At 44.6% G+C, this 72,089-nt stretch overlaps 2 protein-coding genes across 8 annotated transcripts in view; one reads left to right on the plus strand and one right to left on the minus strand.

Moving 5' to 3' along the window:
• Positions 1 to 1,139: 1,139 nt before the first annotated feature.
• Positions 1,140 to 41,890, minus strand: ppfibp1.S (PTPRF interacting protein, binding protein 1 (liprin beta 1) S homeolog). Of its 7 annotated transcripts, XM_018254157.2 has the most exons (29): positions 41,749 to 41,890; positions 29,685 to 29,769; positions 29,258 to 29,463; positions 25,293 to 25,379; positions 25,019 to 25,132; positions 24,768 to 24,899; positions 24,476 to 24,577; positions 22,893 to 22,985; positions 22,468 to 22,560; positions 20,988 to 21,105; positions 19,290 to 19,351; positions 18,909 to 18,993; positions 18,600 to 18,748; positions 17,603 to 17,733; positions 17,044 to 17,097; positions 16,782 to 16,839; positions 16,346 to 16,517; positions 13,840 to 13,872; positions 10,850 to 10,982; positions 9,545 to 9,676; positions 8,527 to 8,677; positions 7,997 to 8,108; positions 7,829 to 7,917; positions 6,463 to 6,585; positions 5,751 to 5,876; positions 4,735 to 4,923; positions 3,169 to 3,348; positions 2,928 to 2,993; positions 1,140 to 2,753 (listed from the first exon to the last, which is right to left on the minus strand). In XM_018254157.2, exons 2-29 carry the CDS (start codon positions 29,746 to 29,748, stop codon positions 2,673 to 2,675), a joined length of 3,135 nt encoding a protein of 1,044 aa, XP_018109646.1. In that variant the 5' UTR covers positions 29,749 to 29,769; positions 41,749 to 41,890; the 3' UTR covers positions 1,140 to 2,672.
• A 16,913-nt stretch (positions 41,891 to 58,803) lies between these two features.
• The window catches only part of LOC108712526 (synaptotagmin-10), a 26,286-nt gene continuing 13,000 nt past the window's right edge, over positions 58,804 to 72,089 (plus strand). The window contains exons 1-3 of the mRNA XM_041587848.1: positions 58,804 to 59,023; positions 63,090 to 63,447; positions 70,943 to 71,507. Of these exons, the coding sequence (XP_041443782.1) occupies positions 58,882 to 59,023; positions 63,090 to 63,447; positions 70,943 to 71,507 (1,065 nt within the window). The 5' untranslated portion in view covers positions 58,804 to 58,881. The remainder of the gene's footprint in view (positions 59,024 to 63,089; positions 63,448 to 70,942; positions 71,508 to 72,089) is intronic.

Consider the following 72,089-nt stretch of genomic DNA (forward strand, 5'->3'; position numbering starts at 1 on the left):
TCCTTATTATTTACAGTAGGGGGTACATTATTCCTTATAATACATGAGTGATACTCAGAGTTCCCTGTATAACTCAGCCTGCAGCCTTGTGCCTTTATATGGTCACAGAACAACCCCTCAGTGACTTCTAATATCCTTATCATTTACAGTAGGGGGTACATTATCCCTTATAATACATGAGTGATACTCAGAGTTCCCTGTATAACTCAGCCTGCAGCCTTGTGCCTTTATATGGTCACAGAACAACCCCTCAGTGACTTCTAATATCCTTATCATTTACAGTAGGGGGTACATTATCCCTTATAATACATGAGTGATACTCAGAGTTCCCTGTATAACTCAGCCTGCAGCCTTGTGCCTTTATATGGTCACAGAACAACCCCTCAGTGACTTCTAATATCCTTATCATTTACAGTAGGGGGTACATTATCCCTTATAATACATGAGTGATACTCAGAGTTCCCTGTATAACTCAGCCTGCAGCCTTGTGCCTTTATATGGTCACAGAACAACCCCTCAGTGACTTCTAATATCCTTATCATTTACAGTAGGGGGTACATTATCCCTTATAATACATGAGAGATACTCAGAGTTCCCTGTATAACTCAGCCTGCAGCCTTGTGCCTTTATATGGTCACAGAACAACCCCTCAGTGACTTCTAATATCCTTATCATTTACAGTAGGGGGTACATTATCCCTTATAATACATGAGTGATACTCAGAGTTCCCTGTATAACTCAGCCTGCAGCTTTGTGCCTTTATATGGTCACAGAACAACCCCTCAGTGACTTCTAATATCCTTATCATTTACAGTAGGGGGTACATTATCCCTTATAATACATGAGTGATACTCAGAGTTCCCTGTATAACTCAGCCTGCAGTCTTGTGCCTTTATATGGTCACAGAACAACCCCTCAGTGACTTCTAATATCCTTATCATTTACAGTAGGGGGTACATTATCCCTTATAATACATGAGTGATACTCAGAGTTCCCTGTATAACTCAGCCTGCAGCCTTGTGCCTTTATATGGTCACAGACCCCTCAGTGACTTCTAATATCCTTATCATTTACAGCAGGGGGTACATTGTAGCCCTGGACAAAAACTGCAGGTTGTGACACAAGAGGAGGCCCAGAAGTGAAACATCGGTGTATTTATTACATATAAAGACTCATGAACATTGGCTGATTATTGCGGCACTTTGTACAACACAACTGCACCCCAATTTCCCACAAGAAACACGGCATCACTTTCACTGTGAGAGTCGTAACAAAGTCCCAGTCTCCTGCCCTGAGCGAGAGCCAATAGAAAAGCAGAAATAGGAGCCGGGGGTCCTGGGGGCCACACGCTTAATCCTTAAAGGGACAGTAACAATGGCACTCTCATGTAGCTTAGTGTTGATCCTTATGTTTAACCCCGGTGTGGTTGCTAGGTCAGCAGCACCCTAGCAACAAGATATCCGCCACAATGAATGGCGACTTGTTACACTCAGCATCACAAGCCAATATTAACCCTTCGTATGGCTTCCATGCTGGCACATAACGTAATTAGCGAAGCAGAGGATTAGTGGGGGGTACCCCCGGCCCATTCCAGTAACCAGCTGGTTCATTAACCCGCGTCATGACCCAAAATATATTTATATAAACAGTTTATTAAATAGAAAACTCTATAAAAATAACAGTCGTTAGGAAAATATCGGGGGGCAATAGATTATATATATATAAAAAAAAACAAGGTTGTGGCAACTTGACCTAAATCTTGTCAGCAGCTCCCATTGGCCGGGAGAGGAGAGTTATAGTTCAGCAATAAGAATACAAGTCTGGAAGGTTTTGATTGAGAGGGGAACAAGGGTTTTTCTTTTTTGGACACTTTATTTAATCGCCAATGACCTTTATTTTTGGGGTGGAAACTGATTTCTGTCCGTTTCTGAGCTGCCTGGCGTTTAAACTACCTGGTTGCTATGGTTACCAGCCATTTTGCATATTTTCCTGCTCCGCCTCCTACTTTCAAGCCAAGCCCTGTAGCCACTACTCTCAGTAATTTCCCCCCAAAATTCTCTCTCTCTCTCTCTCTCTCTCTCTTACTATGAATACAGAATCCTGTATATGGGAGGAAGGGCTGGATGTGTCTAGAATCAGTGCCATAAAGTAAGACTGGACTGCCGTTCATTCACCAGAAAGGAAGTTGATACACGAGTACCAGGAAATACCCATAATAACTGGACTGGGAAATTTGGGGGGGGCATCTGGCCGTGGCCCTTCATTAGAAGTTACTGGGCCCCACAGCAAAATCATTACTATAGGAATAAGTCGGTTACCCATCAGGCCCCCAGATCTGCTTCCTCTATAGTTACACCCCAATAATGACAATGAGGGGAGCACAGTTTGGGGGGAGTCACAGGAAGAAGGGGGTCCTGGTGCTGATTTTGCACTGGGGGATGTTAACCCTCTAGTTACCAGTCTATAGTAAGCAGAGCAATATAACATAATGGTAGTGAGTATCTCAGCAGTAACAACAGGGGGTGCAGCTCATTAACCCTATCACGGCACTACTTTATTGCAACGGAACCAAAAGGCACGCGGTTTCCTCTCCAACTTGAACCCGTAAAATATATAAAATCCGGAACAGGGAGGGGCCAAGGACACAGGAGGCGGAGTCGTCACATGGATCGTCACACGTTGGAGTCGTCGTCTGTGACGCTGGGCGAGAGGGCGGAGTAATCCAGAAACATGTCGTCCTCCTTCAGCATGTGCTGCGGCACAAACAATAATAATAAGGCTCAGCCTTGCAGATGATACAGGGGTTGCTAGGGGGGCTGGCGCTAGCAACCAGAGAGAATACAGACAGATATATATATTATTCATCAGAATAAGGACTTTCTCACCCAGTGTCATGATACCCACAGGCGCAGCTCAGAGGCACTTACTGTCAGATTGTTTATTCCTTCAGAGAACGCCCCGATTTGCCTCACTGTCCCCTCTGAATCCTCCATCTGGGGGCAGGAAAGAAACAACATTAATAACATTCTCCTCCTGTATATCCCCCCCCCCTGACTTATTCTCTTCTATTTAACTTCATTACGGAGCCCTGCCACCCCTGCTGGAAGGCTGTTCCCTGCATCTACTGTCTGTCACCCACTCACTGTCACCAACTGCCGTTTCCCTCACCTGCTCCAGTCGGTCCAAATCGTCATCATTTAACATGCGCAGATCCAGACTGGGCCTCAGGGGCGTTATTATCCCATCGCCAGAATTCTGATCCAAATCCATCGGACACAAGTATTCCTCCACCTCCTCCTGCTTCTTCTTCCGCAACGTTCCAAAGTTACTGAACGCCACTTTCTTTGGCTTCATAGGGAGAGAAATCATAATATTTACTTCTAGTCTCAGTGTCTGTCAGTCTGCTCAATCCATGCACTCTGGGAATAAGCTCCACCCCCTACTGTACTGTCGAAGGGAATCAATATGGCACCTCCTCCTCCCATATGTATAAATACAAATATACAGAGAAGGAATGTTCTGGGCACACAATAAGCTATACCCTCATACTGTACTGTCTAAGGGAATCAATATGGCACCTCCTCCTCCCATATGTATAAATACAAATATACAGAGAAGGAATGTTCTGGGCACACAATAAGCTATAGCCTCATACTGTACTGTCTAAGGGAATCAATATGGCACCTCCTCCTCCCATATGTATAAATACAAATATACAGAGAAGGAATGTTCTGGGCACACAATAAGCTATACCCTCATACTGTACTGTCTAAGGGAATCAATATGGCACCTCCCTCCTCCCATATGTATAAATACAAATATACAGAGAAGGAATGCTCTGGGCACACACAATAATCTATACCCTCATACTGTACTGTCTAAGGGAATCAATATGGCACCTCCTCCTCCCATAGGTATAAATACAAATATACAGAGAAGGAATGTTCTGGGCACACAATAAGCTATACCCTCATACTGTACTGTCTAAGGGAATCAATATGGCACCTCCTCCTCCCATATGTATAAATACAAATATACAGAGAAGGAATGTTCTGGGCACACAATAAGCTATACCCTCATACTGTACTGTCTAAGGGAATCAATATGGCACCTCCTCCCATATGTATAAATACAAATATACAGAGAAGGAATGTTCTGGGCACACAATAAGCTATACCCTCATACGGTACTGTCTAAGGGAATCAATATGGCACCTCCCTCCTCCCATATGTATAAATACAAATATACAGAGAAGGAATGTTCTGGGCACACAATAAGCTATACCCTCATACTGTACTGTCTAAGGGAATCAATATGGCACCTCCTCCTCCCATATGTATAAATACAAATATACAGAGAAGGAATGTTCTGGGCACACAATAAGCTATACCCTCATACTGTACTGTCTAAGGGAATCAATATGGCACCTCCTCCCATATGTATAAATACAAATATACAGAGAAGGAATGTTCTGGGCACACAATAAGCTATACCCTCATACTGTACTGTCTAAGGGAATCAATATGGCACCTCCTCCTCCCATATGTATAAATACAAATATACAGAGAAGGAATGTTCTGGGCAGACAATAAGCTATACCCTCACACTGTACTGTCTAAGGGAATCAATATGGCACCTCCTCCTCCCATATGTATAAATACAAATATACAGAGAAGGAATGCTCTGGGCACACACAATAATCTATACCCTCATACTGGCAGACAAAGGACTCACCTTTACTTTAGCGGTGGCAGTCAGGAGCACATATTCTGGGGACGCCAGGGCTTCCTGCTTCTGTATCTGGGCCTGTTGGCCAATGAGGAGGTTGAAGTGGGTGGCTAAGTGCCGGCGCAGGAGGGTCTTGTTGGGTGGGATATTCAGTAACTGGGCCATTGTCTCCACATTAAAACGAGGCTCGAGAACCTGCAGGTGAAGAATGTGAGACTGAGGGGCGGGGCTGTGCAATCTGATTGGATGGTTGTCACAAGCTTTCCATGATTGACAGATTTATTGGAATAGTCATTGACATCCCAGGAGCTGCTGATTGGTCCCTGTAGGTGCAGCCCAGGTATCAGTAGCGCCATCAGAGGGTGCGGCGCAGTAACTGGATCACAAGGGAAAGTGACACCGCAAGGAACATGATGAATAATTAGTGAGTCCTAACTGCCGACTAATTAGTGAGTCCTAACTGCCGACTAAACTGCTGACAAGCTCAGGTCTGGTTTCTCTCTGTCAGATCAGGTAACTGCCACATTGGCCACTCTGGGGACTCAGGTGAGTGGGGGGGCTTATGTCAGTTTCTGGGATCAACTGCAGGGATTAGAAATAGAAGAGGCGGCAAATGTGATTGGCTGTCAGCAGCTTTGGGACATTAGGAGGAGGGGCTAATTATGAAGCGGTTAATGAGGAAGTGACACGGCCACGCCCGATTATTAGTAAAGGAACAGCCCGGAAAGGAAAATAAAGGAAATATAAAGGTCATTATTCCTGGTTCAGGTGCCACCCAAACCCGCTGGGTACTGGGAGATTTTAGTTTGAATTAACTCCTTGCTGGAATACGAAGGGGCCAATGCACAGAGTATCCAGAATGCTCGGAACCTGGGGTTTCTGGATAACGGATCTTTCCATTATTTGGATCTTTATACTTTAAGTGTACTAGAAAATCATGTTAACATTTCTGGATAACGGGTTTCCGGATAACAGATCCCGGTATCTACAGTGTTTAATAATCAGGAAATCCAGAATCTCACCATCAGCCCCCCGTGCACGCCACTCCCCCGTAAATTCGGGGCGTATTCTGCCAGATCCACCGAACGTAACCACTCCATGACCCTGTGATTGGTCCATTGCGCCACCTCCGAGGGGCTGATGTTACTCTGCGGAGAAACGAGGGGGGTCACCCAGGCACAAACCATACACCCCACTTTCATGCACTTGGGGAAACAGCCCCCCCACTATGCGAGTATATATATATCTATATATATCTAGATCTATATCTATCTATCTATCTATCTATCTATCTATCTATCTATCTATCTATATATATATATATATATAGGGGCAGTGCTTACCTCATCAGAACATCACTATAGGAGTATATATGAAATATCTATATATGACTATAGGAGTATATATGAAATATCTATATATGAATATAGGAGTATATATGAAATATCTATATATGACTATAGGAGTATATATGAAATATCTATATATCACTATAGGAGTATATATGAGATATCTATATATGACTATAGGAGTATATATGAGATATCTATATATGACTATAGGAGTATATATGAGATATCTATATATGACTATAGGAGTATATATGAGATATCTATATATGACTATAGGAGTATATATGAAATATCTATATATGACTATAGGAGTATATATGAAATATCTATATATCACTATAGGAGTATATATGAAATATATATATACAGGGGCAGTTGTTACCTCATCAGACGGGCGCCGGCGCAGACAGTTGGGCTCGAAGCTGTTGATCCGCAGAACCTGAATGGCTCTCTTTATACTGAGATGGTGGAGGACACTGACCACTTTCAGGGAGAGCAGATCCTCCTAATAATCACAATGTATGAGCTGATCAAACAGGAGGGTCCCGAGGAGGGGGAGACAGATTTAGGGGTTGGCTGCCCCCCTGCAGGAGCGGTTGAGGGACGTGTGGTAGAAGGGAAACACATGGAGGGGCCCTTGCAATGCACTTGGCTGCGGAACTTGCACTTCTATTGATTGTTTTGGCCCCTGTACACATGAAATGCGGTGGATTGAGCTGCAGCATCAGCACCATGTGTATCCTGGGGTGTAACTGTCCTGGGGTGTAACAGTGTCCTGGGGTGTAACAGTGTCCTGGGGTGTAACAGTGTCCCTGTAGGTAACAGTCCTGGGGTGTAACAGTCCTGGGGTGTAACAGTCCTGGGGTGTAACTGTCCTGGGGTGTAACTGTCCTGGGGTGTAACTGTCCTGGGGTGTAACTGTCCTGGGGTGTAACTGTCCTGGGGTGTAACTGTCCTGGGGTGTAACTGTCCTGGGGTGTAACAGTCCTGCGGTGTAACTGTCCTGGGGTGTAACTGTCCTGGGGTGTAACTGTCCTGGGGTGTAACTGTCCTGGGGTGTAACTGTCCTGGGGTGTAACTGTCCTGGGGTGTAACTGTCCTGGGGTGTAACTGTCCTGGGGTGTAACTGTCCGGGGGTGTAACTGTCCTGGGGTGTAACTGTCCTGGGGTGTAACTGTCCTGGGGTGTAACTGTCCTGGGGTGTAACTGTCCTGGGGTGTAACTGTCCTGGGGTGTAACTGTCCTGGGGTGTAACTGTCCTGGGGTGTAACTGTCCTGGGGTGTAACTGTCCTGGGGAAGGGTGTAACTGTCCTGGGGTGTAACAGTCCTGCGGTGTAACTGTCCTGGGGTGTAACTGTCCTGGGGTGTAACTGTCCTGGGGTGTAACTGTCCTGGGGTGTAACTGTCCTGGGGTGTAACTGTCCGGGGGTGTAACTGTCCTGGGGTGTAACTGTCCTGGGGTGTAACTGTCCTGGGGTGTAACTGTCCTGGGGTGTAACTGTCCTGGGGTGTAACTGTCCTGGGGTGTAACTGTCCTGGGGTGTAACTGTCCTGGGGTGTAACTGTCCTGGGGTGTAACTGTCCTGGGGTGTAACAGTCCTGGGGTGTAACAGTCCTGGGGTGTAACAGTCCTGGGGTGTAACTGTCCGGGGGTGTAACAGTGGGTTATGGGTCTCCTCTTGGTCCCCAGGTTGTACAGAGGGGTGACAGTGTGTGGCCCTTACAGGACGGAGACGTCATCACTTACCACAGCCAAATAGTGGAGCATCCTCCCATCAATCTTGGAGTCATCAAACTGGGTCTTGTACTGGGGGAGCCCAATATCATCCAGCCATCCTGGGGCAGAGAAAAGAGAGTGAGTGAGAGTTGGGGGGCACTCCCAGAAGCCCTTGGGGCACCCCGCAGAGCCACTTACTGGTCACCCATCTGTAGTCCAATCTCCCATAATTGCTCTCGTCCTCCGACCCCAGCGACTGCAGAGCCAACTGGAGCTTCTTCCTGTGCAACGGCTGTTTGATCCCCAGTTCCTGTGGGAAACAGCAGGGGGCAGATGTGAGGGACGGGGCAGAAGCCGGGGGCATTAGTGAAGGCTGAGGGGGGAATCTGTGGTGCAGAAGAAAACTGGAAACTCTTCCTTTGCTTTTCCCTTTCTCCTCATTCACTTTCACTCACTGATACAATAAATCCATTCAGTTCTAACCTCACGTATAAATGGCAACAGTCTGTCTGTCCCTTTCTCTGCCCTCAGCCTGACGTCAAACAGTTCTCCTCCAGGTCTGACAATCTGCTGGCTTCTGCTACAAGGTTTCAGGAGTCAGAACCAGCAGTGCAGAAGGTATAAATGGCCAAATTACATTCACACATCAAACCAATGAAAATATTTAATCAACATGAACTGGAAAGTTCCTTAGAAAATAACATCTGCACCCATCCAACTCCCCGCACCTTCTCCAGGTCATGCTGAGAGGCATGAAGTAAAGTCTGTCCTGAGACGATCCACTGCTTGCAACTGCTCACGTAACCGCCCAATCCTTGATCCCGAAGCCACGTGCACACTTGATCCTTCGTCCACTTAGCAAACGGCGTGTCCAGCTCACTGCAGAGAAAATTATTTATCATAATCCCTGTACTGAGCACAATTCAGCAGGAACAGCCCCTAAGTTTGCTAATAGTCTGTACAGAGAGATCCCATAAAACTATGGCAGCATAGGTATCCCCTGTACTAAGCACAATTCAGCAGGAACAGTCCCTAAGTTTGCTCATAGTCTGTACAGAGAGATCCCATAAAACTATGGTACATAGGTATTCCCTGTACTAAGCACAATTCAGCAGGAACAGTCCCCTAAGTTTGCTCATAGTCTGTACAGAGAGATCTCATAAAACTATGGCAGCATAGGTATTCCCTGTACTAAGCACAATTCAGCAGGAACAGTCCCCTAAGTTTGCTCATAGTCTGTACAGAGAGATCCCATAAAACTATGGCAGCATAGGTATTCCTCTGTACTAAGCACAATTCAGCAGGAACAGTCCCTAAGTTTGCTCATAGTCTGTACAGAGAGATCCCATAAAACTATGGCAGCATAGGTATTCCCTGTACTAAGCACAATTCAGCAGGAACAGCCCCTAAGTTTGCTCATAGTCTGTACAGAGAGATCCCATAAAACTATGGTACATAGGTATTCCCTGTACTAAGCACAATTCAGCAGGAACAGTCCCTAAGTTTGCTCATAGTCTGTACAGAGAGATCCCATAAAACTATGGCAGCATAGGTATTCCCTGTACTAAGCACAATTCAGCAGGAACAGTCCCTAAGTTTTTTAGTGACCCTTTAAAATTTAAAAAAAAAAAGATTATGTTTCTGCATGAAAAGCAACAAATAATGTAATATGGCTTCAACTAACTCACAAGCAACACTACTGGGACCCATTTATCTGCTATAGAAGCTTTGGCTACAAACACACACCTGTTAACTTGCCCCAGATCACGGGACCAGCCAAGTCTAGGCCCAGCCGTGGATCTTGTTCCTCCCCTCTTAAATTCTTCCTCTGGCAGCTCATCTTCCTGGTTCAGTGTTGTGGACTGACTCCTCTTCAGCCTGCGACATGTAAAGCAAAAATGGAAAAGTTGTATTTTAAGGGCCCGTGCATTGGAAATTATGCCACTGAAGAGGGAGTGTATTTCCTGGTACTCGTGTGACTGTCTCTACTTCCTTTGCACGGGGGAGTGTATTTCCTGGTACTCGTGTGACTGTTTCTACTTCCTTTGCATGGGGGAGTGTATTTCCTGGTACTCGTGTGACTGTCTCTACTTCCTTTGCAGAGGGGAGTGTATTTCCTGGTACGCATGCGACTGTCTCTACTTCCTTTGCACGGGGGAGTGTATTTCCTGGTACTCATGTGACTGTTTCTACTTCCTTTGCACGGGGGAGTATATTTCCTGGTACTCATGTGACTGTCTCTACTTCCTTTGCACGGGGGAGTGTATTTCCTGGTACTCGTGTGACTGTCTCTACTTCCTTTGCACAGGGGAGTGTATTTCCTGGTACTCGTGTGACTGTCTCTACTTCCTTTGCATGGGGGAGTGTATTTTCTGGTACTCGTGTGACTGTCTCTACTTCCTTTGCAGAGGGGAGTGTATTTCCTGGTACTCATGTGACTGTCTCTACTTCCTTTGCACAGGGAGTGTATTTCCTGGTACTCGTGTGACTGTCTCTACTTCCTTTGCACGGGGGAGTATATTTCCTGGTACTCATGTGACTGTCTCTACTTCCTTTGCACAGGGGAGTGTATTTCCTGGTACTCATGTGACTGTCTCTACTTCCTTTGCACGGGGGAGTGTATTTCCTGGTACTCGTGTGACTGTCTCTACTTCCTTTGCACGGGGGAGTGTATTTCCTGGTACTCGTGTGACTGTCTCTACTTCCTTTGCACAGGGGGAGTGTATTTCCTGGTACTTGTGTGACTGTTTCTACTTCCTTTGCACGGGGGAGTGTATTTCCTGGTACTCATGTGACTGTCTCTACTTCCTTTGCACGGGGGAGTGTATTTCCTGGTACTCGTGTGACTGTTTCTACTACCTTTGCACAGGGGGAGTGTATTTCCTGGTACTCATGCAACTGTCTCTACTTCCTCTGCTGGTGTCTACTTTTTCTTTTTGGTAAAAATACAGCAGTCCTGTCTTGCTTTATGGCAGGATTCTAGATCTAATTTGTAGGACAGACATATTACCAGTGGAAGTAAATAGATACTGATCCCCATGGGGTACTCACTTCCCAAACAGTTTCCTTATTCCTCTCGATTTCTTTTTGTAGTTGGGAGAAGAGCTGTGGGGGCTTCCTCCTTCCATGGAATTCGGGGAAGAGACTGCCAGATCCAGATGGTCTGTGGAGCCCTTCTCCGTGTCTGATTTTCAGTGTAAAAGAAAGAGTTTCATGGCAGTTTTGTTACTGCACCCACATTATTTTATTCTATACCTGAAGAAGTTAAAGGGGAAATCCACCCACAAACATTTTTTTGCCTAATGAGAGAAACTGTTATTCTGTGTAACTTCCCAATATCCATTCATTCTCGTCTCTGCACTGCTGCATCTGACTCCTGATACAACTTCCCAATATCCATTCATTCCTCATTCTCACTGGGTTTATAGTTCTGTGTAACTGTCATTGTGTCTGTCCCTTTCTCTTCTCTGCACTGCTGCTTCTGACTCCTGATACAACTTCCCAATATCCATTCATTCCTCATTCTCACTGGGTTTATAGTTCTGTGTAACTGTCATTGTGTCTGTCCCTTTCTCTGCACTGCTGCTTCTGACTCCTGATACAACTTCCCAATATCCATTCATTCCTCATTCTCACTGGGTTTATAGTTCTGTGTAACTGTCATTGTGTCTGTCCCTTTCTCTTCTCTGCACTGCTGCTTCTGACTCCTGATACAACTTCCCAATATCCATTCATTCCTCATTCTCACTGGGTTTATAGTTCTGTCTAACTGTCATTGTGTCTGTCCCTTTCTCTGCACTGCTGCTTCTGACTCCTGATACAACTTCCCAATATCCATTCATTCCTCATTCTCACTGGGTTTATAGTTCTGTGTAACTGTCATTGTGTCTGTCCCTTTCTCTTCTCTGCACTGCTGCTTCTGACTCCTGATACAACTTCCCAATATCCATTCATTCCTCATTCTCACTGGGTTTATAGTTCTGTGTAACTGTCATTGTGTCTGTCCCTTTCTCTGCACTGCTGCCTCTGACTCCTGATACAACTTCCCAATATCCATTCATTCCTCATTCTCACTGGGTTTATAGTTCTGTGTAACTGTCATTGTGTCTGTCCCTTTCTCTTCTCTGCACTGCTGCTTCTGACTCCTGATACAACTTCCCAATATCCATTCATTCCTCATTCTCACTGGGTTTATAGTTCTGTGTAACTGTCATTGTGTCTGTCCCTTTCTCTTCTCTGCACTGCTGCTTCTGACTCCTGGTACAACTTCCCAATATCCATTCATTCCTCATTCTCACTGGGTTTATAGTTCTGTGTAACTGTCATTGTGTCTGTCCCTTTCTCTGCACTGCTGCTTCTGACTCCTGATACAACTTCCCAATATCCATTCATTCCTCATTCTCACTGGGTTTATAGTTCTGTGTAACTGTCATTGTGTCTGTCCCTTTCTCTGCACTGCTGCTTCTGACTCCTGATACAACTTCCCAATATCCATTCATTCCTCATTCTCACTGGGTTTATAGTTCTGTGTAACTGTCATTGTGTCTGTCCCTTTCTCTTCTCTGCACTGCTGCTTCTGACTCCTGATACAACTTCCCAATATCCATTCATTCCTCATTCTCACTGGGTTTATAGTTCTGTGTAACTGTCATTGTGTCTGTCCCTTTCTCTGCACTGCTGCCTCTGACTCCTGATACAACTTCCCAATATCCATTCATTCCTCATTCTCACTGGGTTTATAGTTCTGTGTAACTGTCATTGTGTCTGTCCCTTTCTCTGCACTGCTGCTTCTGACTCCTGATACAACTTCCCAATATCCATTCATTCCTCATTCTCACTGGGTTTATAGTTCTGTGTAACTGTCATTGTTTCTGAAGTTGTATCAGGAGTCAGAAGCAGCAGTGCAGGGATAGTGGGAAGTAGCAGTTCTGGGTCAGAGGAAGTCGGGGTACAATGTATTACAGTATCAGAAACAAAACTTCTGCACAACAGGATTCGGATCCAGGACTGACACATATTAGGGATGCGCTGAGTTCGGTCGGAGTTTTGCCTGAATCCTGGAATTTTATGGGATTTAGCAGCTTCTTCCCTTGAGAGCTAATCCAGTTTGGATCAGTACTGGGTATAATTCTGGGGGTGGATTTCGGGTTTAGAACTCAGCGTATCCCTAAAACAATTAATTATGGCACGAGGCAGAACTGGGAAAGCAGAGGATCCTGGGATAAGGTACTTACCTGTTCTTCTCAACCCCTCCCCCCCATGGAATCTGCACAGGAATGAATTTGCCACAGAAGCTGCCCCAGTGTCACTAATGAGGCTTAGGACTAATTACTGTTATTAATGAGGTGCCAATAAGGAGAGTTTTGGATTTCTGGTTGCGGCTGGAATTAGGGGATTATGACATCACAGACGTATTGTCTCCCAGGGACCCAATAACGGGGGGGGATATTGGTTTATACTGGTTACTGATGGGACAGGGCAAGTAAAGGTGAAGTTAAAACTCTATTTTCCAAATGTCTCTTTATGGCACAACATTGCGCTGAAGCTCAGAGGAAAGCTCTAAGATAAAGGGGAACTAATTATTAATTGCACAGCAGAAACAATGTCCCTTTAAGCACTGGAACGAAGCAATGAGCAACTGCTCTAGAACACGAAGGGTTAAAGGGAAAATACACCTCAGATCTTGAATTTAACTTCCTTGTTCTCCCATTCGGCAGCTCCCACCCATATGCACAATAAGCGCTTAACCCTTTAACTGCCAGACACTTTCCCTCTCTCTCTCTCTCTATGGAATCCATATCACTCCCAGGGCCCCGGGGCCCTTCAGGTTTCCCAATGAGCAGAAAAGAGAGTGAATCGCTAATGATGAGCGTTACTTGGGGTTAGGGCAGTGGGCGGGATTATTATTACACAAATTAGTCACGGCTCGTATGAATGATTTAGTGGGGGGATAAAACACAGCGATGGGTTGGGGGTACATGTGCAGCACGGCGGGTTATGAGGCACAGCACGAGGGGGGGACACATGCGGATTTACTATACCTAGGGCAGGTGCACTTGCACTTCGGCTGCGATCTTCGTATTCCCAATAAAATGCGCAATAATCAGACGCAGCCCGGGGAGAGAATGTGCAGAGAGACATTTATTAAAACAGTATAGCGACCTGGACACAGGGGGGCGCCGCAGAGACCCCATAACAGACACAAGTGCTCTTTAAAGAAGGACTTTCTGGTTGCTATGGTCACTGATCCTAACAACCTGGCAGTGGGCTGAATAACAGACTGAAACATATGTGTTAATTCATGATAAATATCTTCAACCACTGCCGTTGCTGGGCGGGGGTCACTGACCCTAGAAACCAGAGAGGATTTTTAAGGTATTTAACAGAGTAATTCAGATGACTGCCATGCAATTAAAGCCAGTTTCACTTCCCCTTTAATGTTTCATTGCAATACAGCCGCCATGAGGTCAACAGCCCCTGTCACATGATCTGTATCACAGAACCATTATTAATTGCCCATTACCATGGTAACTTACCTTGACCTTGTTAATTGGCAGCAGGGCAGTTATATATGAAACAGGTACTAATTTAACAAGCACGATTTCTAAACACCTTGGACCTTGGGTTCCATTCCATACAGTCAATCTGCAAAAAAGTGATTGGGTTTTGATTGTAAGCTCACTGGGGCAGGGACTGATGGGAATGTGATAGGGATCTTAGATTGTAAGCTCACAGGGTCAGGGACTGATGGGAATGTGATAGGGACATTAGATTGTAAGCTCATTGGGACAGGGACTGATTGGAATGTGATAGGGATCTTAGATTGTAAGATCACTGGGTCAGGGACTGATGGGAATGTGATAGGAACCTTAGATTGTAAGCTCACAGGGTCAGGGACTGATGGGAATGTGATAGGGACCTTAGATTGTAAGCTCACGGGGGCATGGATTGATGGGAATGTGATAGGGACATTAGATTGTAAGCTCACTGGGGCAGGGACTGATGGGAATGTGATAGGGACCTTAGATTGTAAGCTCACAGGGACAGGAGCTGATGGGAATTTGTTAGGGATCTTAGATTGTAAGCTCACTGGGGCAGAGACTGAAGGGAACGATGTATAATAACTTCCCACTCTCAGCCACAGAAAGTGTAGAAGAAAAGCCCCAGAGTAAGATAACGGGGGGGGGGGGGCAAGCAGACTGTACAAGGAGTCATTATTGGAAATGTTGCAGGTACAGGTGGAGCAGAGTTTCCTGTATTTGGGGTAAACACCCCCCCCCCCTCATCTCAGAGGGAAACACAAATCTCTGCCAGATGATTCCGCAGGGGCAGTTTTTGGGGGAGTCAAAGCAGGCGGAGGGTTTGTTTATCTGGTCACTTATTATCATGGGGTCGGTATGTATTTGGGGGTGACCCAACAGACACCCTCTTGCACACTGGCCTGTCTGGAATGGAACGTAGGAGCCAAGTACTGAAAGTAATGCCCCCCTGGGGCCCCCGAAGCTTCTCTCCACCCTCTGGGTCTGTAAATGTCAATAAACAGAAATGTATCCACTAATGAATCTCTTTGTAACGGCTGAAACCATCGCAAGTGAAAGTGATGGAAGGGTTAACTTCCCCTTTAACTCTGGAATTCAGCTCCCCCCCCCCATATAGACAAGGACACTGCCCGCGAGGGGTTCTGTGTGTTCCACTGGGGGCCCAACTTTCCTTCCATAATCCAGAGACAGAACACGGGGGGTTAATAAAGTCCTGTCTCAATAATAAAGAGACCCCTCTGAACTGACCACTAGGGAGTCACAACTGTCGATTCTGGGGAGGGACATTTGTCGGAGCAGCTTGTTGACGTGGGAAAGAGAAACGTTTCTCATATTCCCACGGAACAATCGGAAGCAAATTAACCTCGGGAGCATTTGTCGGCCACATGCAGGAACTGCTCATTAACCCCTCGCTGCAACGGATACCGACATCTGTTCATAAGCTGCACTTATTTAAAGGGGCCCATTCATGTTACAATGAACTTTTAGTCACATGTAGATGGTGGGATCCAAAGATAATGTTAACTTCCCCTTTAATTCACAGAGGCATTCTACTCGGCCGAGTCTCACGATTACCATGAATTGAGAAGCATCTGAGCAACAGCTCTGCAACTTTAAACATCCCGCGAGTGGTATTGCCCCGAATGCAAGCACCATGGCAGCTCCACTGCTTAGAGTCATGTGCAGGTCCATTTTTTTGGAACCTGTACCAGCAACCCAGACCTGCAACCCGCATTCTTACCCGCTACCCGACCCGCAAGTACCTTATATATGGGAAACTGACCAGCAGGTGGCGCTGTTGGAACAAAATTCATTCATAGTAACAGCACATGTATCCCTTAATATCTTGGATTAAAAAGAAAATAAATAATGAATGTAAAAGACAAGTTCTTAGAATAACTCCCTCATCAGTTTTACACTCACTTATTTTAAAGGTTTACTTATCCTTTAAGAAAATGTTTGCCAATGTTTTATCCTGGGGGCAGGAGCACACCCCAGTACTACATACCTAGATTGGGGGTACTCGACGTCTTCTTGGTATTTTTCATCTTAAAGAAACCTCGGCCGAAGGATGACCTGGCTTTACGACTTCCAAAACTCTCATCATCGGGGGCTGCCCCCTGGCCGGGGGGACGCGGAGGGAGGGTTTCGAACTTGCCCGGTTCTGGGGAAACCGTTCTCTGAAAGATAAACCATGGGGAAGGTGAGAGGGGTGGCAGCACCCGAAAACTGGGGAGGAGCTTGTGTGAAGCAGGAAGTAGAGCCAGTGGCAGAAAGATAGGATTTGCCTAATTCTATGGCGTTGCAAGTGGAGGCCAGGAGCAGCTTCTCGTAGGCAGAACAAGAAGGAAAGAAGATTCGATGTTGCTATAGATTCGGCACAATCTTGTTTTAGGGTCACCCCTTGATTTGTGGGGCTTGATGCTAAAACGGGGGGCACTCACCAGCTCAGCAGGTTCCTTCTTCAGGCTCCCCAGGCTGCTGGATTTCCTGACGGGAGATCTGAACAAAACAAGGCGCTCGCTTATTAAAGGGAAAATAAATAGCAAAAATTATATATAGAAATATTAAATAAATAAATAAAACTCCGCCCCCTAGTGGTCACTGTTTGATAAGAATTCTTGCTTTGGCTTTTCCGTAGGGGTCTGGACGCGCGCCCCTGTTATTATACAGGTAAATGCCGCCATTATCTGTTACTGGACTTACCCTGGCACCTCTGGGGTTGTGGCATCTGCAGGGAGGCTGGGGGTCTCACCATCGCTGGAAAAAGCAGAAATGGAATTTATTCTCATAGGACACGGGGGGTGAGGGGCTCATCCTCCAGCCAAACAATTGGGGTGTTATTGGCCGTGAGGAACCCCCTAGTGGTGAAATGTGGAACCCCACCTACACCTTTATTCTGGCTGCCCCTGGAACGGCAATGGGGTTAATCCCTACGGACCAATAACCCATAGAATTCCTCAAAACTACAACTCCCAGCATCCCGTGTCCTCTAGGGTTCCTTAGTACCTGGGGCTCAGAGAAGACTCTAGTTCACCCTATAATAACCCTATTTAAAGTGACCCCAAATAAAGTGAATACAACCCCCCCACCCCCAAAGTCTTAAGGGGGGGAAAATCCTTTTACTCCTCAGATTTCTCCCCAGATCAATACATCAGACTTGTCCCTTCTAATAAAACTCCAACTGTATCCCCGGAATAAAGCCCCCCCAGGTGAGAACATCTAGTGCCCAGGGGCAGGGGAAACATGGGACTGGGGCATTTACCCAACGTCGGGGGGAGAAGCTTCCTCTTTTGGAGCAGGAGCTGGCGCTTCATTCTGCCGCTGGAAGGGTCTGATTGAGGAGAAGGAGGGGATGGAGACTTGCAGGATACTCGTGTGCATCTCCACCTTGGGCTGCCGGAACAGAACAAAGAGCCCATTCAGTGTGGAATGTAAACAAAACAGGCAGAACAAAGGGCGTCTGTGCCCGTCCCATGGGCATGAGCCGCACAGGAGCCCAAAACCCCACCAGCTGTATATATTATTCATATTCTCAGGGAAACGGTCCCCCGGATGAACAGGCACCCACCACTACTCCCCGTACCCACTACCCATAGCTACTCCCCACAGCCACAGCTACTCCTCGCAGCCACAGCTACTCCACGCACCCACAGCTACTCCCTGTACCCACAGCTGCTCCTCACAGCCACAGCTACTCCCTGTACCCACAGCTTTTCCTCACAGCCACAGCTACTCCCTGTACCCACAGCAAATCCCTGTACCCACAGCTACTCCTCACAGCCACAGCTACTCCCTGTACCCACAGCTACTCCTCACAGCCACAGCTACTCCCTGTACCCACAGCTACTCCTCACAGCCACAGCTACTCCCTGTACCCAAAGCTACTCCCTGTACCCACAGCTACTCCTTGCACCCACAGCTACTCCCTGTACCCAAAGCTACTCCCTGTACCCAAAGATACTCCCTGTACCCACAGCTACTCCTCGCACCCACAGCTACTCCCTGTGGGCACAGATAATCCCTGTACCCACAGCTACTCCCTGTACCCACAGCTACTCCCTGCACCAACAGCTACTCCCTGCACCCACAGCTACTCCCTGTACCCACTGACCCAGCAGGATTGGTACCTGCACAAAGTGATTGGCTGCTTGTAAGTCAGACCAGTATAAACGGAGTCCGGATACGATGTAACTGTAACATCAGAATTCTGCATAAAGGGCCACACTCCCCTACTGACTGCCCCGGTCACAGGCACTTACCTGCGGATCCACAGGGAGTTCCTCTGGGCTTGGGGTGGCGGATATAGGGAGAGGGGAGGGGCTTTTGTCAGCGTCGCTGAGCGTGTTGCCATCAAATACGAGAGAATTGGAGCCGGATATCACAGAATCGTCACTTTCCACTTCTTTGCCTGAAAATTAAACCCCAAAATGTTGGTACAGAATCCCACTAAACTGCTGGGAATAAAGGGGAAATTGGTTTAATGTCTCCACTGAACCAGCCGGCGCAGGAGTTGCAGCACACGCGCATTACACTGCAGTTTCACACGTTGCAATAAACGAAGAATTTACCTTTTTTACCCTGCGCCAGAACCACCATGTCCTGCACCTTCTTGTACCTGCTGAGAGACTGTCTGAGCTCCTCGATCTTCTGCTCCTGTAGGGGGGAATATAGAGTCATAATGTGATTGGCCAGGAAAGTGGGGTGCCCTCGCCAGTAACTCGTCTCCCCCTTTATATGTGGCTCTTTACACCCAGGAGCAAATTGCAGATGTAGAAAACATTTGTATGTAGGATGGCACTAGATATGTGCTACTGGCTGCTAAAGGATGCTGGGAGTTGTAGTCCAACAGGGAGGGTTCATGTAGTAAAGTGAGGGGATCACACAAGGTTTCTCAGGTGGCACAGGGGGTGGGCAAATAAAAGTCATGAGAATGAGGCTGCGCTACGCACCTTCTCTTCATTGGCAGCCATTAATGATTCCATTGCCTTCTTCATCTTCTGCACCTCGACATCTGCAGGGAGAGAACAGAGAAGCTTGTGGGTCGGAGAGGATCCAATCGGCCACTCACTGGCAGAGAGTAATGACGTAACCCCCCGAGAGCCGTCATTTCTACCCACAAACACCCAAAAATAGAAGCGTGCATGGTGGGGGGTGACAAGCAGATCACCCAGTCTCTCAGTGTTTATAAAGCAAAACCCACACGATACTAAAAGCAACAGCTCATGTGCCTGCCCTGGTGTTAAAGGGTAAATCACCTTTGGGTTCTTTCTACTTCCTGTTCCTCGGCTGCTCTCTTTCCCATGGTCAAGTAGGAAGTAGATACAGTCAACCCAGTGCTTACTCACATTCAGAGCTTTGAATCTCTGTACTTTCTGCTCCTGGGCTGCTCTCTTTCCCATGTACTTCCTGTCTGACCATGGGAAAGAGAGCAAGCACTGGGTAGAGACTGTTTGTACTTCCTGCTCTCTTTCCCATGGTCATACAGAAAGAACATACAGTCTCTACCCAGTGCTTCTAGTACTTCCTGCTCCTAGGCGGCTCTCTTTCCCATGGTCAGGTAGGAAGTGCATACAGTCTCTACCCAGTGCTTACTCACATTCAGAGCTTTGAATCTGGTACTTCCTGTTCCTGGGCTGCTCTCTTTCCATGTACTTCCTGTCTGACCATGGGAAAGAGAGCAAGCACTGGGTAGAGACTGTATGTACTTCCTGCTCTCTTTCCCATAGTCAGACAGGAACTACATACACAGTCTCTACCCAGTGCTTATCAAATGTTCAGAGCTTTGATTCTGGTACTTCCTGCTCCTGGGCTGCTCTCTTTTCCATGGTCAGACAGGAAGTAAATACAATCTCTGCCCAGTGCTTCCTCACATTCAGAGCTTTGATTCTGGTACTTCCTGCTCCTGGGCTGCTCTTTCCCATGGTCAGACAGGAAGTACATAGCCTCTACCCAATCACTAGAAGAGCTTTGAATCTGGTACTTCCTGCCCCGGAGCTGCTCTCTTTCCCATGTACTTCCTGACTGACCATGGGAAAGAGAGCAAGCACTGGGTAGAGACTATATGTACTTCCTGCACTCTTTCCCATGGTCAGACAGGAAGGACATACAGTCTCTACCCAGTGCTTACTAACATTCAAAGTTTTGATTCTGATACTTCCTACTCCGGAGCTGCTCTCTTTTCCATGTACTTCCTGTCTGACCATGGGAAACAGAGCAAGCACTGGGTAGAAACTGTTTGTACTTCCTGCTCTCTTTCGCATGTACTTCCTGTCTGACCATGGGAAAGAGAGCAGGAAGTACATACAGTCTGTACCCAGTGCTTGCTCTCTTTCCCATGGTCAGGCAGGAAGTACATGGGAAAGAGAGCAGCTCAGGAGCAGGAAGTACCAGAATCAAAGCTCTGAATGTTGGTAAGCACTGGGTTGAGACTGTGTTTGTACTTCCTGTATGACCATGGGAAAGAGAGCAGGAAGTGCATACACAGTCTCTACCCAGTGCTTATCAATGTTCAGAGCTTTGATTCTGGTACTTCCTGCTCCTGGGCTGCTCTCTTTCCCATGGTCAGACAGGAAGTACATATAACCTCTCCAATCAGTAGTTCCCCATGTTGTGAGATGTTTGTCAGGAAACAGGGAAGAATCTCTCACCTCTCTCACTCCCTGCGACTGCGTCAGTCACCTCCGGGGGGCGCTCTACACTCTCCTTCAGTGTCTTTATATCGACCTCCTTGTGTTCCAGTTGCTCCTTCAGCAGCGACAGCTCATCCTGCAGCGACACGGGGAGCAGTTAAACAATGGCACTGGGGGGGGGGAAGACGTGCCACAATAATCCAATCACACGGCCGGATGAGTCTTTATTCTCAATGTCGGGGAGAAACTCACCCCCACAGGTCCACACCCTAAAACTGGAACTGATGACATCATACAACTGGAGGTGATGTCCCCTGAAGCCCCTCTCGTACTGCCCAATCAGGTGCCACGTATAGAAGTACCAGCCCCTGGCATGGTTTTATTTGTCCTGTCTGCCAACACGGGGGCATTTAAATACACAAGCAATCTTAAAGGGACACTACCATCACATTGCCCCAGTGTTTGCTATAGGGGCTGCAATAGAACAGCGCCACCCTCTGGTTCCCCCTGCAGACGAGAGACCGGGGCAATGGAATGAATCTGGAAGGAAGGTGGCGGAGAGATAGAAAGTATTGAGTACTGTGGCCTGGACTTGTTTGATTGGCAGTTTAGAAATGTGACAATAATGTGAAAATGATGAGATACAACGTTACAAGTCTGGCCCCTTTAAAAGGGTTGTTCACCTTTAAGTTAACCTTTAGTATGACGTAGAGAGGGATATTCTGAGACAATATGCAATTGGTTTTCATTTTTTATTATTTGTGGTTTTTGAGTTATTTAGCTTTTTATTCAGCAGCTCTCCCGTTTTTAATTTCCACAATCTGGTTGCTAGGATCCAATTTTCCCTAGCAACCATGCACTGATGTGAATAAGAGACTGGAATATGAATAGGAGAGGCCTGAATAGAAAGATGAGGAATAAAAAGTAGCAATAACAATACATTTGTAGCCTTACAGAGCATTTGTTTTGTTTATGGGGTCAGCGACCCCATTTGAAAGCTGGAAAGTCAAAGAAGGCATATAATTCAAAAACTATAAAAAAAAATGAAGGACAATGGAAAAGTTGCTTAGACTTGTCCATTTTAGAATATACTAAAAGTTAGCATTAAGGTGAAGCACCCCTTTAATGATACTGTCCCTTTAAATCTGGATAAAACAAATGCAGAAGGAAATGGGCGGCGCCACAAACGTACGAGAATGCGGTTTATTCCGTGCTGCATGCGGTTCCATATGGAAACATTGATTGTAACACTGCAGAACTGCAGCCAATTTCAGGATATAGTGGAGTCAGCTTAAAGGGGAAGTAAACCCTAAAATAAAACAAAGGGTTTATATTCCCTTTAATTTGTGTAAATGAGCCCCATATATCCGGATGTAACACATTCCGACCACAAGAGGGCAGTATGGGGCAGCAGGCGGGAATCACAGCAACGGGCGGATGCACAAAGCGTTACCAACACTCAGACAAGGGGTCGCCGACACCTCGGCAACTACTGCACCTTCAGGGTCTGGCACTTGTGCTCCGTGCGCTGCTTCTCATACTGAATCTGCCCCACCTTCATTTTCATGCTCGAGAGCTTGGCCAATAAAGGCTGAGAACAGAGAGACAGCGCTCAGACGAGACCCCCCGAGAGGGACAAAGGGAAACAGATTGCAAGAGACAGAGATTAAAGGGGAAGTAGATACTTGACCAAAACTAATGTGGATACGGTGTTTTCTGCCTAGGTTTCTACTGTTTGATCAAATGTAGTGATATGTCGGGGGTCAGAGAATGTTGCACAGAATTGCTGTCTAATGGATCTGACACGTGTCCCTCTCATTAATAATTAATATTTATCTATATAGCAGGTCCTGATTACGCACATTACATTGGTCACTTTCATTAGGGAAATCAGTCGGTACCAGCAGGAGGAACGGTATCTACCTTGTTAGATTTCATCTTCTTCTCATACTGAGACCTCTCATTCTCCATCTCAGAGACTCGGAGTCGCAGCTCATTCATCTCCTGCACCAGTCCCTGGGGGGCAATAACAAGTATTAGACCCCAACACAAACCCACGGTCATACGGGAGTGACCCCAAGATTCCCATCGATATCTCAAACAACTACACCATTACTTCTACTCACTGAAATGTCATTATATATAGTGATCAACTAATCATTACTCCCTCATCATGCACTCAACATGGCAGCTCCCTCCTTCCATATGTATAAATACAAATATACAGAGAAGGAATGTTCTGGGCACACAATAAGCTATACCCTCATACTGTACTGTCTAAGGGAATCAATATGGCACCTCCTCCTCCCATATGTATAAATACAAATATACAGAGAAGGAATGTTCTGGGCACACAATAAGCTATACCCTCATACTGTACTGTCTAAGGGAATCAATATGGCACCTCCTCCTCCCATATGTATAAATACAAATATACAGAGAAGGAATGTTCTGGGCACACAATAAGCTATACCCTCATACTGTACTGTCTAAGGGAATCAATATGGCACCTCCTCCTCTCATATGTATAAATACAAATATACAGAGAAGGAATGTTCTGGGCACACAATAAGCTATACCCTCATACTGTATATCAATATGTCAGCTCAACCTCATACGGTACTCATATAATACATGATAATCACATGACACGTGGCCTTGGATACAGGTTGCTAGGGGCACTATTTCATGCACAAACCCAACGTCTTCCCAAAGGCAAACACTCAGCATGCGACAAGCTGCAGCATGAAACGCAGGGAAGGTTGTACGCATTATTGTGCAGCACAGAGCTCTGAATGCAGCAGGTCCCTATTAGGTCCCAGACTGACCAGGCCAATATAAATGGTGTTGCTCTTAGAATAAATCCATTTACTTTTAAAGGGGATGATCACCTTGCAAACACTTTTTTTCAGTTCAATCGTTTTCAGATTGTTCACCAGAAATAAGGACTTTTTTCAATTACTTTCCATTTTTTATTTTTTACCGTTTTTCCAAAATCTAAGTTTGAAGTTGAATGTCAGGGGCAGACTCTGAACTGTTACAATTTGTTACATTAAGTTGATACAATTGGTTGATACAATTGATTGATACAATTGGTTGATCCATTTCTCAGTAGGATCTATGGGGAATATAAGTGTAACTATTGTATCAAGTCTAACAGCTGCCTTTAATGTCACTCAGAGATTCTGCTCAGCAGGGACAAAGATGAAATATATCAACTAAATGTATCAATTTAGAACAGTTTACAGGGTCGGCGACCCCCCTCCCAGAGCTGCTTTGGAAAGTGAATGATTAGAAAAATAGAAAATAGAAAGTAATTGGAAAAAGTCTTTATTTCTGGTGAACTGTCTGAAACCAACTGAACTGAAAAAAGTGTTAGACGGTGAACATCCCCTTTAAGGAGAGCTGCGCTCCTGGAGCCCTGTTGTGGCCGAGCATGGACACCCCCAAGGATCGACAGCAAATCCATGCGGCCACTCCCATGCACAGTATTAATGGGGGGTCACCTCCTGATCTCCGTACTGTGACCTTTTCTCCTGGAACAGAGCAAGTTCCACCTCAACCTTCTCCATCTGTTGCCGCAGATCCGCTATGACTTTGTGCAGCGACTGAGTCGAGAGACGGGGGAGGGGAGAGAAGTGGCAGTGAGAGGGTGGCACCAGCACAGGGGGCCCGGCAGAGAAATATCCCACCTACAATGTCACCATCTGACACCGGAACCCCTGCATCTGCCTACAGAGGTCACAATGTTGAGTTTTTGGGCCAACCGATATATTTCGGAGCCCACCCCCCACTCACCTCCGTGTCCTTGTACCTCTCCTCGAACTCCTTGCGGTCTTTCTCCACGGAGACCAACTTCAGCTTCAGGTTAGAGATTTCCGCCATCAGGTCCAGTTTCTGACTTTCCAGAGAGGTCCGACTCAAAAGTTCCTGCAGGAGGAGAAAGGGTTAAAGTGGTTATGGGGTCGCTGACCCCTGGGCCACCAGCTGGCATTCTCCTACTGGTGTCACCTCACAGGAACTTATAGTTCATTGGTTTAACCCTGTACCTGCTGGAGCATTTCCTCGGTGTCGTTCAGCTTCTCTCTGTGCTCCTCCAGACAGAACTCCAGATCCCGGATCTTCTCCCCCTGAGCTTCCACCTGGTCGGTTAGGACACTCACCTGAGTAACCAATAGGAAAGGAGCAGGTGAGTGAAGAAGGATACTGAGTGCAGTATAGGGATGATTATGCTCAGTTCCCAGTCTCCATGTAGGTGCCCCAGTATATACGGGTGCCCTGGTGTTTATGGGCGTCTTTTATACTTTCACCCAATTCCTGTACCTGCAGGACGAATGACTCCTTATCGTTCTCCAGCCGGGCCAACCTCTCCTGGCAAATGTCGGTGCTGCCGGATATGTGTCCATTTACCTGGCAGGGAACAGGTGCAAGTGTTAGAGTGCAAGCTGCTGAGCCAATGGAGCAGTTTGGACACACAATGTGTTGCACTAATCAGCTTCATCATTTTGCACGGGGCCAGTGAGGTACATGCACTGCTGCCCTGACTCAGACATTTAACTGCATTAACCAATTCATTTCCAGAGGCTGGGAGATCTTTAATGTTAAAGATAAGTCAAGCTCAGGAACAATTGCTCCAGACAACAGCTGACAAATTTGAACCACATCACCCCCAGTGCACCCCCTGACCCTTTTATATGGAAACCCCTTCATCTGTTCCCATGACAAACACACAAACACACAAAGTGAACCACATCCAGTCTGGGGGCCTCTACCTGCCACAAACTTGGCTAAACCTATGCATATAGGGTATCAAACTGTTCGGAAGACCCCCGGCGTTCATATTTCGGGTGTTATACCGCTGGGTCTGATGAAACGCAGGAGAAGAGGTGCAGTAAATGGCAAGCTGTGAGGACATTTTTTTGTACTTTTCAAATATTTTCATTCAATAATGCTGAATGTTGACAAAGCCTTGCAGAGTGCCACAGACAGACAGATTTAGCCTTGTTGGATATATATATATATATATATATAGTATTTTTAGGTAAAATTAAAGCTCCCCCCCAAAGAAAGAAAAGTGAGCATAAATTGATCTGGCAGTAAAGACAAATAAAGTGGGGTAATCTACTGACAATAAAAGGGTTAAAACGCTTGTTCAGTCCTCTCTGTCTCAGGAATCAAAGAGACAATTTCAAGGCCAAATAAAATCCTTTCCCTCCTCAGACAAAACTTACCCTCTTTATAAGAAGTTGCCCCCTGTTGCTTCTCCAGACTCTTTCCATTTTGGCCACCGGCACCAGGTTCATGTTACTTATCGTTAACCCCCAAGCAGTGCAGCCTTAACCCAGCAGAGCAGCCTCCCCGGAGACGGCAGCAGGTGAAATGGAGACGCTGCACTGTCACAACCCGACTCCCCACTCATCAGTCACGCCAGACGCCCCGGCCTTTCCCTTTTTGTTTCCACCAAATTTTATGCGCTCACATCTGTCAGCTCCACCATTCAGTGTTTCCATGAGCCAAACCCGACCAGACGCTCCGACCAGAACGGCCAGAGCTGATACATTGTATCCAGAATAAAGGCCAATTAAACTCTCTGCCAAAGGCAACACTTGTGCCAAACTCACAAGGAAAATCACTAGTGTAATGGGGAATTATGAGGCCTAGGGGGAAAGGACTGTACTGGGGGGGGGGGGGTGCTGGATCAACTGGGCCTGGAAAATCCATTGCCCCCCCTCCCCAAGGCACAATTGGAAAGTATTTTCCATAGAAATCTTTCAGTTTTCATCTGGATAAACAGTAAGAAAGGGGAAGCGAAGAGGGGCCTAAGAACTGATTTATATTTCAGCTCAAATTATAAATGAAACAACCCCCGGCTCCCCTGAACTCTCTCAGCAGACCTGGCACTCTCGCAGGCTGTCTCTTGCATCAGTGTCACATTTTAAACCTATACCTCTGGTTATCTGCCCCCAACCCCAAAATCCAAGCCCCCTGTTAAAGGAGCTCAGACGGAACTATGTTCCCTACTCCCAACTAAATTGTAAGCTCTTTGGGACAGATCCTATATGTTTTAAAGCAGAGCGTCTCTGAGTTATGGATAAAGTCTTTTGGGCTGCAGCGTTGGTTACATGAGTGGGAGGAGAGGAATTCCAGGCATGCGAATCCTGCGCTAATGCTGTACTGTTGCACGGCACTGCCCCAGTCTCGCCCCAGTACATTTAACATAAATCTGGTTCTGAGTTGGGTCACAGATTATACAGTGGTGCCCAATAACACTACTGATATTCTCCTGGGGTCAATGGTTCTGTTGGATTTCTTTGGTTCTGATGAAACCGAGATGATCACTGGGCCTTAGATAGACAGGGACAATCCTTATACAACGCACACCTTATAGAGGCTTCTGTGCGACTCCCTATAATAGGATTCCTCTGACCCAATTTATAACCACGTGACAAACTGAGGGCAATATTTATATTTTATAAGCTTGTATTCCTCAGCGATGTGTCATATTCAGCTTTCATTTTGGAAATGAGCTGCACAGCAATTATCAAGTCAGCAAACAATATATATATATATATATATATATATATATATATATATATATATATATATATATATATATATATAAACACACATCTTTTGAACAGGGGAGTGTATTTCCTGGTACTCGTGTGACTGTCTCTACTTCCTTTGCACAGGGGGAGTGTATTTCCTGGTACTCATGTGACTGTCTCTACTTCCTTTGCACAGGGGAGTGTATTTCCTGGTACTCATGTGACTGTCTCTACTTCCTTTGCACAGGGGAGTGTATTTCCTGGTACTCATGTGACTGTCTCTACTTCCTTTGCACGGGGGAGTGTATTTCCTGGTACTCATGTGACTGTCTCTACTTCCTTTGCACAGGGGAGTGTATTTCCTGGTACTCGTGTGACTGTCTCTACTTCCTTTGCATTGGGGAGTGTATTTCCTGGTACTCGTGTGACTGTCTCTACTTTCTTTGCACAGGGGAGTGTATTTCCTGGTACTCGTGTGACTGTCTCTACTTTCTTTGCACAGGGGAGTGTATTTCCTGGTACTCGTGTGACTGTCTCTACTTCCTTTACACAGGGGAGTGTATTTCCTGGTACTCGTGCGACTGTCTCTACTTCCTTTGCATTGGGGAGTGTATTTCCTGGTACTCGTGTGACTGTCTCTACTTCCTTTGCACAGGGGAGTGTATTTCCTGGTACTCATGTGACTGTCTCTACTTCCTTTACACAGGGGAGTGTATTTCCTGGTACTCGTGCGACTGTCTCTACTTCCTTTGCATTGGGGAGTGTATTTCCTGGTACTCGTGTGACTGTCTCTACTTCCTTTGCACAGGGGAGTGTATTTCCTGGTACTCGTGTGACTGTCTCTACTTTCTTTGCACAGGGGAGTGTATTTCCTGGTACTCGTGTGACTGTCTCTACTTCCTTTGCACAGGGGAGTGTATTTCCTGGTACTCATGTGACTGTCTCTACTTCCTTTGCAAGGGGGAGGGTTTTTCCTGGTACTCGTGCGACTGTCTCTACTTCCTTTGCATTGGGGAGTGTATTTCCTGGTACTCATGTGACTGTCTCAACTTCCTTTGTAATTCCTGGTACTCGTGTGACTGTCTCTACTTCCTTTGCACGGGGGAGTGTATTTCCTGGTACTCGTGCGACTGTCTCTACTTCCTTTGCATTGGGGAGTGTATTTCCTGGTACTCATGTGACTGTCTCTACTTCCTTTGCACGGGGGAGTGTATTTCCTGGTACTCATGGCAGAGATCATAGAGATACACAGGATGGAGGGAGAGATACAAAAGGATTGGCACAGGCAGGGCACAAGTATGTGAGTTAGAGGCAGGTGTGAGGGTGAGAGAGGGGCCCATATAATGACGACCAACTGCAGCACAAAAGGAGGATTAAGGTTCAGTTGTTTGTGAGACTAATCCCGGGATCTGTATAAAGGTCAGAGCAAATAAGAGGAGGGGGAGATGTTGGCACGAGGGTGGAAGGTGACAGGGAGTTGGAGCCAATATATACAGAATAATAACAGTGTGTGGACTTTATGGGCACAGTCATGTCCCGGCTAAGGCCCCCGCTCAGTATGAGTTGGTTCTTGGCCAATAGATCTACAAACGGACCGAACAGTCAGACTTGCCGGCACCAGGTTACCCAGTTCATGCCAATTTCAGCTGGGGGCACACATAACAAGGGAGACATAGCAGTTGGGGGGTTATATATGGGGGAATATACAGGGGGTGCACACACAATGAAAGGTCTCAGTACCATGTGACTCTGCAGCCACTCCACCAGGACGTCGGCAGTAGAATCTGGCAGTTGGCCGCGCAGTCCGTCCCGCTCATCCGTCTCCATCATTTCCAACATCCCCCGAAGATCCTCGATGAGCTGCAGCACCCGCAGACTTCCCAGGAACGGGGAGGTGGGAGACTGGCAGTCAAATATCCCATTGGTGTATTCCAGGGCCTTGGAGCCTATGGGGGAGCAAATAAAAGTGCCAGTTTAGGAGTAACAGGGGGTGTGGCCTGAAGTCTGTGGGCGTGATTCATAATAAAGCAAATGAATGGAGTCAATACTAGGAAACCCCAGGGGAGGATTTGGAAGGAACTACCTGAGTTACCCCAGTAGCACAGAATAGGGACATATCTGCCCCCGGGTGAATGTGATTGGGGAGGGGGGGGGGTATTCTACTCACCGGCAATAATTCCGTCCATTTGCTCCAAGGCCGCGGCCAACATTTCACTTGCGTCCGACATCATGTTCCTGCCGCTCAGCGACCCCTGCAATAAAATATACTTTAGGCATTAGTGGGGGGTTGGTAATCTGTTTGTCTTTTGCCCCTCTCCATCAGAAAATGGCCCTGCCAGGGGTAGGAGAGCAGTCAGGAGTCTAAGGGGAGAACCATAATAATGGGCACAAGACTAACAGCAAATATATTAACAATGTAACAACAAACTGTGCATCTTCCTTCCTCTCTGGGAGTGAAACAGTTAAACACCAAATTCCTTCATTAAACTCCACCGGCACCTTCCCAAAACAAAGTTACACCCCACAGTGACAGAACCAGACCGGGTCATAGGCCTAGAACATCACACAGAACTGTTTACAAAGCCAGAAATCCACATCTGACAGTTTCATATGACAGATAGTGATCTGCGGCCATAACAGTTTGTAAGTGGGACGTGTCCCTGGTTATTATCTGAGATTCCAGTCAGGTCCCACTGCCTCTACATTTAGTATACAGCATATTGTGTGCCCAGAACATTCCTTCTCTGTATATTTGTATTTATACATATGGGAGGAGGAGGTGCCATATTGATTCCCTTAGACAGTACAGTATGAGGGTATAGCTTATTGTGTGCCCAGAACATTCCTTCTCTGTATATTTGTATTTATACATATGGGAGGAGGAGGTGCCATATTGATTCCCTTAGACAGTACAGTATGAGGGTATAGCTTATTGTGTGCCCAGAACATTCCTTCTCTGTATATTTGTATTTATACATATGGGAGGAGGAGGTGCCATATTGATTCCCTTAGACAGTATAGTATGAGGGTATAGCTTATTGTGTGCCCAGAACATTCCTTCTCTGTATATTTGTATTTATACATATGGGAGGAGAAGGTGCCATACTGATTCCCTTAGACAGTACAGTATGAGGGTATAGCTTATTGTGTGCCCAGAACATTCCTTCTCTGTATATTTGTATTTATACATATGGGAGGAGGGAGGTGCCATATTGATTCCCTTAGACAGTACAGTATGAGGGTATAGTTTATTGCGTGCCCAGAACATTCCTTCTCTGTATATTTGTATTTATACATATGGGAGGAGGTGGTGCCATATTGATTCCCTTAGACAGTACAGTATGAGGGTATAGCTTATTGTGTGCCCAGAACATTCCTTCTCTGTATATTTGTATTTATACATATGGGAGGAGGAGGTGCCATATTGATTCCCTTAGACAGTACAGTATGAGGGTATAGCTTATTGTGTGCCCAGAACATTCCTTCTCTGTATATTTGTATTTATACATATGGGAGGAGGAGGTGCCATATTGATTCCCTTAGACAGTACAGTATGAGGGTATAGCTTATTGTGTGCCCAGAACATTCCTTCTCTGTATATTTGTATTTGTACCTATAGGTGGGAGGTGCCATATAAAAGAAATGATTCTCCATATGATTCAGTGGGACGGGGCGCAGTAGAACTATATAAAATGCAGGGAGAGGAATAAGAAACAAATACCCACAAGACAATCCACTGATTATTATTTTGAACAAATGACTCAAGAGCTGAAGCAGTGGGATTATCCTCCGGCTCCGCCCCATTATATCATGGCTCCACCCCATTCTCCCCTCATGGCGCCTGCACTAATTCCGTATTTGGGTAAAAACTGACAGATTTCCTTTAATTGGCGCTTTGGACCCTGGCCTAATGTTCCCTCTCCCTGAGGACAGAGATTGGCACAGGCCAAGCAATTTTGCCTCATTACCCAGAATGCACAGCTGCCCAACCTCATCCAGAGATTCAGTGCCATTAGACTGATGGGAATCCCTGCGGGACAAACGGACTGAAAGTAAAGTACAGACTCTGCTCATCCGACCTGTTCTGTGACTAATTACATTACAGACGTTGCCTTAATTGTCCTGCTCAGCACCCGAGGGGCCCCTAATGGATCCAACCAATCAGTGATAATCCTGCAACATATCATATCTAATGTCTATCTACCTACCCCTCCCCCTCCTATACCCACCTACCCACATACCTACTGTACCTACTGTACTGGGACTGTGTATCCCTCCCCTCCCCCACCTGCACACAAACTACCTACCCACATACCTACTGTACCTACTGTACGAGCGCATATACCCTCACCCGCTGGGCACAGTAGGTAGCCTTGTGTGAATGTAATGGATACATGGGGCATATTTCCCTTTAAACTGGGAGCAGAAGGAGCTTAACTGGCAGTTTCGTGACAGCCCCTATAATAATAATGATGTAAGTGAGAACAAGACTCGACTTGATGGAAGGGAATAAGATGAGACTGTGCTCCATGCAGAACCCCTTCCCTCCCAACTTCTCACCAACACTGAGAAATAAGAATATTAATAGCGATAAAAGTTCTGTTTATGTAATTGCCCCTCTCACCTCTTGTCTAAACTCAGCCCCGTCCACTCTATTCTTTCCATATTCAAGAAACCTGCAAAATATTGTTTCCTATGGAGCTATAGCAGGGTGACCCCCCAATGTTTCTATATATCTGTAACCTTGTTATGAGCTAAGGGGGCCCAGTCTGAAGGTCAGTTAGGGGGAGATTTGGGGTGAGTGCTTATTTGTACCCTGGGTACCCCTGGAACTATAGCAGGGTGACACCCCAATGTTTCTATATATCTGTAACCTTGTTATGAGCTAAGGGGGCCCAGTCTGAAGGTCAATTAGGGGGAGATTTGGGGTGAGTGCTTATTTGTACCCTGGGTACCCCTGGAACTATAGCAGGGTGACACCCCAATGTTTCTATATATCTGTAACCTTGTTATGAGCTAAGGGGGCCCAGTCTGAAGGTCAGTTAGGGGGAGATTTGGGGTGAGTGATTATTTGTACCCTGGGTACCCCTGGAACTATAGCAGGGTTAGCAATCTGTCAGCTGCACATAATGATAAAACTCACCCAAAACTAAGGACTAATGGCAAATTGTAAAGGAAAGCCACAGTCTGAATTTAAAGTGACCGGCCCTTTTAAGGCCCTGCATGGAAAAAGTCAGCTTTTGTCTGTGGGGGGAAACAAGGCAGTGATTATAATGCGACCGGGGGGAAGGACACAGCAGCGCAGCCAAACAGTGGGGGGGGGGGGGGGGCTTGTGCTAAATTTGGCTGTGGGGAAGGGCGGGTTTCTTTATGGGAACCACTTAAAAAAATAACTTTCATATTTTAGTAAAATGACTAAAAAAGACCCTTAAAGTTGCATTTCTGCCTAATGAAAGTTATCATAACCCCAATTTGCCGCTGGTTGTGACACAAAGTAGCAAAGGCAACGGATTAACAGACCTGGAGGAGATGCGACTCCTGCTACATTGTATCGAGTGCACTGCTGGGATACAGAAATGGAGAATCCCTGCGTGAGCCAATCAAACGCTTTGGGATATAAACAGGTTTGGGATCACGGGAAATAATGTGATAAAGGGATCCTTTCAACTCGGGATAATTTGGGATGATCCAATAACAGCGCCCGGCTAATTTTACCCATAGAGGGAGGCGCAGACACTTTTATTGGTGCCACAAGTTCCAGCAGGTGTTTATTATGAGCAGAGCTTGTCCCTTCCAGCAGGAACAGTCTGAATATTTACAGCTCCGGCCCCAATGGCCCACGTGCAGCAACACATTATATCACTATTCACTGCAGTTCTGACTCAACTGCTATTTACTCCCTTCTGTACCCGGGTGCAATTGAATAGAATCAGAACAATGGGATCCTATGCGCCAGTGCACATGGGTGTTCCCTGCTGTCTGCACCACTGCATTCCTTACATTATAGTTCAGCTACACCTTGTCTCCCAGGCTGCGTGGATTTTATTATATTCCACACTGACAAACTAAACACATGGGTTTTTGTTTATTTCTGTAATTTCCATTAAACTCTCTCACCCAATAATATGTTTCTAATTCCTTTGCATGAGGGAGTGTATTTCCTGGTACTCATGTGACTGTCTCTACTTCCTTTGCACAGGGGAGTGTATTTCCTGGTACTCGTGAGACTGTCTCTACTTCCTTTGCACGGGGAAGTGTATTTCCTGGTACTCATGTGACTGTCTCTACTTCCTTTGCACGGGGGAGTGTATTTCCTGGTACTCGTGTGACTGTCTCTACTTCCTTTGCACGGGGGAGTGTATTTCCTGGTACTCCTGTGACTGTCTCTACTTCCTTTGCACGGGGGAGTGTATTTCCTGGTAATCGTGTGACTGTCTCAACTTCCTTTGCACGGGGGAGTGTATTTCCTGGTACTCGTGTGACTGTCTCTACTTCCTTTGCACGGGGGAGTGTATTTCCTGGTACTCCTGTGACTGTCTCTACTTCCTTTGTACGGGGGAGTGTATTTCCTGGTACTCGTGTGACTGTCTCTACTTCCTTTGCACGGGGGAGTGTATTTCCTGGTACTCGTGTGACTGTCTCTACTTCCTTTGCACGGGGGAGTGTATTTCCTGGTACTCGTGTGACTGTCTCTACTTCCTTTGCACGGGGGAGTGTATTTCCTGGTACTCGTGTGACTGTCTCTACTTCCTTTGCACAGGGGAGTGTATTTCCTGGTACTCATGTGACTGTCTCTACTTCCTTTGTACGGGGGAGTGTATTTCCTGGTACTCGTGTGACTGTCTCTACTTCCTTTGCACGGGGGAGTGTATTTCCTGGTACTCGTGTGACTGTCTCTACTTCCTTTGCACGGGGGAGTGTATTTCCTGGTACTCGTGTGACTGTCTCAACTTCCTTTGCACGGGGGAGTGTATTTCCTGGTACTCGTGTGACTGTCTCTACTTCCTTTGCACGGGGGAGTGTATTTCCTGGTACTCCTGTGACTGTCTCTACTTCCTTTGCACGGGGGAGTGTATTTCCTGGTACTCGTGTGACTGTCTCTACTTCCTTTGCACAGGGAGTGTATTTCCTGGTACTCGTGTGACTGTCTCTACTTCCTTTGCACGGGGGAGTGTATTTCCTGGTACTCGTGTGACTGTCTCTACTTCCTTTGCACAGGGAGTGTATTTCCTGGTACTCGTGTGACTGTCTCTACTTCCTTTGCACGGGGGAGTGTATTTCCTGGTACTCGTGTGACTGTCTCTACTTCCTTTGCATGAGGGAATGTATTTCCTGGTACTCATGTGACCTTTTTTGTAATAGCAGAGCAGCCTTGCTTAATGGCAGGAAGTGCAGCTAATTCAGGGTCACATGGCAGGATCAGTGTCTTTACATGAAAGGTGAATATAAATGGACAGCACTGCCGGGTGGAGGATGAAGTAGGGAAGGGTTGTTGGATAAGGAAGCTCATCATTATTATTTCTATAGCCCCAGCAAGTTACACCCCACTTTATGATTATAAGGAACAAGGGGGTTAGAGAATACCCACAAGAGCTTACAATCTAAGGGTACATATGAAGCATAAGCTAAAGGAAGAATCGCTGATAATAACCAGACGCCAGTCAATACATATTGAAATTCTCTGATCTGATTGGTCGGCCAAGACAAAGCAAAAACTGACACATTTAAACATCTGTAAATCAAATGTGACGGTTGACTGCTCCCCCCCCCCCCCACGAGCCTCGGCCAATGACAAGGAGCCCCTGTTATGTGATGTCTCTGCTCTTGACATGGGGCCAACATTCTCCATTTATAGTAACAGCTCAGCCCGCGGGGCCCCAGGAACAAGAAAACATTTACACCCAGAGTTAAACACAGGCTCAGGGGTTTGGAAAATCTCAAAATTCAAATATAAACTGTGTGCGACTACTGTACAGAGAGATCCCATAAAACTATGGTACATAGGTATTCCTTGTACTAAGCACAATTCAGCAGGAACAGCCCCTAAGTTTGCTCATAGTCTGTACAGAGAGATCCCATAAAACTATGGCACATAGGTATTCCCTGTACTAAGCACAATTCAGCAGGAACAGTCCCTAAGTTTGCTCATAGTCTGTACAGAGAGATCCCATAAAACTATGGCAGTATAGGTATTCCTTGTACTAAGCACAATTCAGCAGGAACAGTCCCTAAGTTTGCTCATAGTCTGTACAGAGAGATCCCATAAAACTATGGCAGTATAGGTATTCCTTGTACTAAGCACAATTCAGCAGGAACAGTCCCTAAGTTTGCTCATAGTCTGTACAGAGAGATCCCATAAAACTATGGCAGTATAGGTATTCCCTGTACTAAGCACAATTCAGCAGGAACAGCCCCTAAGTTTGCTCATAGTCTGTATAGAGAGATCCCATAAAACTATGGTACATAGGTATTCCCTGTACTAAGCACAATTCAGCAGGAACAGCCCCTAAGTTTGCTCATAGTCTGTACAGAGAGATCCAATAAAACTATGGCAGTATAGGTATTCCCTGTACTAAGCACAATTCAGCAGGAACAGTCCCTAAGTTTGCTCATAGTCTGTACAGAGAGATCCCATAAAACTATGGCAGTATAGGTATTCCTTGTACTAAGCACAATTCAGCAGGAACAGTCCCTAAATTTGCTCATAGTCTGTACAGAGAGATCCCATAAAACTATGGCAGTATAGGTATTCCCTGTACTAAGCACAATTCAGCAGGAACAGCCCCTAAGTTTGCTCATAGTCTGTATAGAGAGATCCCATAAAACTATGGTACATAGGTATTCCCTGTACTAAGCACAATTCAGCAGGAACAGCCCCTAAGTTTGCTCATAGTCTGTACAGAGAGATCCCATAAAACTATGGTACATAGGTATTCCCTGTACTAAGCACAATTCAGCAGGAACAGCCCCTAAGTTTGTTCATAGTCTGTACAGAGAGATCCAATAAAACTATGGCAGTATAGGTATTCCCTGTACTAAGCACAATTCAGCAGGAACAGTCCCTAAGTTTGCTCATAGTCTGTACAGAGAGATCCCATAAAACTATGGTACATAGGTATTCCCTGTACTAAGCACAATTCAGCAGGAACAGCCCCTAAGTTTGCTCATAGTCTGTACAGAGAGATCCCATAAAACTATGGCAGCATAGGTATCCACTGTAGCTTCTGCTACATTGTTTCAGGAATCAGAACCAGCAGTGCAGTGGTAGAAGTAGGAGGAAGTGTATCTCCCATCCCTCTCCATGACAGAAATAAACTCTGCCTCTCTATGGGGCCCTAAAGCATCACTAGTAATAAATATTGTGTGTGATTACCCTGATGCCTGGGGTTTCCTCGCCTGAACTATAACACTCTGTACTCACAACACTCATATAACTGTGCTGATAAAAAGAGAAATGGGGGGGGGGCAGGAGATGAATGAGTCTCTTTCTACTTTACGAATCTTCCCATCCAGGACTGGCGCTATCAGACCCCCGAATCTGCCCCCCCCCATATATCTCACAAGCTCCTCCCTCGCTCACAAGACCAAAGTTACAGATAAGGACAAATAAGGCTCCTTTATTTTGCAGAGACGACGTGGGGGCTTGTTAATCTCATGTGACTCTCCATGGGACAGAGACATGAGACTTATAGGGGGGCAGCACTGCACCTCGACTCCACATTGTCACACTGATCGAAAACTGATACAAAACACACTCACAATTACACAACCAACCCAGTGTGTTTACACAAGTCTCACCCTAATACAACATCCCCCCCTTTCCCATGTCTTTAATAATGGCTACCTGCACTGCTGCCTCCGACTCCTGATACAACTTCCCAATATCCATTCATTCCTCATTCTCACTGAGTTTATAGTTCTGTGTAACTGTCATTGTGTCTGTCCCTTTCTCTTCTCTGCACTGCTGCTTCTGACTCCTGATACAACTTCCCAATATCCATTCATTCCTCATTCTCACTGGGTTTATAGTTCTGTGTAACTGTCATTGTGTCTGTCCCTTTCTCTTCTCTGCACTGCTGCTTCTGACTCCTGATACAACTTCCCAATATCCATTCATTCCTCATTCTCACTGGGTTTATAGTTCTGTGTAACTGTCATTGTGTCTGTCCCTTTCTCTGCACTGCTGCCTCTGACTCCTGATACAACTTCCCAATATCCATTCATTCCTCATTCTCACTGGGTTTATAGTTCTGTGTAACTGTCATTGTGTCTGTCCCTTTCTCTTCTCTGCACTGCTGCTTCTGACTCCTGATACAACTTCCCAATATCCATTCATTCCTCATTCTCACTGGGTTTATAGTTCTGTGTAACTGTCATTGTGTCTGTCCCTTTCTCTTCTCTGCACTGCTGCCTCTGACTCCTGATACAACTTCCCAATATCCATTCATTCCTCATTCTCACTGGGTTTATAGTTCTGTGTAACTGTCATTGTGTCTGTCCCTTTCTCTGCACTGCTGCTTCTGACTCCTGATACAACTTCCCAATATCCATTCATTCCTCATTCTCACTGGGTTTATAGTTCTGTGTAACTGTCATTGTGTCTGTCCCTTTCTCTGCACTGCTGCCTCTGACTCCTGATACAACTTCCCAATATCCATTCCTCATCCTCACTGGGTTTATAGATATATATATATATATATATATATATATATATATATATATATATATATTTATTACACACACAAGTAGAACAGCAAAGGGAAAATATTCAGAGGGACAGAGAGCAGCAGTTTTGGGGTGCAGTGTTACACATATAACGTACATGCATTGGAATGGCACAAACATGGAAGAATGGGGGGGGGGGTTAAGCCCTAAATCACTGCACGATACTAATAACTTGTTCCAAGAAGTATTTATTTTTAGAGATGAAGAAGAAAGTGCCCTCGTTAGCAGCAGACTCATTATGGTACTTAGTTGCCATCAGGCTGACGCTCTATTTATTTATATTCAACTTGGGTTTGGGGATCTGCCTCCCCTCCCCCCCAGGTATGAAGTCACCGTCCCAGGGCCACAGAGGGGCCCAACTCTGCTCACAGCAAACATTCTACAGGCTTAGATCATGGTGACCTGGGATTAAAGGGGAACTTCACCCTTTTCACTGCTCACTGGGTTTATGGGTTTTTTGCACCTGTTAAAGAACTGTGCAGTGAGTCGGGGGGCTCTAACAACAACGGGATCCCCTCTACTGATGAGCTCTGATTAAAACTATTAGACAATATTTCAGTGTTGGGCCCCGTGGCTCCCCCAGGGGCAGCAATAGGAGCAAGAACAAACAGTGAGACAGATTTTCCAGGCCGTTGCTGTTGAGTCAATGAGGAATGAAGGGAATTTGGGAGGAATGTGGAGAAAAACCTCGGCCTGGGGGGGGCACACTTTGCTTCTCTGCCAACTCACCGGAGAGAACTGGGAATTCTTTGCTTTGACTGATCCACATCCCAGTTCTGGAGCAACAGGAAAACAACATGGACGGCTCATATAAACACAAGGCGGATAAAAAAAACCAAAATAGCAAAGGAAAATGACATCGAAGCAGCCCCATATCCATTCATTATTATTTTGTCTCTGTTTCTAATACCTGCACTACTGGTTCTGACTCTTGTGAAGCAGAAGCATGATCTCATGGTTTCAGGAGTCAGAACCAGAGCACAGAAGGTGACAGACTTGTTTCTGATTGGTCCAGAGGAAGCGTCGAAAGGGTAACTGTTACATTGTATCAAGGGAAACATTATGAAGAGAAAAGAAATGGATTAAAGGGGCGTGCAATTAGTCAGCGGGGGCCCTTTAGATTAGTCGTTAGTGGGAAACCTCAGCTGATCACTCGCACAAAACTAATTACGATTCTCTCTAAATCTGGTGGAATGAGGTCACAACACCCATGGCAGCTCCCGCTCACTGAAAGGGACAATAAACCCTAAACTGACCAATGAGGCTACAGAATAGTCTGCAAGTGGGATTACTTCTCCTTTAAGTGCGCCAAGGCCTTAAAGGGACGGTGCACCATTAAGTTTTATTTTTTTTTATAGAACGACTAATTCTGAGCAACAATTTGTCCTCTTTATTTATTTGTTATAGTTTTTTTTTTTTAATAATTTGCCATTTTCTTCTGGGTTTTTTCCATTTTTCAAACAGGGGTCACTGACCCCATGTAAAAAAAACAAATGCTCTGTAAGGCTACAAATGTATTGTTATTGTTACTTTTTATTCCAGTCTCTTACCCAAATCAATGCACCAAATCCACTTTTTTGAATTCGGCCAAATCCCTGAATCCTTCATAAAAGATTCAGGGTAATATCAAACTGAATCCTAATTTGTATATGCAAATTAGGGGAGGGAAAGAAAAGGTGTGAAAAATGTTTTTTTCTTCACATGCAAATTAGGATTCCGTTCAGTCATGCGCAAGGATTCGGCCGAATCCTGCTGAAAAATGCCGAATCCCAGATTCGGTGCATCCCTAAAATCAATGCATGGTTGCTAGGGTAAATCCTAGCAACCAATGGCTGAAATTGCAAACTGCAGAACTGCTGAATAAAAATCTGAATAACTCAAAAACCACAAACAATAAAAAATGAAAACCAATTGCAAATTGTCTCAGAATATCCCTCTCTACGTCATACTAAAAACTCATTTAAAGGTAAGGAACCCCTTTAAGGTATAGGTGGCAGGTAGCAGGTAAGTAGCAGAGTGGCAAGGAAGTGGTAGGTAAGTGGCAGGTCTAAGTGGCAGGTAAGTAAGTAGCAGGTGAGTAAGTGGCAGGTAAGTAGCAGGTGAGTAAGTGGCAGGTCAGTAAGCGGCAGGTAAGTAGCAGGTAAGGTGAGCTGTGAGTCATTAGGAAGTTTAAGAAGGGGATAGAGATCCTATAAATGAATTGATGGGAATTGGGAGTGGCCAATCTATGGCTGATGAGTGGGAAACAATGGAGGGGCTGCAGCTTCACCCTGGCGCTGGTCACATGTTCCATGGAATGAAATAAAAGCCCCGGCTGGGGGTCATCCTATAAAAAGCTAAAAACAAATTTCATTGGTTCTCAGGAGTCGCACGGCGCAGACCACACAGTGGGGGGGGGCAAATAAAAAACAGCAGTAAAATTTTTCCCGTTAGTGTTAAATTTAGAAGGAGGAGGATTTCTGGACGAATAGGAACAGCTGCTCCCCCACCGGCCAATCGTCTCTCTCGTCGTCTATTTTCCGCCTCACGGACCCAAATAACTCGACACAAAATCACAACCTCCCTATAATTAGCCGAGTGCAACTCCCCATCCCCAGCGCACGACAAAAGCCTGCGTTTAAAGGGGAACTTCAGCCAAACACTCGGTCGTCTCACTCTTGAAACCCTTGTAGCAGAAGTCAGTTCTACCCCCCACCCCAGTAAATCGGACACTTGGCTACATTGTTGCAGTTGTCAGAACCAGCAGTGCAGAGAATAGAAACAGTGGTTGTTACCGGGGCGCCCCGTGACTTCATCACATGATCCGGCCAATCAGAAAGGAGAGGCCAAGTGTCAGCTCCTAAATGTCAGTCCCCCCCAACCAGGATCCCTATAGTGTGGCCAGTGGTGTAACGTGATGTTACTGGGCCCCAAAATCTCCACACATTCTCCTGTTTTACCAATAGAAGTTGAAATTGCTCATTAATTTGTACCTCATGGGCCCCCTGCAGGGTCTGTTTCCTCTATAGTTACCCCCCTGGGCCCTCAGAAGCCCCAGGTCTATTGCTGAACTACAACTCTCAGCCCCACAAATACCCCCCTTGAGCCTGAGCCCCAGGGGCAATAAAGCCCCACAGGAGATTGTTAGAAAGTCACAATCAGGACTCACTGGGGGTGAGGGGAGACCTGTCACTTACACCTGAATTACTGGGGGGCTCCAGCTGTGCCTGAGATACAAATGGGGGCCTTTAACCCTCTCACTGCCGCAGCTACAGCTTCTCCCTCACACTGGACTTGTCTGTGACTCTGGGCTCAACTGCAATTAATTCCCCACAATGCCCCGCGCTACAATTAATTCCCCACAATGCCCCGCGCCACAATTCCCCACAATTCCCAGTGAGGAGAGACACAAGTTGCCAAACTGCAGAGAGTGAGTGAGAGGAACAATTCCCCACAGTCTCCAGTGACACCCGAGAGTGGGAGGAGTCAGAATGCCCCGCACACACATTCCTGCCCCTGATACTCACCCGCTATCTCCCCCTGTCCCGGCAGCTCCCGCTCTGTCTGTCTCTCGGTCTCTCTCGTTCTCCGCTCCTACTGACGTCACACCCAGACTCCGCCCCACCCCTAGGCGGGGCATCCAGAAGCTCTGGCGCTGATTGGCTCAAGCTCACGTCCGTCACGAGGCGCTGATTCCAAACTTCCCATCAGTGTCAGGGAGGGATCAGGAAGAGGAAGGGTCGGGGAGTCAGTGGGATCGGTGGTACCGAGAGTGGCACGTGGGTGGGAGAGGGGTCAGTAGCTGGGGAGGGGCCGCCTAATCGGGCAATGATGTCACTGGGGAGCTATGAGGTCATTAGTCTGAGATGTTACTGGTCCCCACAGCAAATTCAATCTAGAGCCACAATTCTAGGGGTCTGTCCTGCCCCCCCATACTCTGTAGAGAGAGTGTGATGTCATCAGTCAGGTAGTGAGGTCATTAGTGACCCACATCACAAAAAGACCACACAGACCTCAGCGCTAAAAAAGTTAACCCCCCCACCCACACACACACACAAGTTATAAAAAGCTATTGATGGTCAGGGCCCCCTTATAAGTTAAAAAAAACTGGCACCAGGGCCCCCCCAAGTTAAAAAAAATGGGGGCTCCATAAAATATATTTTTTAAAATAATTGGTGGGAGGGGCCTATAGAGTATTAAAATAAAACATTGGTGGCCAGGGGATTAAAAAAAACCCCACATTGGTGTCAGTAGATTGGGCGGCGCGGCTTCAGAGCTGTCAAGGGGGGCCCAGCTCTTTGAAAAGTGCAGCACTGCTGGGCCCCCCTTTATGCCCGGGACACTTGTCCCCCCCTGATGGCAGCCCTGAGAGTAATAGTCACAGTAAGTGAGTTACATGGGGGAGTGGCTTCCATAGCAGCAGAGTGATGTCACATGGGATCTAGTGATGACACCAATGATGTCATCTGAGAAGTGATGTCAGCGGGAATTACAATGTGAGGAATAACGTCAGAGCAAAATGGGGGGAAACACTAAGTCTGTCGCTACATGATTTGGGGTAATGGCTGTTGTTGTTGAACTGTACGGGGGGACAGTCAGTGCAGGTGAGGAGGGGGTTCATACATTGTAGTGTTACCCTAATAGCACAGCTTGAGGTGCCACGGGGAGGAGAGCAGCCAAGTGTTGCCCGGATATTATAACCTTCAGCCATAGGCAGTAGAGATTCAGCTCGCGGCTTCTGACTCTTGAATCAATGTAGCAGAAGTCAAATCACTTCACCAGGTCTGTGAATCAGCTGCTATATTGTTTGAGGAGTCGGAACCAGCAGTGCAGAGTATATAAACAGCCAGACAGGTACTGCTGTTAGTGACTAGTGCCAGTCACATATAAGAGTCCAGTTAGGACCAGTCAGAGCTAAAAATGGACTTTACTGTTAGACATTACTGTCATTGGTGCCCAATGTATGAACCATCATCTGTAGTCCTACGACTCCCACAATCCCTTTGGTTGATGGTAGTAATTCTGTATACAGGGCAGCCATCAGGGGGGAGAGTTGTAGGGGGCCCGGAGGGTAAGGTGGGCCCAGCCACGCCACACTTCTGACTAACTTCGGGAAGTCATGCCATGGACGTTTAAGGGGCCCTGGCCACATATTTTTTAATGGGGGGGCCCTGGCCACAAATGTTTTTTTTATGGGGGGCCCTGACCACCAATATCTTTTGATTTTTATTAACATGTGGGAACCCTAGCCACCAATATTTTTTTGTTTTTTTACTCTGTGGTGGGGGCGGACCTGTGGGTGGGAGAGGCGGACCTTGCGGTGGGTGCAGCCCAGGGGGCCCAGGAAATTTTATCGTATGGTGCCCTGCGATTTCTGATGGCGGTCCTGTCTGTATAAACCCCTCCAATATACTCACCCCCAGAATAAACATCCAGGGACACTTTACTTTGCCTCACTCTTTCCTCTCACTCTCCTAGTTTAATCATTCAACATCCCCAGCCAGCAGTGCTGCACATAGAACTAGAATAAAGCAATTCATCCTGCCATGTGTTTGTGTACAATCCCTGCCATAAAGCAAGACAGGGTCACATGAGCTGCGGTAGTACAATCTCCTCTTCTGTAACTGAACATTCACCAGTAAACTGTGCGCCCATGTGTACTCACAGCCACTCACATTCTAACTGCCATTACTAGTATGTGCTACCATCTGCTGATCAGACTTAGTACTGCAGTAACTGCATTACTAGAGATTCATGTACTGGAAATGATAAGGATTAATGTACCCCCTACTGTGAATTATAAGGATGTTAGAAGTCACTGAGGGGTTGTTCTGTGACCATATAAAGGCACAAGGCTGCAGGCTGAGTTATACAGGGAACTCTGAGTATCACTCATGTATTATAAGGGATAATGTAGCCCCTACTGTAAATGATAAGGATATTAGAAGTCACTGAGGGGTTGTTCTGTGACCATATAAAGACACAAGGCTGCAGGCTGAGTTATACAGGGAACTCTGAGTATCACTCATGTATTATAAGGGATAATGTACCCCCTACTGTAAATGATAAGGATATTAGAAGTCACTGAGGGGTTGTTCTGTGACCATATAAAGACACAAGGCTGCAGGCTGAGTTATACAGGGAACTCTGAGTATCACTCATGTATTATAAGGGATAATGTACCCCCTACTGTAAATGATAAGGATATTAGAAGTCACTGAGGGGTTGTTCTGTGACCATATAAAGACACAAGGCTGCAGGCTGAGTTATACAGGGAACTCTGAGTATCACTCATGTATTATAAGGGATAATGTACCCCCTACTGTAAATGATAAGGATATTATAAGTCACTGGGGGGTTGTTCTGTGACCATATAAAGGCACAAGGCTGCAGGCTGAGTTATACAGGGAACTCTGAGTATCACTCATGTATTATAAGGGATAATGTACCCCCTACTGTAAATGATAAGGATATTAGAAGTCACTGAGGGGTTGTTCTGTGACCATATAAAGGCACAAGGCTGCAGGCTGAGTTATACAGGGAACTCTGAGTATCACTCATGTATTATAAGGGATAATGTACCCCCTACTGTAAATGATAAGGATATTAGAAGTCACTGAGGGGTTGTTCTGTGACCATATAAAGAGACAGAGACAGACACGTTTGTTTGAAATTTCCGGTGTCGCCTCATAAAACTCTGTGTCCTGTTAATGGGGGTGACAGTTGGGGTCAGCGCTGGCTGATTTGTTACTGTTGATTAGAGCGTCAGCCTCAATATCCAGGTGACGACTAAATCCTGTTATTTATCTACTGAGCTGCCCTTGTCTGTGTGAGACCCCCTCACCCCCAACTCTATTCTCCTCTATTCTACTGCTGCCATATTGTCTCCCCCCCAGTCTCTCCATCGCACCCCAATGTCCCAGTCTCACCCCCATTTGTCCTATTTTGTCAGTCTGTCCCTAAATGAATCCAAACTCTTAAAGTCACAGGACATTTTTCCAATGACAATTGAGGCAAATGCTTTTAGTTTTCTCAGTTATAAATAAACAGACACAGACGTGGGGGGCTCAGTATTGGGTGATGGGGTGAATGTCGTTTCTCTGGTCACAGGTAAATGCGCTTGTCACCGCTCCCCCCGACCTGAAGAGAAATAAGACAAATTCTACAATTGGGCCTCATTAACTAAACAGCGCTCAGGCCTTATTTCTTCTGCAGAGATTTTACCTTTAAACTGTCTCAAGAGGAGGGACATGGAGTCTGTGACTCAGGCAGTGGGAGGGACTAGAACACTGATGGCAGCTTCATATTGTGCAAGTCCCATGTTGCTGGTCCTTTCTCTGTGGCTCTTAACCCCTGAACTGCCGCAACTGCACTGATTTATATTCCAATAACGCAAATCCACCTCCCCCCGACTTTCTGTGGCCCCAGTTAACCTTTAGCTGTTATTACACCGCACAGATCACTATTATTAGATCTCTCCTGTTTCCCATTATTATTATTATTCTGTACCGACTAAAGGTCTAGCTCCCCCCCCCCGTGTATCACCAGTGCCACTAATTAACTGTCATTCATTTCCCACTGAATGTCATAGAGAAACCAGACAGACCCAACTGCCACCTCCATGTCTAACAGCTCCGATTCACTAGAGAGGCAGGAAAATGACGACCCTCCGGGAACGACTTTGGGGCACAGCGGAATAATAATGCGTGAGATTAATATAAAGAGAGGGTCCCCTCTGTGGTGTCACCCCCATATCATATATGCACATAATGTAGTTGTATAATATATAGGCACAGCCCCCCCATCTTTCCCCTGTCACCCCCATATCATATATGCACATAATGTAAGTGTATAATATATAGGCACAGCCCCCCATCTTTCCCCTGTCACCCCCATATCATATATGCACATAATGTAAGTGTATAATATATAGGCACAGCCCCCCCATCTTTCCTCTGTCACCCCCATATCATATATGCACATAATGTAAGTGTATAATATATAGGCACAGCCCCCCATCTTTCCTCTGTCACCCCCATATCATATATGCACATAATGTAAGTGTATAATATATAGGCACAGCCCCCCATCTTTCCTCTGTCACCCCCATATCATATAAGCACATAATGTAAGTGTATAATATATGAGGGGGGAGGGGCATAGTAAGGACCTGAGATTCCTGCCATAAAGTAAGACTGGGCTGCTGTAAGTTTGTTAGAGAGAAATAACACTCTGCAAATGGGGGAATACAAGTATTTAAGGATCAAGTGAAATATGTTCTATCTCAGATCACCCCACTTTATCCCCCATTACTAATAAACATGTGGTTATGAGTTAATGTTGATCATGTGACTAATGAATGAATATGTAGGAGGAGACAATAAAGGGCACAGGACACATCAGTGAGTAAATGGACAGACAAATGAGGTCCGATGCTGCTGTGGTTCTCTCGGGCATCTGCTAATGTCACACATTTATCTTGATTAAAAAATCGCTTTCCCTCGGCCCCAAACAAATCTCTGCTCCTGCTGAAAAATCCCCCTTCCCTGGAAGCAACTGCCTTAACCTGTGAGATGCCGCATTGCTGAACTAGAAGCTGAACGCTGGCTCACAATAAAGCAGAACCCCCCTACCAGAACCAGTGTCTGATATTTGCCTGATTCTGCCAAGTTTTCTAATTTCCCAAAGGTTTTCTGGTTTCCCAAAGAAAATGCACCCAGTTAAATTGGCCCCAAAATCAACACATTCCTTATATCAGGGACCAGAGTCCCACAAACATCCTGCAATAAAGTCAAGTCATCTAAATTACAGGCTCCTCCCTATCCCCACCCCATGTAAGTAGCCATTAACGTAATGTAGCTCCACCCACTGTCTGAGTCACAGACTAGAGTGTAGACAAGTGACCAGTTCCAATGTATCTACAGCAGAAACATTAACAGTGTGTAGAGCACTCGGAGTTACAGTATATAAAGAACAGGGAGTTACAGTATGTAGAGCACAGGGAGTTACACTATTTAAGGAACAGGGAGTTACAATATGTAAAGCATAGGGAGTTACGGTATCTAAGGAACAGGGAGTTACAGTATGTAGTGCCCAGGGAGTTATAGTATCTAAAGAAGAGGGCGTTACAATAATCTAAGGAACAGGGAGTTACAGTATGTAGAACATGGGGAGTTACAGTATGTAGAACACGGGGAGTTACAGTATGTAGAACACGGGGAGTTACAGTATGTAGAGATCAGGGAGTTACAGTATGTAGAGATCAGGGAGTTACAGTATGTAGAACACGGGGAGTTACAGTATGTAGAACACGGGGAGTTACAGTATGTAGAGATCAGGGAGTTACAGTATGTAGAACACGGGGAGTTACAGTATGTAGAACACGGGGAGTTACAGTATGTAGAGATCAGGGAGTTACAGTATGTAGAACACGGGGAGTTACAGTATGTAGAACACGGGGAGTAACAGTATGTAGAGATCAGGGAGTTACAGTATGTAGAACACGGGGAGTTACAGTATGTAGAACACGGGGAGTTACAGTATGTAGAACACGGGGAGTTACAGTATGTAGAGATCAGGGAGTTACAGTATGTAGAGATCAGGGAGTTACAGTATGTAGAGATCAGGGAGTTACAGTATGTAGAACACGGGGAGTTACAGTATGTAGAACACAGGGAGTTACAGTATGTAGAACACGGGGAGTTACAGTATGTAGAGATCAGGGAGTTACAGTATGTAGAACACGGGGAGTTACAGTATGTAGAACACGGGGAGTTACAGTATGTAGAGATCAGGGAGTTACAGTATGTAGAACACGGGGAGTTACAGTATGTAGAACACGGGGAGTAACAGTATGTAGAGATCAGGGAGTTACAGTATGTAGAACACGGGGAGTTACAGTATGTAGAACACGGGGAGTTACAGTATGTAGAACACGGGGAGTTACAGTATGTAGAGATCAGGGAGTTACAGTATGTAGAACACGGGGAGTTACAGAATGTAGAACACGGGGAGTTACAGTATGTAGAACACGGGGAGTTACAGTATGTAGAGATCAGGGAGTTACAGTATGTAGAGATCAGGGAGTTACAGTATGTAGAGATCAGGGAGTTACAGTATGTAGAACACGGGGAGTTACAGTATGTAGAACACAGGGAGTTACAGTATGTAGAACACGGGGAGTTACAGTATGTAGAGATCAGGGAGTTACAGTATGTAGAACACAGGGAGTTACAGTATGTAGAACGCGGGGAGTTACAGTATGTAGAACACGGGGAGTTACAGTATGTAGAGATCAGGGAGTTACAGTATGTAGAACGCGGGGAGTTACAGTATGTAGAACGCGGGGAGTTACAGTATGTAGAACGCGGGGAGTTACAGTATGTAGAACACGGGGAGTTACAGTATGTAGAGATCAGGGAGTTACAGTATGTAGAGATCAGGGAGTTACAGTATGTAGAACACGGGGAGTTACAGTATGTAGAACGCGGGGAGTTACAGTATGTAGAACGCGGGGAGTTACAGTATGTAGGGTGCACAGCTGCTTATATTATTGATTTGGTTCCAATGGCAGTATAGCAGGAGAAACACTCAGTAGGCCAGCAGCTGCAGCTGAACTACAGGTCCCAGCATTCTCAGTGCAGGATTGTCTGGCTGAAGGTGAATGTAGTGAGATCATTCCCCCACAAGCCTAAATGAACAAAGTCCTGTTGAACGCAGGTATACACTGCACTGCCTCTTTAGATGTTTTCCCGTTGCTAAGCGCTGTGACCCCCGGCAATCACAAAGCAAACAGATTTTTATACTGTCTGAAATTTTACCAGAGCTTTCCCTTGAAAGTGTTAATTGCAGGAAAGGAAGGTTTGGGAGATTGATGGGGAATTATCTGCTGTGACACTGGCAATGGGGCAACAAGGATCACACTAAGTGCCTGCTGCTCTCAGCTCCGGGGCATTTATATATCCCATTGCCGGCTCAGTGTGGCACCATTGTATGGAACGGAGCAACTGCTGCTCCAGAAGCTTCTCTTGTGCGGCTTTGTGGAAAGATCACGTACAATAAATCTCCATAACCGGGGGGCTGAGCGGCTAATGGGGGGACTGTGAACTCGTGAGCGTCTGTTGAATATGGAAAGATAATTAAGAGGGGTGCCGACGGCTCAGAGGTGAGGAGGGTGCGGGGAGTTGCTATAAATATAAACAGGTCATTACTGGGAAATTGAATGTTCCTCTGCTGCAGATCAATAACCCGTGTGATTTTCATCCCCAACGTCTTCTTCTTGTCTTTCTGCCTCCTAATTGGCTGCGCCGACACCTGACGGGGAAGAATTTGGTGATTAATGACGTTTAATGAGAGGGTGATAGAGAGAAGCAATATCTCAATTACAAGAGGTTAAACAGTTTGTAGAGACCAGGGGGTCCATCCATCACATGATCGACTTTGACTTTGGGCGGCCAATGGTTTTTGTGGGACGAATGTGAGACTGAGCCATTTGTCACTGTGGGACCAGAGAGACCCCCCTAATGTTCCCATTGAGCATGAAAGTCTTTCCATTATCTGAGGATTAACCTTCTGCAACTGACAATTGCTCCAGGCCTGCTCCACTTGCTCTAAACTGACTTTCTTATTGTACAGCTACATTGGGGTAACACTCACCCTGCTACACTTCCAGGGGTACCCAGGGCACAAATAATCACTCACCCCAAATCTCCCCCTAACTGACCTTCAGACTGGGCCCCCTTAGCTCATAACAAGGTTACAGATATATAGAAACATTGGGGTAACAGTCACCCTGCTATAGTTCCAGGGGTACCCAGGGTACAAATAATCACTCACCCCAAATCTCCCCCTAACTGACCTTCAGACTGGGCCCCCTTAGCTCATAACAAGGTTACAGATATATAGAAACATTGGGGTGTCACCCTGCTATAGTTCCAGGGATATCCAGGGCACAAATAAACACTCACCCCAAATCTCCCCCTAACTGACCTTCAGACTGGGCCCCCTTAGCTCATAACAAGGTTACAGATATATAGAAACATTGGGGTGTCACCCAGCTATAGTTCCAGGGGTACCCAGGGTACAAATAAGCACTCACCCCAAATCTCCCCCTAACTGACCTTCAGACTGGGCCCCCTTAGCTCATAACAAGGTTACAGATATATAGAAACATTGGGGTGTCACCCAGCTATAGTTCCAGGGGTACCCAGGGTACAAATAAGCACTCACCCCAAATCTCCCCCTAACTGACCTTCAGACTGGGCCCCTTAGCTCATAACAAGGTTACAGATATATAGAAACATTGGGGTGTCACCCTACTATAGTTCCAGGGGTACCCAGGGTACAAATAAGCACTCACCCCAAATCTCCCCCTAACTGACCTTCAGACTGGGCCCCCTTAGCTCATAACAAGGTTACAGATATATAGAAACATTGGGGTGTCACCCTGCTATAGTTCCAGGGATATCCAGGGCACAAATAAACACTCACCCCAAATCTCCCCCTAACTGACCTTCAGACTGGGCCCCTTAGCTCATAACAAGGTTACAGATATATAGAAACATTGGGGTGTCACCCTGCTATAGTTCCAGGGGTACCCAGGGTACAAATAATCACTCACCCCAAATCTCCCCCTAACTGACCTTCAGACTGGGCCCCCTTAGCTCATAACAAGGTTACAGATATATAGAAACATTGGGGTGTCATCCTGCTATAGTTCCAGGGATATCCAGGGCACAAATAAACACTCACCCCAAATCTCCCCCTAACTGACCTTCAGACTGGGCCCCCTTAGCTCATAACAAGGTTACAGATATATAGAAACATTGGGGTGTCACCCTGCTATAGTTCCAGGGGTACCCAGGGTACAAATAATCACTCACCCCAAATCTCCCCCTAACTGACCTTCAGACTGGGCCCCCTTAGCTCATAACAAGGTTACAGATATATAGAAACATTGGGGTGTCACCCTGCTATAGTTCCAGGGGTACCCAGGGTACAAATAAGCACTCACCCCAAATCTCCCCCTAACTGACCTTCAGACTGGGCCCCTTAGCTCATAACAAGGTTACAGGTATATAGAAACATTGGGGTGTCACCCTGCTATAGTTCCAGGGGTACCCAGGGTACAAATAAACACTCACCCCAAATCTCCCCCTAACTGACCTTCAGACTGGGCCCCCTTAGCTCATAACAAGGTTACAGATATATAGAAACATTGGGGTGTCACCCTGCTATAGTTCCAGGGGTACACAGGGCAAACTCACCCCAAGGAGAAACACAACTTTCATTTGAAGTTACTAAAATGACTTTCCTAATTCACATATTAAAGTTGTGACTCTGATTATTCTGAAAATGTCTCAGTGTTGACAGTGCAGGCGGCAGTTAGACCCTCAGTGGGTGCAGGGGGTCTGGCGTCGGGGACAGTTTATTTGCTGTGTATTTGGTGCAGGGTTTATTATGGGAGCTCTCAGCTCAGTGACTGATGGGAAGAGGAGCGTGCCGGGAATTAAATCAGCGGCTACACAATTAGAAAATCTATAAACTAATCTATTTCCAATAAACAAAGGGCGAGTCACTTGTGAGTGTTACTGACCCTTTAATCAGGCTGTCAGAGATAACGAGAGAGGCAGCACCGATTGGCCAGTCTTGTACAGCTGCTCATTTAATTTTATGTTTAATTATCATAAAAACATACATGGATCTGTCCCTAATTGTTTTAATTACACAGCCCATAAATAAAGAGGCCTTCAGTTTCATTATACAGTATTGATTAATATGCTAATATGGTGTCTAATTGCCAGGGGGAGGGGCTCTGAAATCCATAAACTTTCTCTCTAATTCTCTTCTGAGAAAATGAAGGAGATTTGTTTAAACTCAGTGACTTTGCTCCATTCATATTAAGTATTCAGGGTTCAGCCAATCAGAGATGGAGCTGCTCATTAATTAGTTACTGTCACAATCCAAGGTCTTATTTTAGTTATTTTCTCATTTTCCTTGTTCATAGAAAATAATCATTTACCTGATTTTAGGGGGGCAGACAGGGGTAACTGAGGCATCTAGGGGTTGCAGCTGTAAATAGGGACAGTTTAATATGGGGACAGTCAAATAAGACCAACTTTGAACTGGGACTGTGGTGGCCCACTTTCCCAGTCCAAAGTTGGTCTTATTTGACTGTCCCCATATTAAACTGTCCCTATTTACAGCTGGGACATAAAGGGCCCCTCACAATGAGTAACCCCCCCATCCCAACGTAAGCAACCCCCAGCACACCCCCATAACCGTTCGCTGTTTCGCATTACCATATCCTTGATGCGTTGGCGGTAGAGAAGTCCTGTGTCAACTGGGCAAACCGGGTTTTCTCCTGGTGTCCTGCCAGCCCAGTCCAACCCTGAATAAGACTAACACAAGATGGAAATAGCTGGGCAAGACATAGAGCCTAGTATAAGATACAGACAGTAGGAGGAGAAGGAGACTGTAAGGCAAGATGAAGACAGTAGGACAAGATGGAGACAGTAGGGCAAGATGGAGAGAAAAGAACTAGATGGAGACAGTAGGACAAGATGGAGACAGTAGGACAAGATAGAGACAGTAGGACAAGATGGAGACAGTAGGACAAGATGGAGACAGTGGGACAAGATGGAGACAGTAGGGCAAGATGGCGACAGTAGGGCAAGATGGAGACAGGACAAGATGGAGACAGTGGGACAAGACGGAGACAGTAGGGCAAGATGGCAACAGTAGGGCAAGATGGAGACAGGACAAGATTGAGACAGTGGGACAAGATGGAGACAGTAGCACAAGATGGAGACAGGACAAGATTGAGACAGTGGGACAAGATGGAGACAGTAGGACAAGATGGAGACAGCAGGACAAGATGGAGACAGCATTGCAAGATGGAAACACCAGGGCAAGATGGAGACAGTAGGACAAGATGGAGACAGTAGGGCAAGATGGAGACAGTAGGACAAGATGGAGACAGCAGGGCAGTAGGATAAGATGGAGACAGCAGGGCAAGACAGAGACAGCAGGGCAAGATGGAGACAGTAGAGCAAGATGTAGACAGTAGGGCAAGATGGAGACAGTAGGGCTGGATAGAGACAGTAGGACAAGATGGAGACAGCAGGGCAAGATGGAGACAGTAGGGCAAGATAGAGACAGCAGGACAAGATGGAGACAGCAGGGCAAGATGGAGATAGTAGGGCAAGATGGAGACAGTAGAGTTAGATGGAGACAGTAGGATATTGATTCCAAACCAGTTGCTCATTGGCAACATGTTGCTCACCCACCTCTTGGATGTTGCTCCCATTGGCCTCATAGCAAGTAGTTATTTATTCCAGGTTTGGAGGCAGGTTTTGGTTGCATAAAAACAGATGTACTGTCAAAGAGAGCCTCATTTAGACTATGAGTCCACATAGAGGTACCACATAACCAATCACAGCTCTTCTTTGGCACCCCTATGAACTTTATCCATGCTTGTGTTGCTCCGCAACTCTTTTTACAATTGAATGTGGCTCACAGGTTAAAAAGGTTGGGGGCACCTGCAGTAAAAGAAGGAGAGAATAAGAGAAGATAAAGACAGTAGAAGATGGAGACAGTAGGAGATTAAGACAGTAGGAAAAAATAAAGACAGTAGAAGTAGAACACAGAAGAAAATGTTTAATACAGTAGAACATGGAGACAATAGAAATAATGACAGTAGAATAAGATGAGGTGCAAGTACAATAGCAGGTGGAGACAGTAGGAGAAGCTATAGACAGTAGAACATAGAGAAATATAAGATGGCGACAGTAGAAGATGAAGACAGTAGAAGATGGAAACAGTAGGAGAAGATGTTGACAGGAAGAGAGAACACAGTAGGAGATGTTGAAGACATTAGATAGTGGAGACAATAGAAGTTAGTTGGGATGGCAGAAGAACACCGTAGAAGTTTTATACAGTAGAAGAAGACAGTAGGAGAAGATGACAGAAAAATAAAACACAGTAGGAGATGTTGAAGACAGAAGAAGGTGGAGTCAATAGAAGGAACTGAAAATGATAGAAGAACACAGTAGAAGTTTAACACAGTAGGAGAAGATGACAGTAGACGAGAACACAGTAGGAGATGTTGAAGACAGAAAAGGTGGAGACAAATATAAGGAACTGGAGATGATAGAAGAAAAACACAGAAGAGGTTTTATACAGTAGAAGAAGACAATGGGAGAAGATGACAGTAAAAGAGTAGGACACAGTAGGAGATGTTGAAGACATTAGATAGTGGAGACAATAGAAGGAAGTTGAGATGGCAGAAGAAAACAGTAGAAGTTTTATACAGTAGAAGTTAAAGACAGTAGGAGAAGATGACAGTAAAAGAAAATACAGTAGGAGATGTTGAAGACAGTAGAAGTTGGAGACAAATAGAAGGAACTAGGGATGTCGCAGACTGTTCGCCCGCGAACTAATTCACACGAACATCGACCGTTCGCGTCCGCCGAATGTTCGCGAACGTCGCGCGACGTTTGCCAATTTGGGTTCGCCTTAGCTGGCGCTTATTTTTGCCCTCTCACCCCAGAGCAGCAGATACATGGCAGCCAATCAGGAAGCTCTCCCTCCTGGACCACCCCCACACCCCCTGGACCACTCCCCTTCCATATATAAACTGAAGCCCTGCAGCGTTTTTTCATTCTGCCTGTGTGTGCTTGGAAGAGCTAGTGTAGGGAGAGAGCTGTTACTGATTTGAGGGACAGTTGATAGTAACTTTGCTGGCTAGTAATCTACTTGATACTGCTCTGTATTGTAGGGACAGAACTCTGCAGGGATTTGAGGGACAGTGAGTTTAGGTTAGTTAGCTTTGCTGACTAGTAATCTACCTTCTACTGCAGTGCTCTGTATGTAGCTGCTGTGGGCACTGCTTCTGATCTCATCTGCTGACTGCTGCCTGTAACCCAATAGTCCTTGTAAGGACTGCTTTTATTTTCTTTTTTGTTTTTTTTACTTTGCTACTGTAAGAGCCCAGTGCTATTAGTCTAGCTGTGTTGGGGAGTGGGACTGGTGTGCTGCTCCTCCTAGTAGTTCACCACTACCAGCACCAACCAGAGTCAAAATTGTTACAAAGTATCTTATTTGCACCTGTTAGCTGTTCTGAGCTCTCTGCCAAAAGCTAATTAAGTTAGAAACTGTTTTTTTTCTGGCTGTTCAGTTCAGAGAAAAGAGGGACTGGTGTGCTGCTCCTCCTAGTAGTTCACCACTACCAGCACCAACCAGAGTCAAAATTGTTACAAAGTATCTTATTTGCACCTGTTAGCTGTTCTGAGCTCTCTGCCAAAAGCTAATTAAGTTAGAAACTGTTTTTTTTCTGGCTGTTCAGTTCAGAGAAAAGAGGGACTGGTGTGCTGCTCCTCCTAGTAGTTCACCACTACCAGCACCAACCAGAGTCAAAATTGTTACAAAGTATCTTATTTGCACCTGTTAGCTGTTCTGAGCTCTCTGCCAAAAGCTAATTAAGAAACTGTTTTTTTTCTGGCTGTTCAGTGCAGAGAAAAGAGGGACTTTCCAGTACAAAAGAGGGACAGGGGGTTGAGTGGTCAAAAGAGGGACAGTTGGGAGGTATGCAAGTGCCACCTAGCTGTGTGAGCTTTTTCACATTCTGTCTAAATAACAATAATAATTCCGTGTCCGTAAACATCACCTGAGTGATGTTTTTCCAGCAGCAATAATATATTCCGTATCCACTACTGTATACGTTGCCCTTGCAGGCATTGTTTGCCCAGTCTTTAACCAAGTGCCATCTAGCTGTGTGAGCTTTTTCACATTCCGTGTCCAGAAACATCACCTGAGTGACGTAGTGTGATTTCTGCCCTTTACAGCACAAAACGCAGCGCTGTGTCAACAATGTATTTTTCCGATACATTTTTGCCCTTGATCCCCCTCTGGCATGCCACTGTCCAGGTCGTTGCACCCTTTAAACAACTTTAAAATCATTTTTCTGGCCAGAAATGTCTTTTCTAGCTTTTAAAATTCGCCCTCCCATTGAAGTCTATGGGGTTCGCGACGTTCGCGAACCGTTCGCATTTTTGGACGCATGTTCGCGAATATGTTCGCGAACATTTTTTCCGCCGTTCGCTACATCCCTAGAAGGAACTAGAGATGCTAAAAGAAAAACACAGTAGAAGTTAAAGACAATGGGAGAAGACGACAGTAAAAGAGAACAGTAGGAGATGTTGAAGACAGAAGAAGGTGGAGACAATAGAAGGAACTGGAGACGGTAGAAGAACACAGTAGACAGGGGAAAGATGGGGGGCTGTGCCTCTTTATTATACAGTTTAACACAAGACGTTCCTGAGCTTTTTGTAAGAAACAGAAATAGGAGAAGAAGAGAATAGCCGTTACTATAGCAACAGCTGTTTCGATAAGTACCAGACAGATATAAGTAAAAAGAGCAGATTTTATCACTATGTTAATTCAGTAACAGGAGAGTCCAGTTTTATTAATGAACAGGTACCGGGCCCAGAACTTTCTATTTATACAGAAGATTCTCCCTGTTTATGGAATGGAAATACCCGAGAGCTGCACAGTAAAGGGCAATATCCATTCATTGTATATTTTCTCTAGTTTGAAAACTAATAGTAAATGAAATTGCCTTTGAAAGCCATCTCTGCCAGGCTGTTTATATTCACTGCACTGCTGGTTCTGACTCCTGATACAATGTAGCCGCTGATTCCCTGAGCCGGAGGAGAATGGGCTTCTGCTACATTGTTTCAAGAGTCTGAATGAGGGAACAATAAGTGACCCGCTTGGCTGATGTTTCCATTAAATGTGTCTATACCCCTCTCTGAGTGCGTTAAAGGGACGACGCAGGAATAGGAATTGATGGAATTGTTACATTTTGTTGTATATTGTATATACCCCAACACAGAATTGATGGATTGGAGCAGGGGAAGCTCCTGTCGCACACTCCTGATATTAGTGGTGTAAAACTGCTATTATAGTGAACACTATTTTTTTTTTATTGAGCTATAAATTCCAGCACCTACAATTGGCTGTTTGTTAACTGAGAATACTGGGAATTGTAGTGTAGGACAATCCATTTAATCAGGGGGTGGTATCTTCCGCCACATAAACCTGAACCATCAGATATGAATAAAGTGCCGTTTAGGGGGGGCATATAATCAAAGGATTTGTTCATGAATGCAGCTTGCGGATCTGGGGGGATATTCACTGCCTCTTGGAGCGATTGTGTTGGGAATATTACTCCCAGTTCCAGGAATTTTGAAAGGGAACAGCCTGGGGGCGGGGCTGCACCTCACACTAAAGGGCCACTTACCCACCGCCTGCCACAGTTATACTCACCCCTCCCTGTTTTATTAGAGCAACAAGTTTCCTTTGCATTTCTCATTTCCTTTTCTGCTTCCTGGTTCTTTTCCAACCTCTCCCTCCTTGTTTTATCCTGCAGGGATTAACCGATTATCTTCTGGCCATGGAATATTTGGAATATTTAGTTGTAGGAAATAGCGACCCTTTAGAATACCTCCCCCTGAATGAAAGGTGAGCAGTAGTGAAAGCTCTGTAGTACTGCAACCTGGTGGTCAGCACTGGAACTTTGTTTTAAAGGTTTATTTATCCTTTAAGGGCATGTGATAGGGACCTTAGATTGTAAACTCACTGGGGCAGGGACTGATGGGAATGTGATAGGGACCTTAGATTGTAAGCTCACTGGGGCAGGGACTGATGGGAATGTGATAGGGACCTTAGATTGTAAGCTCACTGGGGCAGGGACTGATGGGAATGTGATAGGGACCTTAGATTGTAAGCTCACTGGGGCAGGGACTGATGGGAATGTGATAGGGACCTTAGATTGTAAGCCCACTGGGGCAGGGACTGATGGGAATGTGATAGGGACCTTAGATTGTAAGCTCACTGGGGCAGGGACTGATGGGAATGTGATAGGGACCTTAGATTGTAAGTTCACTGGGGCAGGGACTGATGGGAATGTGATAGGGGCCTTAGATTGTAAACTCACTGGGGCAGGGACTGATGGGAATGTGATAGGGACCTTAGATTGTAAGTTCACTGGGGCAGGGACTGATGGGAATGTGATAGGGACCTTAGATTGTAAGTTCACTGGGGCAGGGACTGATGGGAATGTGATAGGGACCTTAGATTGTAAGCTCACTGGGGCAGGGACTGATGGGAATGTGATAGGGACCTTAGATTGTAAGCTCACTGGGGCAGGGACTGATGGGAATGTAATAGGGACCTTAGATTGTAAGCTCACTGGGACAGGGACTGATGGGAATGTGATAGGGACCTTAGACTGTAAGCTCACTGGGGCAGGGACTGATGGGAATGTGATAGGGACCTTAGATTGTAAGCTCACTGGGGCAGGGACTGATGGGAATGTGATAGGGACCTTAGATTGTAAGCTCACTGGGGCAGGGACTGATGGGAATGTATTGTCTCTGTACTGTGCGGTTGAATATGTTGGAGGTACAGTATATAAAGAATTAGGGCTGTGGCCCTGGGAATGATTCTATTGGCTAAAGGTTGGCCTATCCCTGGGGTTACAAAAGCAAATACAGTCCCATTGGCTGCAGCGCGGATACATAAGTCGTTGCTAAGGAGCGGCCGCTGCATCTCGTGTTGCGCCTCATCCCCGGGACAATGTGCAGCCGCCGCTCCCGGCAATGACTTTCCAGCAGGAGGACGGGGTGAGCCTGTGCCACAAAGCTCTGCAGATCGTGTCCGACCTCTGCCTCGGGGGTCGCGTGGAGTGGGACAAATGCTCCGGGATCTTTCCCAGGACCAACCAGGGAGCCGCCAGCGCAGGTAATGGGGGTCTGACCTTATTCCTCTCCCGACTCCCCCACACACTTACCGGCACTTACCTGCTGCTGCCAACACATTCATGGGGGGCATAGTCTTCATCTGTCTATCACCCCAATACTTCTTGCTCCCCAGCTCTCCCCAAACTGACTTCTACTACTCAATACTGTACCCCCAAACTCACATCTCTTACTGTACCCCAATACTCTAACTCTCCTCCTTAACTCCAGCTCTCCCCAAACCCACATCTTTTACTGTACCCCAATACTCTGCTTCTTGCACCCCAGGTCTCTCCAAACTCTCTGACTTCTACTACTCAATACTGTACCTCCAACACTTACTGTACCCCCAAACTCACATCTCTTACTGTACCCCCAAACTCACATCTCTTACTGTACCCCAATACTCACTCTAACTCTCCTTCTCTTCCTTAACTCCAGCTCTCCCCAAACCCACATCTCTGCTTCTTGCACCCCATCTCTCCTCAAACTCACTGACTTATATTACTCAATACTGTACCCCCAAACCCACTGTACCCCAATACTCTGCTTCTTGTACCCCATCTCTCCTCAAACTCATTGACTTATACTACTCAATACTGTACCCCCAAACTCACATCTCTTACTGTACCCCAATACTCTAACTCTCCTCCTTAACTCCAGCTCTCCCCAAACCCACATCTTTTACTGTACCCCAATACTCTGCTTCTTGCACCCCAGGTCTCTCCAAACTCTCTGACTTCTACTACTCAATACTGTACCTCCAACACTTACTGTACCCCCAAACTCACATCTCTTACTATACCCCAATACTCACTCTAACTCTCCAACTCTCCATCTCTTCCTTAACTCCAGCTCTCCCCAAACCCACATCTCTGCTTCTTGCACCCCATCTCTCCTCAAACTCACTGACTTATATTACTCAATACTGTACCCCCAAACCCACTGTACCCCAATACTCTGTTTCTTGTACCCCATCTCTCCTCAAACTCATTGACTTATACTACTCAATACTGTACCCCCAAACTCACATCTCTTACTGTACCCCAATACTCTAACTCTCCTCCTTAACTCCAGCTCTCCCCAAACCCACATCTTTTACTGTACCCCAATACTCTGCTTCTTGCACCCCAGGTCTCTCCAAACTCTCTGACTTCTACTACTCAATACTGTACCTCCAACTCTTACTGTACCCCCAAACTCACATCTCTTACTGTACCCCCAAACTCACATCTCTTACTGTACCCCAATACTCACTCTAACTCTCCTTCTCTTCCTTAACTCCAGCTCTCCCCAAACCCACATCTCTGCTTCTTGCACCCCATCTCTCCTCAAACTCACTGACTTATATTACTCAATACTGTACCCCCAAACCCACTGTACCCCAATACTCTGCTTCTTGTACCCCATCTCTCCTCAAACTCATTGACTTATACTACTCAATACTGTACCCCCAAACTCACATCTCTTACTGTACCCCAATACTCGAACTCTCCTTCTCTTCCTTAACCCCAGCTCTCCCCAAACCCACTGACTTATATTACTCAATACTGTACCTCCAACTCTTACTGTACCCCCAAACTCACATCACTTACTGTACCCCAATACTCTGCTTCTTGCACCCCATCTCTCCCCAAACTCACTGACTTATACTACTCAATACTGTACCCCTACTGGTGCAAATAAGATACTTTGTAACAATTTTGAGACACAATAAAAGAGTTTAGATAAGGAGAATTATTTTAAAACTTTCATAACCTGTCAAATTTTGTAAAATGAACATGGTAATTAGGGGGTGTGGTCACAGAAAGGGGTGTGGTCAAACATTTCGCTGTTCTACGTGCGAAAACATTTTTTGTCCCTCTTTTTACTTCCAAAATGTTGGGAGGTGTGTTCTTGCACCCCATCTCTCCTCCAACTCACTGACTTATACGACTTTATACTGACCCCCCCAACCCACATCTCTTACTGTACCCCAATAATCAACTTTCCTTCTCTTCCTAAACCCCATCTATTCATGTTTTCCCTTTAATTTCTCCTGCACACTCCTAAAAATATCTCACCCTAATAGTCTTTTCCCCCCTTTTGCCCTATTACCCCCACTATGACCAAACCCACAACAACCTGTTTCCTTTGTTCCCCCCAAAATCAGCCCTTTTATGTTTCATTTGACGCTCAGTCTCCCCATATTCTCTGCTTCCTCCATCTCCTGCTCCCCAACGTCACCCCCTTCTGATCCCCAACACACAACATTTCTCACTGCAGATCCCCATTGTGAACCCCATTAATCCTCACGTCTCCCCTGTTCTCTGGCTTCTCCGGATCCTCAGACAGGGGAGGAGAATCCTGTGGGACCCCAATATAATGAGCAGCAGTTTTTGTGGGCGTCTGGGAACTTCAACTTTCTTATTTTCCTCTGAATCCAGGAATGTTCTGTCCCTTTCTGCCTCTCACCCGCCTTCTCCTGTCTGGTACTGAATGGGTTAAACACAGTGATATTCCCCGAAACTGCTCATCCCGCTGGGAATGTTCCAGGCTTCAGTTTCCTTTCCCCCAATGCTGAGAGTGTCGGATCAGACTGGAGCTTCCCATATTCCTGACCGGAATTTCCACTGTTTTGTGTGAAGCTCCAGTCTCTCCACTAACTCCGACTCTCTGATCCGCCTCATTCTCTTACTCCGACTCTGTCCCACTTGTTGCTCCATTGAGATTCCAGAGATGAGGAGAAGAGAGACGATCTCATTTACATCATTGTCCCCCACCCACATGTCACCTGTGCGGGGCTGGATTTATGGGGGTCCTAGGAAAGACCATTTCCCTGAGATAAACACCTGCTGGGGGGGGTGCAGAGCAGCAACATAATAAATATGGGACTGGACACCAGTTTAACCTCAACTCCCACATTCCTCTCAATTACTGCTACGAACTGAACTTGTAAGGCTACAGTTATGTATCACTGATATAAAGTGTTTCTGCCTTACCCTACTGTCTCCATCTTGTCCTAGTGATTCCATCTTGCCCTACTGTCTCCATCTTGCCCTACTGTCTCCATCTTGTCCTACTGTCTCCATCTTGCCCTACTGTCTCCATCTTGCCCTACTGTCTCCATCTTGTCCTACTGTCTCCATCTTGTCCTACTGTCTCCATCTTGCCCTACTGTCTCCATCTTGTCCTAGTGATTCCATCTTGTCCTACTGTCTCCATCTTGCCCTACTGTCTCCATCTTGCCCTACTGTCTCCATCTTGCCCTGGTGTCTCCATCTTGTCCTACTGTCTCCATCTTGTCCTACTGTCTCCATCTTGTTCTACTGTCTCCATCTTGTCCTACTGTCTCCATCTTGTCCTACTGTCTCCATCTTGCCCTACTGTCTCCATCTTGTCCTAGTGATTCCATCTTGTCCTACTGTCTCCATCTTGCCCTACTGTCTCCATCTTGCCCTACTGTCTCCATCTTGTCCTAGTGATTCCATCTTGTCCTACTGTCTCCATCTTGCCCTACTGTCTCCATCTTGCCCTACTGTCTCCATCTTGTCCTACTGTCTCCGTCTTGTCCTACTGTCTCCATCTTGTCTTACTGTCTCCATCTTGCCCTACTGTCTCCGTCTTGTCCTACTGTCTCCATCTTGTCTTACTGTCTCCATCTTGCCCTACTGTCTCCATCTTGTCCTACTGTCTCCATCTTGTCCTACTGTCTCCATCTTGTCCTACTATCTCCATCTTGTCCTACTGTCTCCATCTTGTCCTACTGTCTCCATCTTGTCCTACTGTCTCCATCTTGCCCTACTGTCTCCGTCTTGTCCTACTGTCTCCATCTTGTCCTACTGTCTCCATCTTGCCCTACTGTCTCCATCTTGCCCTACTGTCTCCATCTTGTCCTACTGTCTTCATCTTGAAGGTACAAGAGTTAGGGTACAGAAGCACAGGTATTGGGGTACAGAGGTACCGGTATCATGGGCCTGGGGGGAGGTTGCATAATCTCCTGACTGAGAGGGGCCAATCAACTACCCCTGCCCTGTCTTTAAATTGGGGCAGATCTACTAATTCAGGGGAATCTTTTCATTTCTTTGCAGACATTTCCGTTAGTCTTCTGGCCATTGTGGTGAGTTTTTGTGGCCTGGCCCTGCTCGTCGTCTCTCTCTTTGTCTTCTGGAAACTGTGTCGGCCATGTTGGAGAAACAAACCCCTCACTTGTAACAACCATGTGGCACCCCAATGTGTGCCCAGCGCCCCCCTGGAGGTGGTGGAGACCGACGAGATTAAGGAGATCAAACAAAACGAGAGACAGTCAGTGAGACTGCAAGAAGTGGCCATGAAGATCAGTCACACGTCCCCCGATATCCCTGCCGAGGTGCAGAACACCCTGAAAGAACATCTCATGAGACACGCCCGCATTCAGAGACAGACTACTGAGCCCACCTCTTCCTCACGGTAATTACTGATCATATCCCCCTTATATATTTATATATAGTGATCATATCCCCTTATATATTTATATATAGTGATCATATCCCCTTATATATTTATATATAGTGATCATAACTCCTTTATTATATATTATATATATTGATCATATCCCCTTATATATTTATATATAGTGATCATATCCCCTTATATATTTATATATAGTGATCATATCCCTTATATATTTATATATAGTGATCATATCCCCTTATATATTTATATATAGTGATCATATCCCCTTATATATTTATATATAGTGATCATATCCCCTTATATATTTATATATAGTGATCATATCCCCTTATTATTTATATATAGTGATCAATCCCCTTATATTTATATATAGTGATCATATCCCCTATATATATTTATATATAGTGATCATATCCCCTTATATATTTATATATAGTGATCATATCCCCTTATATATTTATATATAGTGATCATATCCCCTTATATATTTATATATAGTGATCATATCCCTTATATATTTATATATAGTGATCATATCCCCTTATATATTTATATATAGTGATCATATCCCCTTATATATTTATATATAGTGATCATATCCCCTTATATATTTATATATAGTGATCATATCCCCTTATATATTTATATATAGTGATCATATCCCCTTATATATTTATATATAGTGATCATATCCCCTTATATATTTATATATAGTGATCATATCCCCTTATATATTTATATATAGTGATCATATCCCCTTATATATTTATATATAGTGATCATATCCCCTTATATATTTATATATAGTGATCATATCCCCTTATATATTTATATATAGTGATCATATCCCCTTATATATTTATATATAGTGATCATATCCCCTTATATATTTATATATAGTGATCATATCCCCTTATATATTTATATATAGTGATCATATCCCCTTATATATTTATATATAGTGATCATATCTTTCTTTATATTTATATATAGTGATCATATCCCCTTATATTATATAGTTATACTATTTTATATAGTGATCATATCCCCTTATATATTTATATATAGTGATCATATCCCCTTATATATTTATATATAGTGATCATATCCCCTTATATATTTATATATAGTGATCATATCCCCTTATATATTTATATATAGTGATCATATCCCCTTATATATTTATAATATAGTGATCATATCCCCTTATATATTTATATATAGTGATCATATCCCCTTATATATTTATATATAGTGATCATATCCCCTTATATATTTATATATAGTGATCATATCCCCTTATATATTTATATATAGTGATCATATCCCTTATATATTTATATATAGTGATCATATCCCCTTATATATTTATATATAGTGATCATATCCCCTTATATATTTATATAAGTGATCATATCCCTTATATATTTATATATAGTGATCATATCCCCTTATATATTTATATATAGTGATCATATCCCCTTATATATTTATATATAGTGATCATATCCCCTTATATATTTATATATAGTGATCATATCCCTTATATATTTATATATAGTGATCATATCCCTTATATATTTATATATAGTGATCATATCCCCTTATATATTTATATATAGTGATCATATCCCTTATATATTTATATATAGTGATCATATCCCCTTATATATTTATATATAGTGATCATATCCCTTATATATTTATATATAGTGATCTATCCCCTTATATATTTATATATAGTGATCATATCCCCTTATATATTTATATATAGTGATCATATCCCCTTATATATTTATATATAGTGATCATATCCCTTATATATTTATATATAGTGATCATATCCCCTTATATATTTATATATAGTGATCATATCCCCTTATATATTTATATATAGTGATCATATCCCTTATATATTTATATATAGTGATCATATCCCCTTATATATTTATATATAGTGATCATATCCCCTTATATATTTATATATAGTGATCATATCCCCTTATATATTTATATAATTAGTGATCATATCCCCTTATATATTTATATATAGTGATCATATCCCTTATATATATTATATATTTTTATGTGATCATATCCCTTATATATTTATATATAGTGATCATATCCCCTTATATATTTATATATAGTGATCATATCCCCTTATATATTTATATATAGTGATCATATCCCTTATATATTTATATATAGTGATCATATCCCCTTATATATTTATATATAGTGATCATATCCCTTATATATTTATATATAGTGATCATATCCCCTTATATATTTATATATAGTGATCATATCCCCTTATATATTTATATATAGTGATCATATCCCCTTATATATTTATATATAGTGATCATATCCCCTTATATATTTATATATAGTGATCATATCCCCTTATATATTTATATATAGTGATCATATCCCTTATATATTTATATATAGTGATCATATCCCCTTATATATTTATATATAGTGATCATATCCCCTATATATATATATAGTGATATATCCTTATAATTTATATATAGTGATCATATCCCTTATATATTTATATATAGTGATCATATCCCCTTATATATTTATATATAGTGATCATATCCCCTTATATATTTATATATAGTGATCATATCCCCTTATATATTTATATATAGTGATCATATCCCCTTATATATTTATATATTATGATCATATCCCCTTATATATTTATATATAGTGATCATATCCCCTTATAATATTTATATATAGTGATCATATCCCCTTATATATTTATATATAGTGATCATATCCCCTTATATATTTATATATAGTGATCATATCCCTTATATATTTATATATAGTGATCATATCCCCTTATATATTTATATATAGTGATCATATCCCCTTATATATTTATATATAGTGATCATATCCCCTTATATATTTATATATAGTGATCATATCCCCTTATATATTTTATATATAGTGATCATATCCCCTTATATATTTATATATAGTGATCATATCCCCTTATATATTTATATATAGTGATCATATCCCCTTATATATTTATATATAAGTGATCATATCCCCATAATATATTTATATATAGTATCATTCTTTATTTTATTATAGTGATCTCCCCTTATATATTTATATATAGTGATCATATCCCCTTATATATTTATATATAGTGATCATATCCCATTATATATTTATATATAGTGATCATATCCCCTTATATATTTATATATATGTGATCATATCCCTTAATATATTTATATATAGTGATCATATCCCCTTATATATTTATATATAGTGATCATATCCCTTATATATTTATATATAGTGATCATACCCTTATATATTTAATAAGGATCATATCCCTTATATATTTATATATAGTGATCATATCCCCCTTATATATTTATATATAGTGATCATATCCCTTAATAATATTATATATAGTGATCATATCCCTTATATATTTATATATAGTGATCATATCCCTTATATATTATATATAGTGATCATATCCCTTATATATTTATATATAGTGATCATATCCCTTATATTTATATATAGTGATCATATCCCTTAATATTTATATATAGTGATCATATCCCCTTATATATTTATATATAGTGATCATATCCCTTATATATTTATATATAGTGATCATATCCCCTTATATATTTATAATATAGTGATCATATCCCCTTATATATTTATATATAGTGATCATATCCCCCTTATATATTTATATATAGTGATCATATCCCCCTTATATATTTATATATAGTGATCATATCCCCCTTATATATTTATATATAGTGATCATATCCCCCTTATATATTTATATATAGTGATCATATCCCTTATATATTTATATATAGTGATCATATCCCCCTTATATATTTATATATAGTGATCATATCCCCCTTATATATTTATATATAGTGATCATATCCCATTAACTGTCTCTTCTCCAGTGTAACAATCCCAACTTGCCTTTCCCCATAACTGATCCCTCCCATTCCCTTTATCAGTTTAGTTGCTCTTCTCTGTGTTGATCCCAGTAGTAGTTAATTCCTTTGTCATTGAAGTACAAGTAAACACTTGACACTTGACAGAGAAATGAATTAATAATTAGAGGAGTGTTTAGTTTCCCTGCTGGATCGTGACTCAGGGCACCATGTAATTAAGAACTTGGTGGTTCCTCGTGCCGGGAGTCGAGTGCAGCTGGCAGTTTAGAGCTCATGATATGTGGTTACTGGTTTATTGGGAATTACACGTTGGCATGTTTTATACAATAAGCTCCGGATGTGCGGCATACAAGGAACAATAGGGATGAGGCTAAACATGTAGAAAAGCCATTCTGAGTTTCAAACAAAATGTTCTTCCACTCAGTCAGGAGGCAATTAGTCTGCCAGTTGGAGGGGGAACTAAACTGCCCAGACTCTGATGTCTCTGATCTCATATACAATTCCCTCTCAGTCTACTTGTTTGGCCAAACTGACTGACACTTGGTTCCTCTGTACTACTCAGTGGAGGCCAATTGGTTCAGATCTTCTGCATAATTAAGCCACTGATAATTAGCCACATTATGACAAGGTGGAGACAGTAGAACAATATGGAGACAGTAGGGCAAGATGGAGACAGTAGGGCAAGATGGAGACAGTAGGACAAGATGGAGACAGTAAGACAAGATGGAGACAGTAGGACAAGATGGAGACAGTAGGACAAGATGGAGACAGTAGGACAAGATGGAGACAGTAGGGCAAGATGGAGACAGTAGGACAAGATGAAGAGAGTAGGACAAGATGAAGAGAGTAGGACAAGATGGAGACAGTAGGGCAAGATAGAGACAGTAGGACAAGATGGAGACAGTAGGGCAAGATGGAGACAGTAGGGCAAGATGGAGACAATAGGACAGGATGGAGACAGTAGAAAAAGATGGAGACAGTAGGACAAGATGGAGACAGTAGGACAAGATGGAGACAGTAGGACAAGATGGAGAGAGTAGGGCAAGATGGAGACAGTAGGACAAGATGGAGACAGTAGGGCAAGATGGAGACAGTAGGACAAGATGGAGACAGTAGGGCAAGATGGAGACAGTAGGGCAAGATGGAGACAGTAGGACAAGATGGAGACAGTAGGACAAGATGAAGAGAGTAGGACAAGATGGAGACAGTAGGGCAAGATGGAGACAGTAGGACAAGATGGAGACAGTAGGACAAGATGAAGAGAGTAGGACAAGATGGAGACAGTAGGGCAAGATGGAGACAGTAGGGCAAGATAGAGACAGTAGGACAAGATGGAGACAGTAGGGCAAGATGGAGACAGTAGGGCAAGATGGAGACAGTAGGACAGGATGGAGACAGTAGAAAAAGATGGAGACAATAGAGCAAGATAGAGACAGTAGGACAAGATGGAGACAGTAGGACAAGATGGAGAGAGTAGGGCAAGATGGAGACAGTAGGACAAGATGGAGACAGTAGGGCAAGATGGAGACAGTAGGACAAGATGGAGACAGTAGGGCAAGACAGAGACAGTAGGACAAGATGGAGACAGTAGGACAAGATGGAGACAGTAGGGCAAGACGGAGACAGTAGGACAAGACAGTAGGACAAGATGGAGACAGTAGGCTTAGGCTGCTGGGGATTCTTGGATTCAAACCTCAACAACAGCTAAAAGACAACTTGTTAGATCTACATATTTCATATCAACAGTTTGACCCTACAAAGACTAACTGCCCCATTACAGACCCATCACATGACAGGTATAACATAGATCACTTACTGCTCAGAGACTTGAAGGTTCCTATGGGAAACGCCTGCCAGAAACAGCCGTGAGATATGGGACAAGTTTGGGGGACAGTCCATTTTATGTCATAGCGCTAATGTCGGGGCGCACGTGTACATCAACTCTGTGACACGAATGCAGCAAATGCGCAGCGAGACTATAGGAAGTTTAGTTCTGATTGGAGGATCAGTATAATACGAGGACTATGACGCTGTGTTTATCGGGAGTAATTACTGGGAAGCGCTAAAAGTTCAGAGTAGGCGCAAAAAATAATGTGTTCCTCGTGTTTATGAAACATCCAGTAATTTCATTATGGTAATTAGACAGACGAGAGAAGAAAACTAGTAAACTGAGAATCTAATCAGCTGACCTTACTATTCTCCTAAAAATAGACTCCCTTTAAATATATCCCTGGCGTCCCGCTGCCCACGCTTAAAAAACGCCAAAATGATTTCCCTGTAATTGTGTGAAATCTCCATCGTGAGCGAAGCTTTCGCTAGGGGTCGTTTCCCATTGCCCCAGGAGCAGCGGGAACTGCAGAGCCATTATTTACATTATTCCTATTGTCGTTTCTCTACAAATGGTTAAATTGGCAGTTTATAAAGAAATAGGCGTTGGATTTCAGCTAAAAATGATCAGTTCGGCCTTCAGAAAGAAAATTGGGCTGTTTTTCTGTAGAAGTGGAAAATCAATATCACTTGTTTCTCTGCAACTTGTGTTTTTATTGTGTTTTGAATTCTGTCTGAGCCCAAATGTCTCTTTTTTTTGTCAGTTATTGAGGTGTCTATAAAAATACCTGTCCCATAGGCATGGTCTGTCTGCAGCACTCACCTGTCTTATAGCACCACTTCCTGACTCTGTACTTTACTCCGCCCCTTCCTGCAGTGGGTGGGGCTGACTTCCTGACCTGTAGTCATGGAACATTTTAGTATACACTCATACTGTACTGTCTAAGGGAATCAATATGGCACCTCCTCCTCCCATATGTATAAATACAAATATACAGAGAAGGAATGTTCTGGGCACACAATAAGCTGTACCCTCATACTGTACTGTCTAAGGGAATCAATATGGCACCTCCTCCTCCCATATGTATAAATACAAATATACAGAGAAGGAATGTTCTGGGCACACAATAAGCTATACCCTCATACTGTACTGTCTAAGGGAATCAATATGGCACCTCCTCCTCCCATATGTATAAATACAAATATACAGAGAAGGAATGTTCTGGGCACACAATAAGCTGTACCCTCATACTGTACTGTCTAAGGGAATCAATATGGCACCTCCTCCTCCCATATGTATAAATACAAATATACAAGAGAAGGAATGTTCTGGGCACACAATAAGCTATACCCTCATACTGTACTGTCTAAGGGAATCAATATGGCACCTCCTCCTCCCATATGTATAAATACAAATATACAGAGAAGGAATGTTCTGGGCACACAATAAGCTATACCCTCATACTGTACTGTCTAAGGGAATCAATATGGCAGCTCCTCCCATATGTATAAATACAAATATACAGAGAAGGAATGTTCTGGGCACACAATAAGCTATACCCTCATACTGTACTGTCTAAGGGAATCAATATGGCACCTCCCTCCTCCCATATGTATAAATACAAATATACAGAGAAGGAATGCTCTGGGCACACAATAACCTATGGTTTGCATTTCCCATACAGACACAACTCATTCCGGAGGCACTTACCTCGGCAGATGCAGGTGTCCAGCATGGATTTCAGCATGGGGGTGGAACCAATACAGAGAGTTAAGACCACCACGAGCATTGGTCGAATTAAGCCGGAGCTGTATAAGCAGAAATCCGTTGACTCGGAGGACAACAAGAAGGAGGACGTTAAGACCTGTGGGACGTTGAATTTCAGTCTTCAGTACGACTACGAGAACGAACTCCTCATGGTCAAAATCCTGAAAGCCTTGGACCTTCCGGCGAAAGATCTGTGCGGCACGTCCGACCCCTACGTCAAGATCTATCTCCTTCCAGACAGGAAGAAGAAATTCCAGACTCGGGTGCACAGGAAGACCCTCAACCCAATATTCGAAGAAACCTTTCAGTTCCCCGTGGCGTACGACCAGCTCAGCAACCGCAAGCTGCATTTCAGCGTCTACGACTTTGACCGGTTCTCTAGGCACGACATGATCGGGGAAGTCATTCTGGACAACTTGTTTGAAGCCTCCGAACTGTCCAGGGAAGCCACGGTGTGGAAAGACATTCACTGTGCCACGAGCGTAAGTACAGCGCCCCCTGTAGGCCAGAAGTTTGATGATCGTTGCCTTTCATGGTGGAGACCAACGAGGGGGGGTTTCATTGTGCCCAATATGGGGGTATCAGTAGATCAGAACAGAAAAAAGTAGAATATGGGAACAGAAGAGCAGAAGAGAAATGATTGGGCCCCATAGCAGTCCTACTGATCTGGAACTCCACCCAGATTCCATATAGTCTCATATAAAGCTGTAAGGCCACATTTTCCAAGGTCCAACCCCAGAAGATACAGCTCATTTATAAGAAAAGTTCCATTTCCTGACCCACCTCTGTAAGGACTCCTCCATGGAAACAGTACCCTGCAGAGCTTGCAATCTAATTTCTGGTGACAAAGAACAATGCCACTGTATAGCCCACTTGCTACTTTCTGTGGCAACAGTGACAATTATGTACTAATCCCGGGTGAGGATTTCACCTCCCACTTTGGTTCCGTCCTGCGTTTTCATTGGGCATAAAATCGGGCGAATGAGAAAAGGGAACAATTATGCACAGGGTATATAATTATTATATAATCTCTAGCGGAAACCTTCCATATCGCTGGAGCTGCG

The sequence above is a fragment of the Xenopus laevis genome, chromosome 3S (assembly GCF_017654675.1).
Source record: "Xenopus laevis strain J_2021 chromosome 3S, Xenopus_laevis_v10.1, whole genome shotgun sequence".
NCBI classification, from domain to species: domain Eukaryota; kingdom Metazoa; phylum Chordata; class Amphibia; order Anura; family Pipidae; genus Xenopus; species Xenopus laevis.

Coding starts and splice junctions, on each gene's coding strand:
- ppfibp1.S (XM_018254157.2), bottom strand. CDS start 29,748: ATGATGTCGGACGCAAGTGAAATGTTGGCCGCGGCCTTGGAGCAAATG. Junction 19,352..20,987: donor AGTCGCAGGGAGTGAGAGAG/GTGAGAGATTCT, acceptor CTCTCCCTGCAG/ATGTCGAGGTGCAGAAGATG. Junction 16,840..17,043: donor ACAACCCCAGAGGTGCCAGG/GTAAGTCCAGTA, acceptor TGTTTTGTTCAG/ATCTCCCGTCAGGAAATCCA.